The following is a 72,089-nucleotide window of genomic DNA, read 5'->3' on the forward strand; positions in this document are numbered from 1 at the left end:
GTCCATTATGTCACATTTTCCGGTCTTCTCCTCCGACCCCTGTCTGTCTCATGCTTTGATTTATGATGGGCAGCATATATCTGCTGCAAATGCGACCTGTTCCCCTCTGTCTCATACACACATGCATATAACATGCTGTATGTTAAACGCACTGCAACGCACCCCCGTCCCTAGGAAGGCTGAACAAAGTGGACCTGCAATCTGGATGAAAATAACAGCGTGTCGTCGGCATTGCGGCAACAACACTCCAGCCTACTAACTATACCACAACCACGGAGCTGCGGGGAAGCAGCGATAGAAAATGGCCTCGACCCCCTTATTTAATATTCTCGGAGGAGGGGTTTATGTAAATATTGGGGCTGGTGATGTCAGCAACCCTGGAGGAATGTCTAGTAGTCGCCTACTGGCCGTTTGCTGTAGTTCTTAGAAACTGATTTCTTTAAAAGCAAATATCTCCCTTTGTTTTAAACTTTGAACGTTGTAACTTAGCAGATGTTGTTTATGCTCAAACAGCAACATTACACACTAGCTAAAGTTAGAAAAGTGAAATTGTGGTTTACCACCTCTTTAAAGACTTAAGATCATAAACAGTGTTTCACTCGCTTCCATCTGAAGACGCTGGTAAAATGGCGGCTTCTCGCACTGGTTTTGTCCATGTTATTAACGTGACGTACAAGCTCTTTAACGGCCGGGTTCCCTACCCAGCACCGCTGGGTTACAGATTAAACATGACCTTCAGCCTAAACTGAGCTAAATCAACCCAGCGTCCTTACCCAAAAGTCTCAACCCATTTTTGTATACACTGTTACGGAACAGAGACTCACAACAAGGATGGTAATGATGTGAAACAGCTTTACTTAATTCAGAAGGTAATGGGAACTAACAGGTGAGTAGATCTGATGTTGAGGAATGCAGACAAATGGTGAATGGGAATACTAACAGTCCTTTTGCGTTGCAGATGGAAGAGGAGCTTGTGTATGGTGTGGAAGATTACAGCTGAAGCACACACCTTGGCAGGGAGACTGGTGAGTTTCTGGAACTCGGAGTTGACATTGGACACTGGAGACATGGAAGATCAGGAAGACGATGGAGAGACACAGAGGATCAGGAAAGAGGATGGAGACACGTAACATACACTTGTAAAAAGCAAGTGCTCACAAGTAGATGAGTCTGTACTCAAACAAGACAAGACAATGTAACAGAGTGAGGAGTGTGCTGATATGCTGCCTGTAGTGATGTGGGGATGAGGTGGAGGGTGATTAATACTCTGGTGATCATGACTGGGTGATTGCTGACTGTGAGCAGTTGAGCAGAAGAAGGGATGATGAAAAATGCAGCTGTGACCGTGACATTTACCTTTAACTGAAACTGTTTTTAATTCAGCTGCCTAGGGGAGTCCAAAATTGTCTGCACACCAGATCTGAAAGCACTTCTCAGCCTCTTCCACCTTCTTCTTCTCCTCCATCTTATCTTCAGCCGTCTGATCATCAGTTCTTCTGTAATAAACTCTCACAAGCTCTTCATTGAACCTCTTTGGCAGGAAACTGGACAGCTGTCAAAACAAGACAAATATCACACAATGAGTTTTATAAAGATCATGGAGTAAACCTCACTGAGCCCAACACTGAAAAAAGTTTCAAGCTCCAGTCCAAATTGTTTACCAAAAGTGCATTGGTAAGGAATAAATGACACTCATTTTTTAAAATTCTGCAATGGGAGATAAAACTTTCATGAGAACCTGATAATCTTTAATGGTAGAAGCTTGATTGGGTTTCCTCTTGCTGTAGAAATAGACGTAATCAATAGGGTTTTTGTCCTTCATGCCGTGATCCAGATCAACCACCTGAGTAAGAATTGAAATAGTGAAGATATGAAGGCAAAGGTGAATATAAGCGTGGTATATAACTCACATAAACTGGTAAATCTCCAATGTTCAGGCAAACAGCAGGGTCTGTAGGTTTGTACTTCTGCACTGCGGCTTTCCATGTTTCTGTCAGCTCTTCCTGAATTTACAGTTTTAGAAGGTTAGTCAGTTATAGAGGGTAAATCAAACTACATTGTGTTTTTCAGTTTCTGTCCAACCTTTGTTTTGTTTTCCTCAGTAAGACGAGCTTCTCCCACAAACTTTGGCAGTTTTCTTCTGACGATCTTGTCCAGGATGTCTCTGGATTTCTTCAGGTTCTCAGCAGTGGAGGACGAGATCTGCTCAAAAATCTCATCTGACACAAGATTCATTATCATTAACTAAAATAGACTTTTCTGACAATGTAGTGTAAAAGTATTATCAAATAACTTTTTGCCGTTACATTGTTTTTGGCGGAGCATGGCGGAAAAATGAAAGCTCATTTATTTGAACCTTATTTATTTAAATTAATTGTTTAACAACCCTTTTGAGTACAGGTCCCCAAAACCAGAAGTGCTACTCATATTATATAATGTGGCAGACTTGTTTGGAAGGTGTATACATTTTTGAGTTTTTCTGCTTTCAGCTCACCTGTGAGTTTGCTGTATTCCTCTGCTGTCTTTATGGCTTCAGAAATCTTCAGCATATCTTCAGGTTTCCCTTCATGAAGGTCACGATCAGCTAGTACGAGCGCTTCTGAAAGCCTAAAACACAGAAAAACATATGAGTTAGTGTTTCAAACATGTATAAAGAGCGCAGTCAACTGAATGCTGATTTTTTGTAATGTCCTTTATATGAAGAATAAGTGAGGCAGGAGGTTTAATTTTGTGTGATCTCACATCGACTCAAACAGAGAGACTCACATGACTTCAATGATGTTGCAGATCTTGTGCTGGTAGGCCTGGCGATGGAGAGTGTATCGGGTGCGAAACATGTCATAAACATTATCTGCTTCCTGTTAGACACACAAACACCAGAGCGTCATAGATCCAGTTCCCATAATGCAGTGTTCACATTCAAGAATTTTAAATGTCATTTTGACCTGAAAATTTAAAGCAGAGAATAAAACTACAAAAGAGATTTAACGACTGAAACAAACCAGACACAATTATTTGTTACATTTAACTATATCACCGTTCAGGTCTATCCTAAGAGATTTGAATTCTTCCAGACTTAAAAGAGAGAGGCACAGATCCGTCTCTCTCTCTCTCTCTCTCTCTCTCTCTCTCTCTCTCTCTCTCTCAACTGATGACCAACACACATCTGCTGGCTCCCACCAAGCCAGGTGCGTGTGTGGGACCGGAAACCTGATCTGACCACACGGTCGCGATCCAGGCAGGCCCAACACCAAGCCATGTGCAATATCTTGACCACGACTGAGTCGAAATAACGGTGCAAGTTCATCAAATCTTCTTCAGTCAATGCAGAAGAAAACAATTACAACTTCAACACCAAGACTTTCACCTGTGATTGTACATCGGATACTCTTCAACCTCTCAGGCAAATGCAAGTAACGTACGATATACTAAATCGATGTCCAGTTAGTCAAAGCTGTGAACCTCTTGGTTCAAACAAAGGAGCTTGCAGTCATAACTGAAGGTTCTCCCAGGTGTTTTTCATAGCTTCATTCCTCTGTTCTGATCAGGTTCTTCAACCACTTTCACTTTCCATTCTACCCCATATGTGTGATCTTGTGTGTGTGTGTGTGTGTGTGTGTGTGTGTGTGTGTGTGTGTGTGTGTGTGTGTGTGTGTGTGTGTGTGTGTGTGTGTGTGTGTGTGTGTGTGTCTGTGTGTGTGTGTTTATTTTATTTTAGTTGTTGTTCATGATTTAGTTAATTAAACTTGTACGTTTGGTTCTGCCACCCTGCCTGCAAACAAATTTTCACTTAAATGATCGATTTTGCTACACACTCTAAGCGCTGTAAATGCAAAGGAAGGATTATTTTTCTGTATTCATGAAAAATACCCTTCACTTCCCACTGAGGAAAGCTATGTCCAAAATACGTCTTTTCAATGTCTTTGCCCCTAGAGGCGTACGTTGAAAAGATGTCCACTGAGGAGCCAGAATGAAAGATTTTATGACGTCTGTTTTTGACGTGTTCTACATTTGTAATTGCAAAGAAACTCACAGACAGTGTGTGTTTGTCCAGAAATCATGAAAATAAAAGAAACTTAGCTCACACCTTTAGACACTTTAGACAACTTAGCATCTGTAATTCACACATCTTTGGATCGTGAAAGAATCGTGGGATTCAATCCAGGATCTTCTTGCTGTGAGGAGACAGTGTTTCCCACTGAGACACTGGTGCTGCCCTTAATCACAGACAGAAGACACACTTTGACTATTTCTGTCAGACGTCTACAGAAGCTCTTACTGGGAATTAACAGAGCTTTAGATGTTGATGTTTATGTTTCATTTGAAGTCACCATTGTGGTGGGAAGCGTTTGCTTTAGTTGGGCTCTTGGTTCCCGTATTTGAGTTAGTTTTTCTTTGGATGTTATAACTCTGTGTGTGAGAAACACAATAGTTGTGGCTGAGGAAGCAAAGATAAAGTGACTTCAGGTGTTGTCAGCTCCTTGTTGATGACTAAATCAGCAGATGTCTAGAATCTGATGTTGTGCTTTTGAGTTTTGTGTGCTTGTTTGGCTAGAAATCATTTGTTTATAGCCTCAATAACTTTTTAAATCCACTGTATTGGGACCAGTAGCAATAAAATAATCACTTATGCTGAAAGATAAAAAAGAATGTGCACATTGTTTTGAGAAAATATTTCACATAGTCACACACAGACATCAAGATTTTGCATATGATTCACAACAACGGTGACAATCAAAACAAAAAAAACTTCATGCTGCAATGCATGATGGGTAGCTTCATAGTCATGCTTGATTGTCACCGTTATTGTGAAGCATAGGCAAAATCTTGATCTCTGTGTGTGACTATGTGAAATATCTGCTCAAAACGTTGTTTGTACATACTGTTTTATCATCCTTCAGGATAAATTATAATGTTAATGCTATTGGTGCCAATGCAGAAGATTCACAAGTTTATAGTGGCTTTAAACAAATGACTATTGTTCCAAATAAGCACACAAAACTAAAAACACAACATTAGCTGCTTGCTTTCTGATGATTTAGTCATCAACAAGGAGTTGACAACTCCTGATGTCACTTTATCTTTGCTTTCTCAGCCACAACTATTGTGTTTCTCACAAACACACAGTTATAACATCCAAAGAAAAGCTACTACAAATACAGGGACCAAGAGCCCAACTAAAGCAAACGCTTCCCACCACAATGGTGACTTCAAATTAACCATAAAAATCAACATCTAAAGCTCTGTTAATTCTCAGTAAGAGCTTCTGTAGACGTCTGACAGAAATAGTCAAAGTGTGTCTTATGTCTGTGATTAAGGGCAGCACCAGTGTCTCAGTGGGAAACACTGTCTCCTCACAGCAAGAAGATCCTGGATTGAATCCCACGATTCTCTCACGATCCAAAGATGTGTGAATTACAGATTTCTGGACAAACACACACTGTCTGTGAGTTGCTTTGCAATTCCAAATGGAAAATATGTCCACAATTTGAACTAGTTTTTAACCTTGAGGTTCCATGAACGTCTATATCGGACGTGCAGAACACGTCAAAAACAGACGTCATAAAAACTTTCATTCTGGCTCCTCAGTGGACGTCTTTTCAACGTACGCCTCTAGTGGCAAAGACATTGAAAAGACGTCTATTGGACATAACTTTGCTCAGTGGGTTAGAATTAATTAATAATCAATCCTGAGAGTTCACAGGATGAACTGATTGATTGATTGTAATGTTAATGTAGCTGCATCAAGTTACTTTCATTAACTGATTCAAATATTCATGATGAATAATTATTAATATCTCCCCTTTGAGCTAACTCGCTACATAGAGTAGATGATTCTTGAGTATACTCAGTATGCCATATTCAGTATGTGTGTGATTGGTTAGTAGTGTAATTGTCTTGTGCACCTTGTCTCTGAAGCAGATGTGATTTCTCCCGTTCACTTCACAGACTCGAGCGAACTTCAGCAGACGATGATGGTCAAAGCTGTTTCGAATGCCGAGGTGATGACAGTCTCTGTGAGATTTAAATATCATATATATATATATATATAATAACATTAAATATGTAAATCAAACTTCAAAATGTCTAATAATAATTACCGTGCAAAATAGTCCCATTTGTCCACATCAATGCCGTTCTGTTTATTTGCCACAATCTCATACAGGAAGGATTTGTCTTCAGTTCTGCCCTTGTATGTCCACTGAAAAGTAAAGCAAAGGCTGTAAGTAAATCAGACTTCATTCATGCTAACACATCACAAACAGCCGAAGTATCAGTATAAACAGCTGGAGTATCAGTATGAACAGCTGGAGTATCAGTATAAACAGCTGGAGTATCAGTATGAACAGCTGGAGTATCAGTATGAACAGCTGGAGTATCAGTATAAACAGCTGGAGTATCAGTATAAACAGCTGGAGTATCAGTATAAACAGCTGGAGTATCAGTATAAACAGCTGGAATATCAGTATAAACAGCTGGAGTATCAGTATGAACAGCTGGAGTATCAGTATGATCAGCTGGAGTATCAGTATAAACAGCTGGAGTATCAGTATAAACAGCTGGAATATCAGTATAAACAGCTGGAGCATCAGTATAAACAGCTGGAGTATCAGTATAAATAGCTCGAATATCAGTATGAACAGCTGGAGTAGTAGTATGAACAGCTGGAGTAGCAGTATAAACAGCTGGAGTATCAGTATGAACAGATGGAGTAGCAGTATGAACAGCTGGAGTATCAGTATGAACAGCTGGAATATCAGTATAAACAGCTGGAGTATCAGTATGAACAGCTGGAGCATCAGTATGAACAGCTGGAGCATCAGTATGATCAGCTGGAGTATCAGTATAAACAGCTGGAGTATCAGTATGAACAGCTGGAGCATCAGTATGAACAGCTGGAGCATCAGTATGATCAGCTGGAGTATCAGTATAAACAGCTGGAGTATCAGTATGAACAGCTGGAGCATCAGTATAAACAGCTGGAGTATCAGTATGAACAGCTGGAGTATCAGTATGAACAGCTGGAGTATCAGTATGAACAGCTGGAATATCAGTATAAACAGCTGGAGTATCAGTATGAACAGCTGGAGCATCAGTATGAACAGCTGGAGCATCAGTATGATCAGCTGGAGTATCAGTATAAACAGCTGGAGTATCAGTATGAACAGCTGGAGTATCAGTATAAACAGCTGGAGTATCAGTATGAACAGCTGGATTATCAGTATGAACAGCTGGAATATCAGTATGAACAGCTGGAGTATCAGTATGAACAGCTGGAGTATCAGTATAAACAGCTGGAGTATCAGTATGAACAGCTGGATTATCAGTATGAACAGCTGGAGTATCAGTATGAACAGCTGGAGTATCAGTATAAACAGCTGGAGTATCAGCATGAACAGCTGGAGTATCAGTATAAACAGCTGGAGTATCAGTATGAACAGCTGGAGTATCAGTATGAACAGCTGGAGTATCAGTATGGACAGCTGGAGTATCAGTATGAACAGCTGGAGCATCAGTATGAACAGCTGGAGTATCAGTATGAACAGCTGGAGTATCAGTATGAAAAGCTGGAGTATCAGTATAAACAGCTGGAGTATCAGTATTAACAGCTGGAGTATCAGTATGAACAGCTGGAGTATCAGTATGAACAGCTGGAATATCAGTATGAACAGCTGGAGTATCAGTATGAACAGCTGGAGCATCAGTATAAACAGCTGGAAGATCAGTATGAACAGCTGGAGCATCAGTATGAACAGCTGGAGCATCAGTATAAACAGCTGGAGTATCAGTATGAACAGCTGGAGCATCAGTATAAACAGCTGGAGTATCAGTATAAACAGCTGGAATATCAGTATGAACAGCTGGAGTATCAGTATGAACAGCTGGAGCATCAGTATAAACAGCTGGAGTATCAGTATAAACAGCTGGAATGTCAGTATGAACAGCTGGAGTATCAGTATGAACAGCTGGAGTATCAGTATGAACAGCTGGAGTATCAGTATGAACAGCTGGAGTATCAGTATGAACAGCTGGAGTATCAGTATGAACAGCTGGAGTATCAGTATGATCAGCTGGAGTATCAGTATACACAGCTGGAGTATCAGTATGAACAGCTGGAGTATCAGTATAAACAGCTGCTGGAGTATCAGTATGAACAGCTGGAGTATCAGTATGAACAGCTGGAGTATCAGTATAAACAGCTGCTGGAGTATCAGTATGAACAGCTGGAGTATCAGTATGAACAGCTGGAGTATCATTATAAACAGCTGGAATATCAGTATGAACAGCTGGAGTATCAGTATAAACAGCTGGAGTATCAGTATACACAGCTGGAGTATCAGTATGAACAGCTGGAGTATCAGTATAAACAGCTGGAGTATCAGTATGAACAGCTGGAGTATCAGTATGAACAGCTGGAGTATCAGTATGAACAGCTGGAGTATCAGTATAAACAGCTGGAGTATCAGTATGAACAGCTGGAGTATCAGTATAAACAGCTGGAGTATCAGTATGATCAGCTGGAGTATCAGTATGATCAGCTGGAGTATCAGTATGAACAGCTGGAGTATCAGTATGAACAGCTGGAGTATCAGTGTGATCAGCTGGAGCATCAGTATGATCAGCTGGAGTATCAGTATGAACAGCTGGAGTATCAGTATGAACAGCTGGAGTATCAGTATAAACAGCTGGAGTATCAGTATAAACAGCTGGAGTATCAGTATGAACAGCTGGAGCATCAGTATAAACAGCTGGAGTATCAGTATGAACAGCTGGAGTATCAGTATGAATAGCTGGAGTATCAGTATAAACAGCTGGAGTATCAGTATGAACAGCTGGAGTATCAGTATGATCATCTGGAGTATCACCATGAACAGCTGGAGTATCAGTATAAACAGCTGGAGTATCAGTATGAACAGCTGGAGCATCAGTATGAACAGCTGGAGTATCAGTATGAACAGCTGGAGTATCAGTATAAACAGCTGGAGTATCAGTATGAACAGCTGGAGTATCAGTATGAACAGCTGGAGTATCAGTATGATCAGCTGGAGTATCAGTATGAACAGCTGGAGTATCAGTATGAACAGCTGGAGTATCAGTATGAACAGCTGGAGTATCAGTTTGATCAGCTGGAGTATCAGTATGAACAGCTGGAGCATCAGTATGAACAGCTGGAGTATCAGTATGAACAGCTGGAGTATCAGTATGAACAGCTGGAGTATCAGTTTGATCAGCTGGAGTATCAGTATTAACAGCTGGAGTATCAGTATAAACAGCTGGAGTATCAGTATGATCAGCTGGAGCATCAGTATGAACAGCTGGAGTATCAGTATGAACAGCTGGAGTATCAGTATGAACAGCTGGAGTATCAGTATGAACAGCTGGAGTATCAGTATAAACAGCTGGAGTATCAGTATGAACAGCTGGAGTATCAGTATGAACAGCTGGAGTATCAGTATGAACAGCTGGAGTATCAGTATAAACAGCTGCTGGAGTATCAGTATGAACAGCTGGAGTATCAGTATGAACAGCTGGAGTATCATTATAAACAGCTGGAGTATCAGTATGAACAGCTGGAGTATCAGTATGAACAGCTGGAGTATCAGTATAAACAGCTGCTGGAGTATCAGTATGAACAGCTGGAGTATCAGTATGAACAGCTGGAGTATCATTATAAACAGCTGGAGTATCAGTATAAACAGCTGGAGTATCAGTATGAACAGCTGGAGTATCAGTATAAACAGCTGGAGTATCAGTATGAACAGCTGGAGTATCAGTATGAACAGCTGGAGTATCAGTATGAACAGCTGGAGTATCAGTATAAACAGCTGCTGGAGTATCAGTATGAACAGCTGGAGTATCAGTATGAACAGCTGGAGTATCATTATAAACAGCTGGAGTATCAGTATGAACAGCTGGAGCATCAGTATGAACAGCTGGAGTATCAGTATGAACAGCTGGAGTATCAGTATGAACAGCTGGAGTATCAGTATGAACAGCTGGAGTATCAGTATAAACAGCTGGAGTATCAGTATGAACAGCTGGAGTATCAGTATGAACAGCTGGAGTATCAGTATGAACAGGTGGAGCATCAGTATGAACAGCTGGAGTATCAGTATGAACAGCTGGAGTATCAGTATGAACAGCTGGAGTATCAGTATAAACAGCTGCTGGAGTATCAGTATGAACAGCTGGAGTATCAGTATGAACAGCTGGAGTATCATTATAAACAGCTGGAATATCAGTATGAACAGCTGGAGTATCAGTATAAACAGCTGGAGTATCAGTATAAACAGCTGGAGTATCAGTATGAACAGCTGGAGTATCAGTATAAACAGCTGGAGTATCAGTATGAACAGCTGGAGTATCAGTATGAACAGCTGGAGTATCAGTATAAACAGCTGGAGTATCAGTATAAACAGCTGGAGTATCAGTATGAACAGCTGGAGCATCAGTATGAACAGCTGGAGTATCAGTATAAACAGCTGGAGTATCAGTATGAACAGCTGGAGCATCAGTATGAACAGCTGGAGTATCAGTATGTACCTCATCAACTGAAGCTTTTGCCCCTTCGATTAACTCTTTAATGAAGTTGACATCTCTATTGTCCAGTCCGTGCTCTTTCAACACATTCTCATTCTCAGCCTTCAAATTCTTCACAATGTCATCAAACATCTGCACTGACATCTGCTCGTGCTGCAGTAAAGACACAAAACATAAATAAATAGAGCTGAGATAATAAATAAATATGTTTAAGAGTTTTAAGAGTGTGTGAGCAATGTGTTCGTTCTCACCTTCCACTTTTCAGGAATGTCATCAGGCAAGCCTAAGAAAAAGAAGCAGGTCTAATGTGGATTGTAAGTCATGTTATGCACATTAACAAACTCTTTCAGGTTAATTTACAAAATGTAACAATAGTCCTATATGGATGGGACTACACAGGAAAATCCCCAGTGTTAAATGTAATATATGTGTCCACACTGCATGGTTTTAAAATAACACTGAAGCAGTGTTGAAGTTAATTAGATAATTATGTAATTAAGTGATAATTGACCACTAATAGTTACACCTGATGTTAATAAACCGAATCATTGAAGGAAAGAGAAACAACAAGAAAAGAAAAAAGAGAGAAATAACTGACTTTCAGCCATTACACATTATTACACTTAATATTAACCAGTTTGACTTTCTTTCTGTCAAACATTTTCAAAAGTTCTTATTGAGAATTATTAGAGGTTTAGATGTTTATGTCTGAAGTCATCATGATGGTTATCAGTGTTTACTTTATTTGGACTCGAGACTTTCGACTTTTTTAGTTTCCAACCTAACGCAAATAGAGTATCAAAATCAGTTCTACCACGTCTAGTTGGACGCTTGAACATTTTGAATTAATTCACGCGTCCACAGCGAATTGGACATGCGTAAAAATCGAGCATTTGAAGCGAAATAGACACTCAGGAGAAATATGTCATAAAACACCACTTTGCCTTTTTTCATTTGAATTAAAAATATATATAAAACATTAATAGCCACACAAATGTGGTTCAGGCAACTCCAATATTATCTTCACTGCATGTATATTTAAATATCCATTTAAATAAGTTGTGAAACTTCTCTAGTTCAGATTTTTCAACTCGGGCGTCAGACGCAGATTCGCTTCAAACGCGTGAATGCACAAAAACACGAATGAGGCGGAATCGCATCTATTGCGCCGCAGGACCTCCAGATGCGCGTCAACGCGCCTTTCCTTTGACTTAACATTGAAATCACTCGCTCCTGACGCTCTATTTGCATTTGGTGTGAACGCAGCATTACAATACGGTTCACTCGTAGTGCTTCCTTAAACTCCTTTTTCTCTAAATACTGAAGCCTGATTGAATCACTCAGTGAAACTGCATGAACCTATGGTGCTGCAGCCCACCATAATATTCAGAATCTTTTGACTGAAAAGCGGCAAGCACCAAGTCATGCAGCGCGGTAGCATGGCTGTCTATGCAATACTCGTTTTATGTTATCTCAGGGAGCCGAGGTTACTTCAGTAACCAAGCATGTTCCCTATCGATACGGTTCACTTGTATTGCGTCCTTATACATGTTGCACAGTAAATTCCCCTGTGTTGAATTATCACCGCTCAGTGTTCATATGGGAACCACCAGCAGGTGTTAAATTAACATTGAAGCAGTGTTATGCTGCGTTCACACCAAACGCGAATAGAGCGTCTGGCGCGAGTGATTTCAATGTTAAGTCAATGGAAAGGCGCGTTGATGCGTGTCGGAAGGTCCCGCGGCGCGGAAGGCGCGTTTTGCGCGGCGCGAAGGACGCGAATCCGCCTCATTCGCGCGTCCAGTTCACGCGAATGACGCAAATTGGACACAAATTGAGCGTCTTGCGCGATACGCGCGTTACACACAAATGGTGTTGTTGTGCATTCACGCGTTTGAAGCAAATTCGCGTCTGACTCCCGAGTTGAAAAATTTGAACTTTGGCATCAATTCACGCCGCGTTAACCAATCAGGAGCCTGCTTGCTGCTGTGCCGTGGTAAAGTGACGTGTATGAGAAACCCTGCATAAATTAAAAATAGTACTATTGTGTCACAAAATGTAGTTTTAAGACTTTTTCAGGTGGGAATGTAGTTGTTTAAAGCTCAAATCTGTGGTTTATTTATAAAGAGAGCGCCTATTTAAAAAAAAATAATCTTGTGTTATTGGAGTTGTGAGATCCAGGGGATCACCGGGCAATCACTGCTCATAACCCCGGCGAAGGCAGCCTTTCCTCGGCCAGTCCTTCTGGCGTCTGCCGCTGGCTCTGATGTCCTGTAGTGGTTCGTTTTGTGTAGATCTAACGGCCGAGCTTTGCTCTCATGAATATATAATTTGTTGTCTGCCAAATCGTTTTGACTGAGGGCAAAGAGAAGTTTCATAACTTTATATTTTAAGGATATTTAAACATACATGCAGTGAAGATAATGTAGGAGTTGCCTGGACCACATTTGTGTGGCTATTCATGCTTAATATATATTTTTAATGAAAATGAAAAGAGGCAGAGTGGTGTTTTATGACATATTTCTCCTGGAGAGCCTTGAATGCGCGTCAATTTCGCTTCCAGCGCTCGATTTCTACGCGCGTCCAATTCGCCGCGGACGCGCGAATGCATTCAAAATGTTCGCGCGTGAAACTAGACGAACATTAGACGAACATTAGACGATTAGACGAACTAGACGAAACTAGACAAGGTAGACGCGATTTTGACGTTCTATTTGGTGTGCATGCAGCATTAGAGTTAATAAGATACTTTAGTGATTTATTGAGTGATGATTGTTTGATTATTAAAGACACCTGATGATAATGAGCAGAATCACTGACGTCCACTATCCAATTGGATAGCCTTTGCTTCAAGACCGGATTGCCGCCGAAGTATAGAAAAAGCTGCTCCTCAAAGCCTGAACCGGGCAGAGTAAGTACAACTCGTGCTCGTCCTGAGAAAGAGCGGGAAGAGCAAAGATAGTAATGACCTGTGCTCTGAAAGGAGTTGAGAGCACCGTAGGTACATACCGTAGGTTTGAGAACGACCTTGCAGTTGTTTGGCCCAAACTCAAGGCAGGATGTGCTCACAGAGAGTGCTTGCAGGTCACCCTCACACTTGACTGATGCTAGTACTAGAAGAAGAGCAGTTGTAGTGTCTGGAGTCTCTCTCTCATAGGATCAAAGGGATGAGTTGTTTTGAGGAACATCAGAGATGCTCTTCTCTTCCACAGCTCTGCATATAAAGTAAATCCCTGCTCCAATGGCTCCAACAAGTCTGAGTTAGATTGCACCACTGACTGGTTAATGACCAGCTAGAGTGTGACCAGAAGATACAATGATGGTCCTGTGATGCTGCGTTCACACCAAACGCGAATTGAGCGTCAAAATCGCGTCTACCGCGTCTAGTTTCACGCGCGTACATTTTGAATGCATTCGCGCGTCAGCAGAGAATTGGACGCGCGTAGAAATCGAGCGCTGGAAGCGAAATTGACGCGCGTTCAAGGCACTCCAGGAGAAATATGTCATAAAACACCACTCTGCCTCTTTTCATTTTCATTAAACATATATATTAAGCATTAATAGCCACACAAATGTGGTCCAGGCAACTCTACATTATCTTCACTGCATGTATGTTTAAATATCCTTAAAATATAAAGTTATGAAACTTCTCTTTGCCCTCAGTCAAAACGATTTGGCAGACAACAAATTATAGATTCATGAGAGCAAAGCTCGGCCGTTAGATCTACACAAAACGAACCACTACAGGACATCAGAGCCAGCGGCAGACGCCAGAAGGACTGGCCGAGGAAAGGCTGCCTTCGCTGGGGTTATGAGCAGTGATTGCCCGGTGATCGCCTGGATCTCACAACTCCAAAAACACAAGATTATTTTTTTTAAATAGGCGCTCTCTTTATAAATAAACCACAGATTTGAGCTTTAAACAACTACATTCCCACCTGAAAACGTCTTAAAACTACATTTTGTGACACAATAGTACTATTTTTAATTTATGCAGGGTTTCTCATACACGTCACTTTACCACGTGACAGCAGCGAGCAGGCTCCTGATTGGTTAACGCGGCGCGAATTGACGCCAAAGTTCAAATTTTTCAACTCGGGCGTCAGACGCGAATTCGCTTCAAACGCGTGAATGCACAAAAGCACCATTCGCGTGTAACGCGCGTATCGCGCAAGACGCTCAATTCGCGTCCAATTCGCGCCATTCGCGCGAACTGGACGCGCGAATGAAGCGGATTCGCGCCCTTCGCGCCGCGCGTAACGCGCCTTCCGCGCCGCGGGACCTCCAGACGCGCGTCAACGCGCCTTTCCATTGACTTAACATTGAAATCACTCGCGCCTGACGCTCAATTCGCGTTTGGTGTGAACGCAGCATGAGAGCTTCAATCAGATCCTAATCAGCCAGAACCTCTAACTAACCCCTAAGTTGAGAATGGCCGGGAGATGACCTCAACACGCACATACACAAACATTCCTCTTTCTTTAGCCTTTAATTAAACTATCCCAGAAATTACATATATGATGATTTCTTAAGTATATGCATGCTCCCTATATTTATTATGTTTGTGTGATGTAAAAGCCATCTTAAATACTCAAAATGGCTCTGTAAAGAAGATACACTGCTTTTATGCATTTAAACCAAGGCATGTTTGATGTCTAAAGGTTTCTCTTTCTTTGTCTTAGTCAATGGTGCAAAGTATATGATTATGAGATGTACCGTTAGTATGTTTAGTCCTTTTGGAGTGAAACGTTACTAATTCTGGCCTCCCACAAGAACATTCCATCGAGTAATAAAGTCAGAACAAAGAAATTCTCTCCCGCCTGAAATTCACAACAATGATTGGTCATCTCAGGGAAGATGGGCGTACACAGCAAAAACTCCAGTGTTAAATGAACTCTCCTGGGAGTATATGTGAGACCACACTCAAGAGTGTTAAAGTGTTAAAATACAAGTGTTAAAGTAATGCTGCGTTCCAGGCAGGTTTTTGAGCCCGTAAATTACAACTTCAAACCACAACTCACGACTTTGTAGTGTTCCAGGCAAAGTCACGCCAAACTGCCTAAACGCAAGGAATTGTGTGGTAGTTTGATGTAAACAAAGCATGTCGGACCGTACGGGGTGTATGCTCATTTACAATCATTTATATCGCCAAAGGTGCTTACTCCTTGTGGGAAACGGAGGAGAAAAACAGCGCAGACGGCAAGAAAAGCTGTTATACCTTTTATTTTACGTTATTTGTATATTTGTTTCATAAACGCTGCAACCGTAGGGGGCTGCCATTGTTGCTTCGCGGGCTATGTGACGTCAAAACTCGTAACTGGGAGTACATCGATCTAGTACGAGTTCACAGGTTTGGCTGCCGTTCCAGTCCACTTTCACAGGTAGAAGGTTGGAAAAACACGGGTTACGGGTTGCCTGGAACGCGGCATAACACTGAAGCAGTGTTAAAGTTAATGAGGTAATTAAGTGATTAATTGAGTGATGATTGGCCATTAGTGACGAACACCTGATGATAACCATCAGAATCGCCAAAGGAGAACGCCACAATTCTTAAGTCACCCTTATAGTGATAAGTGTTTGATTTCGTTTGGATCTTGACCCTTGACATTTAACACATTAGGTTTTGTTTAGTTTGCTCTAACAGCTAGAAAAGTAAAGAGTAAAAGATGATCAGCTGTTGTTAATTATGTTTTGATAGTCTTAAATGGAGCTGAATCATTGATTATAGCTTTATATCTGAGTTACATGTGTACACTGGCCTTGGGATTCCAAGGGATAAAATCAAGCATTTTCAACTTAATCCAAAGGTTTTCTTAAAAGTTGTTCTGATCAAAAAAGTAACCTCAATAAAAACATTTTCACAGACATCAAGAATCAGCCTGAGAATCTCAACAGTGGTGACCATCAAAAAGCATGTTGCGGTGCATTCTGGGAGTTTAAATTCTTCCATCGCTCCCATCATTCATTGCTGCATGAATAAATGATGAGTTTTACGAGTTGTTTGTCACCATTGTTGAGATTCCTACACTGATTCTTGATTTGCGTTTTTGTAATGTATTTGTATATACATAATATAATGTAATGTACAAAATGTATTTGTACATTTAATAAAAAAAAAAATTTTTTTATCAGAACAACTTTTAAGAAAACCTTAGAATTATATTGAAAATGCTGGATATTACGCTATAATCAACAAGAAAAACCCCAACTCAGAGACTAGGCTCTAAATGAGGTTCATGATTCAGGTCAAGTAATGACAAGTCAAACCATAACCAACACCAACACCAAGCAATAAGCTTTTGTCATTGTTTGTCTGGCTGTTACAACTCAGTTACAGCAACAAACTAAATATAATATAAAAATGTCAAGGGTCAAGATCAAAAGTAAAGAAAACACTGTTCACCATAATGGTTTTAGATTTTTCTCATGGTGATTCTGGTGATTCTGCTTGTTAACATCAGGTATCTTCAATAATGTCCAATCATCACTAAATTAATCACTTAATTATCTCATTAACTTAAAGTCCCTGTAAAGTCAAAACTAAACATGTGTTCTGAGTTCCTCACACCACAGATAAATGTGTTATTAACCACCCAGCCAAATTTGAATCATAAAAAAATCCGGGAAGTACATAAAATAGCTTATCAAAAACCTGAAAAAATGAGCAGCATTCTCTGCTCTCAAACGCTGGGGGTGTGTCCGCTGTCGGCGCCGAAACCACGCCCACTCGCAGGAAAGCGGCAGTAGCACACAAGACAACACTCACTGATCACGAGCGTCTATGATCACGACGCACCAGATGTCGGCGGGACGGGAGGATGAAGGCCTGGGCGGGGGATAGTCGGTTCTGCAGTGGATTATCAGTGAATCCCAGTTGTCTCCGGTGAAAGTTTGTAAAACGATCCGGTGTAAAGTCACTGCAAAGGCAGGTGTCGGTGATGATCCTCAGCTCTCCATCAAGGTTGCTGTTCACAAAATTAATCCACTTCTTCATCGCTTTTGTTTTGTAAGCTGTTATGTAAGTTGTTGACTATAGTAACTAACAGTACTAACAGTAACTCGCGATCGAACTGATGCGAATGTGCTCTAGTTATGATCGTGTTAGGGGAGGAGCCAGGCTCTGTGGCTCCAGTGCGTCATCGAGCCACCGTTTTAGCCCCGCCCAGAAAATCCTGAACACACACAGCAAAATCCCCAGTGTTAAATTAACACTCCTCAGTGTACATATGTGTCCACACTACAGGGTGTTAAAAGTAACACTTAAGAAGTGTTAAAGTTAATGAGATAAAAGTAATTAATTAAGTGATGATTGACCATTAGTGATGAGAAACACAAGAACTACAACTTCAGCCACAGCTTTAGATGCAATCCACTGAAGATAAAAAAGACATTAAATCTCTGAAGATCTCAGCAGAGGAGGATTAAACAACTCCACAAACAGCATTACCAGCTTCACACATTACTAACCAGACTGACTTTATTTCTGTCAGACGTCTACAGAAGCCCTTACTGAGGTTTAGATGTTGATGATTTATTGAAAATAATAGTTTTGTTTGACGGCACCATTATGGTGATTAGTGTTGCTTTAGTTGGGCACTTGACCCTTGACTTGTCAGCATTTTTTTTTTTCTCTGGCTGCTGTAGCTGTTTGTTACAGTGAGAACAGCAAAAGAAAATTGATGATGACAAGTTGATGACAGATTATGTTGTCTTGTTGTTGGTGATACAGTTGTTATCATCATATGGTGCCTTATTTGCTGAGAGTCATTGATTATAGTAGCCTTGTGACTCTACAGCAGGAGATCCAGCAGTGTTTTCGTCAGATAAACTGATCAATGTTTAAAATGTGTACAGTTTTACTGATTATAAACTATCTGGTTCTTTCCTGGAATCACAGTAATAAACAAAGTTAATAGTATATTGCTCAGACTCAGCCATAAGATCAGTGATTAAAATCACTATACAATGATCATATTCTTATCACTGAGCAGCCGACAGCATCTGATTGTGCTTCTCTTGCTTTTCTTGCCATAGCAAACTCAGTTACAGCAGCCAGAGAAACACTAACATTAAAATGTCATCAAACTGTCCAACTAAAGAAAACACTGGTCACCATGATGGTGACATTAAAAAAAGTTTCAACACAAAATCAAAACATTTTAAATTCTCAATAAGAGCTTCTGTAGTCGTCTGACAGAAATAAAGTCAGTCTGGTTAGTAATGTGTGAAACTGGTAATGCTGTTTGTGGGGTTGTTTAATCCTCCTCTGCTGAGATCTTCAGAGATTTAATGTCTTCTTTTATCTTCAGTTGATTTCATCTAAAGCTGTGGCTGAAGTCAATTGTAGTTCTTGTGTTTCTCATCTCTAATGGTCAATCATAACTTAATTAATCACTTAATTATCTCATTAACTTTAACACTTCTTAAGTGTTACTTTTAACACCCTGTAGTGTGGACACATATGTACACTGACGAGTGTTAATTTAACACTGGGGATTTTGCTGTGCAGCAACGGTGAAAAAGTGTTTAACGGTCTAACTTCTGAATTCAGTACTTCATAGCTCACAGTCTTTGTAATGTGTTTCAGCAATACATTTCTAACATTTATAATGTGTTTAGAAACAAATCTCAGAATTGCCTTTACAGGGACTTTAAACAAAATTCAGTGTTACTTTAACACTCTTATTTTAAAACTTTAACACTCTTGAGTATGGTCTCACATATACTCCCAGGAGAGTTAATTTAACACTGGAGTTTTTGCTGTGTAGGTTAATGGACTTTAAAGGACAGTAACACAAGCACATCTTCGCTCAGTCAACTTGCAAGGACTCCGACAAGACAAATTTTCTTTTCCTCCCATCAGCGCGGCTCACGGGCTTCGGCCGCGAGCCCGCGCAGCCCAGCCAAGCTGGTTGTTTCCTTTGAAGATCGACGCTCTTCGCGACATGGCCAGTGGCCGGCATCACTGCGCACGAGGAACCTTCTCAGGGCGGACAAGATGAACTTTCCCTTCCAAGACACTAGCTTCTAAACACCTTTAAATCTCCTGCGGACCGACTAAGCTCCGGAAGGACCAAACGGAGAGAGCGAACACTCTGAGAAATGCCAACGCACGCATCTTGCTTTACACAACACAAAGACACCATGCAAGTATCAATTCTATCAAAATTTAGATGTGTTTTAAGATTGTACCCTGTTTAAGGTGATAATGGTTCTTGCTGGCTCTAGTGGTTATGTTTGGGAAAGTGTCTGATCGGACAAGATCATACCCTTCTTCCTTTCCTTTCTTCTCATCCTCCTTCTTTACTTTCCGTTATTCTGTATATACATGTATTCTTTATTTAGTCGTATGTAATCGTAGTATCAATAATTATTAAAACCATTGTATCCATGTTTTGATTGTCATTGTTGTTGCTCACAAAACACGAGTCCCTTTAATGTCAGATCTAAGCTACAAGCTCTTAAAAGTGTCTTTGAAAGCTTTAATTAATATCATAGTTCGGAAAGTTTGTCCTTTGTGGCCAAGGGGACAAACTTACCGAAAATCGGGTAGAAGACCTTGTGAGAGTTGATAAGGATTGTACTGCTCATTCGTTAAATGGAACAGACCAGAGGAATTAATAATCCACTCCTTAGAGGTTATTCTGTGATTATTTATTATAGATATATGGTTAATTGCAATAAATTGTTGTTAACTATATATATATATATATATATATATATATATATATATATATATATATATATATATATATATATATATATATATTGCATAAGTATCTAGGTTAGGTATTCCCCTTTTTGGGTGATTTTGGAGATTTATGATTAGATTATAACCTGTTATGATTAATCATAAATCCCTAAATATTAATACCCATAATTCCCTATTGAGCTAAATTTAATTTGATAATATATGTAACCCTAAAACGCAACAGTCTTTAGCAAAAGGCACTATAGACAGGTCCCATGTAGGAATCGTAAGGGGGCGAGGTGGATATAAAAAACGGAACACCAAGTCGTTTCTGCCTACAGATTGGCCAGACACATGAGCATGGTTCCCTGCTATGGTTGCCACATAAACTTTGAGCATGTAAGGGGGTGCATCCCTTATCAGGCAGCTCTTGCATCAAATACAGCACCAGTGAAATGTCACAGGTTGCTAGGTCTTCGCTGTGGGCTGCACACCAGCCCGAGAATACGGGCCATTTAAGGGCTTATAGAGGCATCTTGTAGATGGGGCCCCAGCCTTGATAATGGTGCTCAATAACCTCGCTGGGAGGCTCGTAGGCTCCTGCCGAGAGGCCAAACATAGAAGGCCCACAACTCAGGTTGGGGGTGCCACATTGTACCTTATGCTTGGGAAAGAAGGTCCTTCCTCAGAGGAATTGGCCATGTCAGCAGCTGAATCATCTCGGGGAACCATGACTGGCTCTGCCAGAGAGGGGCCACCAGAAGGAGTGTGCCTCTGTCTTCCCTGAAGGAGCAGCGCGACTGGAGGGAAAGCATACAGGATGAGGTTGGCCATTCGTGGGCCAACTCATCCCTGTCCCTCAAAAAGAATGTTGGGCTGTGAGAGTTGTCTTCTGAGGTGAAGAGGTCAACGTCTGCCCTCCCGAATATACTCCAGATTAAGTTAACTGTCTTGAGATGGAGCCTCCATTCCCCTGGGGCCACAATGTCCCGAGACAGCATGACAGCATTGGTTCTGCCCGGCACGTGTGATGCTCTCAGCAAGCACAGGTTGTGATGGGCCCAAAAGAGGAGGCATCTTTTCAGTTAGTACAAAGGCCTCAATCTGAGCCCACCAAGGTGGCTTATGTAGGACACCACTGCCATGTTGTCTGACCGAACTAAGATGTGGTGGCCTTTCAGCTCTGGCCTTCCCAAAAAACTGCTAGCATTTCTAGGCAGTTGATGTGTAGCCATTTCTCTGTGCTCGTCCAGGAGCCGGTTGCTGGCCTGCCCTTGCACAGAGCTGTGTTGGAGGCGTCCGTCGAGACTACCTTCCTTCTTGGAGTTCTTCCAAGGGGCCAGGGCCATGATACAGCCATGGTCCACCATAACATGAAGGCGCCCTAGCCGCCAAACGTGCGTGCAGCAGGCCCAATGGAACTACTGAGGAGGTGGCCATCATTAGACCCAGCATCCTCTGAAAAATTCTGAGGGGACGTGAGACCCCTATTTTGAACGATGCCGCGAGCCTCTGAATCGATAGAGCGCTCTCTGTCACCAGCCAGGCATGCATTTGGGCCGAGTTGAGAACTATTCCAAGGAAAGCGATTTGCTGGCTGGAAGACTATGTTGATCTTGAACCCCATGCATTTAAAATGGTTGAGGAGCAAGGATCTGTGAGCTTTCAGTTCGGTCTTTGAATGGGCCAAGACAAGCCACACAGTAAAATCCCCAGTGTTAAATTAACACTGCTCAGAGCACATATGGTCCCACTCTACAGAGTGTTAAAGTAACACTGAATCAGTGTTAAAGTTAATGAGATAATTGAGAGATTAATTAAGTGATGATTGGCCATTAGTGATGAACACCTGATGATAATGAGTAGAATCACTGAAGGAAAGAGAAAAATAAAACACAAGAACTACGACTGACTATAAAAAAGACATGAAATCTCTGAAGATCTCAGCAGAGGAGGATTAAACAACTCCACAAACAGCATTAGCAGCTTCACACATTACTAACCAGACTGACTTTATTTCTGTCAGACGTCTCTTATTGAGAATTAACAGATGTTTTGTTTGATTTTGTTGTGAAAATTGTTAGTTTTTAATTTGACCATCATGGTGATTAGTGTTTTCTTTAGTTGGGCAGTTTGATGACTTTTTAACATTAGTGTTTCTCTGGCTGCTGTAACTGAGTTTGCTATGGCAAGAAAAGCAAGAGTAAACACAATCAGATGCTGTCGGCTGCTCGATGTTGAGAATATGATCATTGAATAGTGATGTAATTCATCGATTCTATGACTGAGTATGAGCAATATACTATCAACTTTTTTTTATTGTGATTCTAGAAAAGATCCAACACGGTTTTGAAATAGATTGTACACTAATAACTTTTAACTCATGCGAGATTATCTCACACACAGAATTCAAGAATCTGCCTATGAATCTCAACAATGGTGACATGCTTCATGCCACAATGCATCCTGCCATAGATGAGTTTTGCGTGATGCACCCAGAATGCATTGCGGCATGTCACCATTGTTGAGATTCATAGGCTGATTCTTGAGGTCTATGTGTGAGTAAATCTCGTAGGAGTTAGAAGAGCTTAATGTGTGATGTGTTATAAAACCGCACTACAACACTTATGTAAACATTTTTTGATCATTGTTTAGTTTATCTGATGAAAACATTGCTGGATCTTCTGCCCTAGAGTCACAAGGTTACTATAATCAATGACTCTCAGGAGATCAGCAAATAAAGCCATTATATGATGAGAACAACTGTATCATAAACAACAAGCATAAAATTTATCTTGCTGTTCTCACCGTAACAAACAATTACAGCAGCCAGAGAAAAGCTTATGTTAACAAGTCAAGGGTCAAGAGCCCAACTAAAGCAAACACTGATCACCATAATGGTAACAACTTTTATTCAAACAACTTTTATTTTCAATAAATCATCAACATCTAAACCTCAATAAGAGCTTCTTTAGTCGTCTGACAGAAATAAAGTCAGTCTGGTTATTAATGTGTGAAGCTGGTAATGCTGTTTGTGGAGTTGTTTAATCCTCCTCTGCTGAGATCCTCAGATATTTAATGTCTTTTTAATAGTCAGTTGTAGTTTGTGTTTTTCTTTTTTCTCTTTTCTTCAGTGATTTTGCTCATTATCATCAGGTGTCATCACTAATGGTCAATCATCACTTAATTAATTTCTTAATTATCTCATTAACTTTAACACTGATTCAGTGTTACTTTAACACTCTGTAGAGTGGGACCATATGTGCTCCGAGCAGTGTTAATTTAACACTGGGGATTTTACAGTGCAGTCGTCAAGGTAATTCAGGATGCACATTCCCGTCTGCCTCAGAGGGGAGAGAGCCGCATCCATGCACTTCGTAAAAGTGCGTTGGGCCAGAGACAGTCTGATTGGAAGGACAGTAGGGTGGTAAGCCAACCCTTCGAACGCGAATATGTGGTGGGGGGCTACCTGGATATGTAAAATATAAGGAAAGTAAGCATCTTTCAGATCCACTGAGAAGAACCAATCCCCTTTGCAAATCTGCGAGAGGATTTGTTTCAACGTTAAAGTCGAAGGTGCAGGCTTCGCAGGCTACTGAGTTTGCAGGCTTTTCTGGCGACTAAAAGCAGCTGCAGAACTGGAGCGCTTGGGCATGAAGTGACGCCTTACCTGCGATGACTTTTGTGCTGCAGTGAAACACTCTGTGAAACCATCCACTGCCGGGCTGAAGAGACCGGTGGGGGAGACTGGGGAGTCAAGCACAGCATCTTTGTCTGTTTCCTTAATCTCTGTTAAATTTAACCACAAGTGGTGCTCCAAAACCACCAAATTGGTAATTTGCCTGGGCAGTGGTCTCCGTAGCGCACAGGCCCAGATCCGTTGCGCTGCGCAGCTCTCTAAAGACAGCAGGGTCTGGGCCAGACTCGTCCATCAAGTGGAATAGTTTGGCTTGAAAAACCTGTAAGACTGTCATCGTGTGAAGGGCGGAGCCTGCTTGACCAGCTGATGTGTAGGTGTGTAGGTGAAGTGACCCTGCAGAGATTAGATTGGGTGGGCCTTTGCTTTCAGCCTAGGACCATGGGTGGCCACGGCTTCCTCAAGAGGAGGCAACTTTTCATAGACATTTTCTCCGGCACCGTCAATAGTCGTGAGGGCAGTGAAGGCTGAAGTGTGGATGTGGGGCAAGTACGTAGTGTGCCACGTCTTTGTGAGCTCTTCGTGAACCTCTGGGAAGAACAGTGCTGCTCGCTGACATTGTCCCAACAGGAACCATTCATTCAAGCACCTGCGTGTGGGATCCTCTATGGCAGACCACTCTAAACTGAGCTATTCGATGGCTTTTGATAGGATGTGGATCATCTCGGCATCCATCCATATAATTATATTAATTAATAATAAATTAAAAGACATATACGTCATACGTGCACATCAGATGTTATTCCCGTTCGAATTGGTACATGGAATCACAGACATCAAGTGATAAGAATTGTTACTCAAATGTGGTTTAGAAAACTAGTCCCGTCCGAATAGAACTAATGACATGAGTAAGAAAGGTGTGTGTCCACAGAGACTTACCTTTTATTTGTTTAATTTTTTTGGTTTCAGGAATAACCAGACCATCAAATACATGGGATCCTGGACCATGACCTAAAAAATAAAGAGACTCTTGATACTTCTAGGTATGATTATCATAAGTCTGTGCTCATTTGACGAGGGTTTGGATTTGTTGAGACTCAAATAATATTATTTTCACTTTCCATAATCATACTCACCCAAGTCGTGACACAGTCCAGCGATCTGAACACACAGGAAATCCTGTTTGGTGATTTTGAGCTCTGGCTGATTGTCATGAAGAATCTTGACCAGACAAGCTGCTAAATACGCCACACTAACACACAAACAAACACACACACACACACACACACACACACACACACACAGTTTACTAGTAAAAACATTGAATCTAGCAAAAAAAAAATGGTTTTATTAATTTACAGGTGCTGGTCATATAATTAGAATATCATCAAAAAGTTGATTTATTTCACTAATTCCATTCAAAAAGTGAAACTTGTATATTATATTCATTTATTACACACAGACTGATATATTTTAAATGTTTATTTCTTTTAATTTTGATGATTATAACTGACAACTAAGGAAAATCCCAAAATTCCCAAAATTACAATATTACTTAAGACCAATACAAAGAAAGGATTTTTAGAAATCTTGGCCAACTGAAAAGTATGAACATGAAAAGTATGAGCGTACAGCACTCAATACTTAATTGGGGCTCCTTTTGCCTGAATTACTGCAGCAATGCGGCGTGGCATGGAGTCGATCAGTCTGTGGCACTGCTCGGGTGTTATGAGAGCCCAGGTTGCTCTGATAGTGGCCTTAAGCTCTTCTGCATTGTTGGGTCTGGCATATCGCATCTTCCTCTTCACAATACCTCATAGATTTTCTATGGGGTTAAGGTCAGGCGAGTTTGCTGGCCAATTAAGAACAGGGATACCATGGTCCTTAAACCAGGTACTGGTTGCTTTGGCACTGTGCAGGTGCCAAGTCCTGTTGGAAAATGAAATCTGAATCTCCATAAAGTTGGTCAGCAGAAGGAAGCATGACATGCTCTAAAACTTCCTGGTATACGGCTGCGTTGACCTTGGACCTCAGAAAACACAGTGGACCAACACCAGCAGATGACATGGCACCCCAAACCATCACTGAGTGTGGAAACTTTAAACTGGACCTCAAGCCACATGGATTGTGTGCCTCTCCTCTTTTCCTACAGACTCTGGGACCCTGGATTTTGCAAAATTTAGACGCTTCTGACGCTGTCTGTTGTTCAAGAGTGGCTTGACACAAGGAATGCGACAGCTGAAACCCATGTATTTCATACATCTGGGAGTAGTGGTTCTTGAAGCACTGACTCCAGCTCCAGTCCACTCTTTGTGAATCTCCCCCACATTTTGAATGGGTTTTGTTTCACAATCCTCTCCAGGGTGTGATTATCCCTATTGTTTGTACACTTTTTTCTACCACATCTTTTCCTTCCCTTCGCCTCTCTATTAATGTTCTTGGACACAGAGCTCTGTGAACCGCCAGCCTTTTTTGCAATTACCTTTTGTGTCTTGCCCTCCTTGTGCAAGGTGTCAATTGTCGTCTTTTGGACAACTGTCAAGTCAGCAGTCTTCCCCATGATTGTGTAGCCTACAGAACTAGACTGAGAGACCATTTAAAGGCCTTTGCAGGTGTTTTGAGTTAATTCGCTGATTAGATTGTGGCACCAGGTGTCTTCAATATTGAACCTTTTCACAACATTCTAATTTTCTGAGATACTGAATTTGGGATTTTCCTTAGTTTTCTGTTATAATCATCAAAATTAAAAGAAAAAAAATGTTTGAAATATATCAGTCTGTGTGTAAGGAATGAATATAATATACAAGTTTCACTTTTTGAATGGAATTAGTGAAATAAATCAACTTTTTGATGATATTCTAATTATATGACCAGCACCTGTACTAGCATGTCATGTAAAAACATTAGCATCAGAGAACTGTGAACGTGCAAATGTAGTCAAATTATTGAAATATTAACTTTAAGGGCCAGATTTACTAAAAGCTTGCACCCGTGCAAACCCTCTTTTGGTGTTAAAAAACTACTGTCAGGATTTACTAAAGACACGCAGTGGAAAAATTAGTGCTGAAAATGGGTTATTTTAGCATCTGACCTTATTGCATATGCATTTGAAGGAGTTTCCCTTTCAGACGCAAATGCATGAGAGGAGAGTATTTAAATGAATCATGCAAGGTGATTTGCACTCGTCAATTAGTGGTGTTTGCGCCATTATTTACAGCCCCCAAAAAAGCACATCTTAAACCAGACGCTAACAGGTAGATTGCGTTGGTCAATATGGAAATGATCCAGCTGTGTTCACTAATTTGCGTGTGCGTCATCAGTAGATCACGCGCAGAACTTTACACTCCCATCTGTGCTTTTTTGGAATTGCGCTCTCATGCTAATTTGACATGATTAGTAAATCTGGCCCTAAATCTCTACAGCTATTAACTTAAATATAATTACTTAATCAAACTAATATTTTTGTTCTGAGTATAATATCTCACCCAAGTGAGTGTTCGAAGCGATTGTGAGAAGCGCCCGGAAACACCAGATATGTTCCTCCGAGCTGTTTTATGTGCCGGAGTCTCTGAAACTGAGGCGTATCTGTGATCTTCACCAGCAGGGGGTGCAGCTCAACGTGACCATGAATGGGGTCGTTAAAAATCTACAGGATACAAAGCACACCAGTTCATCGCACGAACATTCAATGCATTTTGTGACTTAGCATGTACAAAAACCATGTCTTTGAAAAAATGTATTTTCTGACACAAAAACTCCTTTTGTGAGTGAATTCCCAGAGCAGTTCATGAGTGAAATGAATACTGACTGGTGACATGAGTAATCGAATCATGTACTCAACCAATTCTTTTCAAACAGTGATTAATTTAGGAATGAAGTGCTGCTTGTTTGAGTTTGTTTTGTTGCAAAAATTAGTAAAACACACATTTATGCCAATTCTCCATGAAAGGTGCCTTCTGTTATCCACAAAATGAAAAGGACATTCATGCTTATGTCCACAAAATGGAAGAAACTTACACACAGACACCATGTGAGGCGTGCATTTCATAGTATGAGCACAGTGAGAGCACTGAGATTACACTTTTAGCTCACTCTGACCTCACATTGTGACCACATCATGAGTATCTTGGGAGCTCACGGGGAGATCAATGAGAGATCAAATTGTTTACTGGGTTATTAGCATGAGTAATGGGTTATTAGTTAACTGGGTTATGTTACATGAGTACGTAGCTTACCTTCATTTGTTCTTTTGAGAAGTCTAAGGAGTATTTCCTCTAAGGAGTAGCATGAGTAATGGGTTATTAGTTAACTGGGTTATGTTACATGAGTACGTAGCTTACCTTCATTTGTTCTTTTGAGAAGTCTAAGGAGTATTTCTTCAGGATGTCTTGGAATTCATCCTTAATAAGCTCCCATAACTGTTGTTTCTCAGGTTCTGGAAAAGCAGGACATTTTATATATCCAGTGTAAAATCGCTCTGGTTACTCGCATAGGCGCAGTAGCACTGCAAGCTACGCAATGCTTGTTGGCATTATCTCAGGGAACCGAGGTTACATTAGTAACCAGAGAGTTCCCTTATGATACAGTTCACTTACATTGCGTCAGTGTTTTCTGACTCTTATGGGGAAAGTACTGCAAAACGCCATGCTAGCACAGAATGGAAAGCCGTCCTGCATGTCCGTAGTCTGGGGAGCTTGATGCCATGTGCCCCATGGCAGGCAAAAAAACCCTAAATGTCCGATAAGACAGGCTTAGGTCCAGAACCAGAAACCGTGGGGTATGACACCATTAGGAAAAATCCCTGAGAGTTGGGGGCGACTAAGCGGAAGGTGGTCTGGGCCTCCAGTGCCTCCAGTGCCCAGAACTGAATAGAGGGTTGGGAGATGGTTGCTTTGGGGGTGGTCCGGCCTCGGCAGGATCCGGCATTCTCCTCTTCGTGCCTGAAACATCAAGGCTGCTTGGGATGCTCAGGATCCAGCTCTAACCTCTAGCCTGACACCTGGGTAATGAGTAGCACTAAGATGCACCTCATTTCGCCTTCGCCTGGGGTTAAGCGGGTACGGGAGCAAGCTTGACGCGGTGCTGAGTCAGCTACGACTTGGACAGACTCAAGGGCGTTGGAAGAACTGGCCAGCTTTGAGAGGAAGTGGTGCATCGCCTTTGACGACTTCTAGGCTGCTGGAAAATGCTCAGCGAAGCCGTCCACTGTAGAACCAAATAGGCCTGAGGGAGAGACTCGGGAGTCGAGGAGGGCTGTCTAGTTGGTGTCCTTGATCTCTGGCAAATTCAGCAATAGGTGGAGCTCGAGGACCACCAGGTTGGCCATGGCATGACCAATTACTTGAGCTGTAGACTTTGTGGCATGCAGGGCAAGGTCCGTAGCACTCACAGTGTATGCTCTGGACGCAAGGGCAGATGTAGCTATGCGCGGCTTTAGAGGGATGGGCTGCTTTGGTCTTCCAGCCGAGGGCTGTGGGTGGGTAGAAATGTAAAATGGGGAAGTTTGGCGTACCCTTTTTCTTCCATGGTGTCAACCGAGGTGAGGGCAGACGAAGAACAATAATGAATACGTGTTAAGTAGGAGGCGTACCATGGCTTGGTCAGTTCTCTGGGAAGAACAGGGCTGGTCGCTGACAGCGCCCCGGCTGCAGGAACCATTCATCGAAGTGGCTGCAGGTGGACTTCTCTGTGGCCAACCACTCCAAGTCCAACTCTATTAAAGCCCTTGTAAGGATGTGGATGAGTTCTGAGTCCAGTCGAGGCCTGACTGTGTCTGTCTCTTTAAGAGGTGGGGGGCCGATTCATCACAGGAGTTCACCCAGTCCTCTGCCTCAGAAGCTGCCAGAGACATACTGTCAAAATGATTCTCGGAGCTGCCCAAAGAAACCATGCTCGTGAAAGAAAGCGTTCCACGAGCGCAGCAGTGCGAGACTCATGCTCTCGCAATGAGAGCAGCTGGTCTCTGTGAGTGCAACCTCGGCGTGGGCCGATGTACTCTGTGTGCTCATCCGAGGTTTGCAGGGGAGCCCTGCACAAGCCACACTTGTGGTACGACATTTTGCAACAAATGTCACTTGAATCTTTAAGATGAGAAAATGTGCTCTTTTGAATGTTCGCTGGATGGCCGCATGGGAGAAGCGCGGAATCAGCTGCAGCTACTTGAGGCTTGTTCTATGGCGAACAGAAGGCTTTTCTTTTCTTCGGGGTCAGTGAGATGATCTTCACACATGAAGGAGAAAAATTCATACTTAAATGTGTTTTAGCGCGACTGAAATAAACAGTCAGCCCCGCCAGTTTTGAAAAGCCATTTGTCTGTGTAGGTGCACAGACGTAAATCATCAGCATCATAAGCATCAGAAAACACCAACACAATGTGATTGTACCATATTCAAAAGGGAAATATATTTTAAATTATTTTATTTCCTCAGTTTGTAAATGCAAGAAAGCATTTCAGCAATGCATTTAGAGTGTGTATGGGGCAAGACTGCACTAGAAAAGTGCAGCTTATATTTGTGTTCATTTTATCGCTAATATAAATGTTTGTATACAAACTATGAACAGTACAGTTTTCTAATTTAATATTTTAGCAGTGGGACTATTTTTAGGAAAGTAGTTCAAGTGGATGAAGTTGGTTATGCCCTTCTGACGTAGTTTCTGTGGGCGTTTCTCTTGTCAACAGCTTCCTTATCCTTGTTAAATCTATCACATTCACTGGTTTTCTCAAGTCAAGTCAAGTCAAGTTGCGGTCCAAAGAAACAAATAACTTCTTATGTATTAACTAAATCCCTTTGACTTGAACAATAATATTGTGCTGAACTTGTTTTTTTATTCCTGGTTTGTTAATTATAAGTAACAGATGAATATTACTCTAAACACATGAACATCATCACATGAACTTCAGTCAATTATTTATACACATTATCATATAAAAGTGAGCTGTTTACATGAACTGCAAAATTAAATCATGTATGTATTCCCTTACCTTCACTTTCTTCATAGGACTTTTTTAGATCTTGGAGATTTTTTCTGTGATCAGAGAGAGTTTTTTTGGTTTGTTCAGATCGAAGCATCTTCACTTTTGTCTTCTTTTTGTGGGTTGTTAAAAACTGAGGCAATACAGATCTGTACAACTGCATACAGATTTCATAAATCCAGCAACTCAACTCGCTGGATTACGTGATGGGGAAAGTCATTGTCATGAAACTATGAGGGTGTGTCTCAGACAAACGTTGAGCTTTAGTGAAGGGGAATGAGTCGGATCAGAGTGACTGCTGCTGAAAACACATTCACGAGGTGCTGATCACACAATATTTACTGTATAGTTCATGTGTATGTATTTGTCTTACAACATTGGTAGGGGAGCTTGTTAAGCAAATATATGCAAATGTAATGCAAATATTACATAATAAAATGTGAATGTTAAAGGGATAGGTCATGCAAAAATGTACATTTAAGTCTTCCTTTACTCCCCTCATGTCATTTCACATGTGTATGAGCTCCTTTCTTCTGTGAAAAGAAATGTTTTTATTTATTTTATTTTTTTTTAAATGGGATTCAGTGTTTCAACCAACATTCCTCAAAATATCTTATTCTGACTCAAAAAATACATGACAGCAGTGATATAATAGTTATATAACACTGTGATAATGCTGGATTCAGTTGTTATATCGTTTTTTTATATCTTTCCTTTTAAACTTTAGTTAAAATTAGGTGTGTCATGTTAGTTGATGTGAGGTAATGTCCTGAAAGACATAAGACACACAAACACTCCTCTGAAATACACACCTGAGCAGGTTCAAACCGTAAGGAGTGTTTAAATGATCACGCACATAAAATTATTCTGTGGTTGACTTTAATGAAGTATGAATAGTCAGACAATATTTGTTTGAAGAACAGGTGGAGCAGCTTCAGATGATGAACAGATGATCATTGTTTGAGCTTTCACAGTTTTACACGTCACTCACTGATTCAATAGACTTTGCTAAATAAATATTTAAATTAAAGCTTCTGTGTCCTTAAATAAACAATATAGTTACAAATATAACTAGATTACAACACGGATTTACAGAATAAAACGTGCAAAGGGGAAAAGCTTGTTTTCGGATCTCTTCTCTCACAATTTTTTTCTTTCTTTTTTTCTTACTTTTCTAGACACAAAATAAGATGCTCTGTTTGTAATTATAATACTAATATATTTTTGGCTCCATTGATTCCTGTGGTTTATTATAACATTGAATCTCTCATAAAACATTATTAAATTATTAGAGCTCAGAACACTTAAATTATATTCAGATTAACCAAAATGTTGCATTTTATTTATGTATTCATAATTTACATTTGCATTAAAATATCTTATTCATAGCACAGATGGCCTTAAATGGCACACATGTACCTTTATAATCTCAGTACAGACTCTATGTGAGCAGTTAAAGAAGTCGTCATTCAGATTCACCTGAGGCAGATTAAACAGGTCAAACCAGGTTTCACAAGAACAATGAAACATTCAGTGTTTTGAAGTAAGTGAGTCCAGTTAATCGTGTTCTTCTGTTCATGCAGGAACAGATGAGCAGCTGATCAGAGCTTTCATTTCCATTCATAAACACTTTCACTGTCACTTCAGACTTTGTGTTTGCTATTGTGTCATTTAGCAGAACAATTATTGAACTAAACATTCAGTTAAATAAAATGACAAAGAAAGAAAACAAAAAATATACTGTGCAAAACGTACACTCTCAAAAATAAAAAAGAGTACAAAATGTTACCTTTTTAAAGTACAAGTGGCCATCCCTGGGGTGGTACCCTTAAGGCAGAGGTCTCCAAACTCGGTCCTGGAGGGGCAATGTAGGCCTTGGCCTTGAAAGACACTGATTATCTGGTTCAGGTGTGTTTGTTTTGGGTTGAAGCTAAACTCTGCAGGACAGTGGCCCTCCAGGACCGAGTTTGGAGACCCCTGCCTTATGCTGCGTTCACACCAAACGCGAATAGAGCGTCTGGCGCGAGTGATTTCAATGTTAAGTCAATGGAAACGCGCATTGACGCGCGTCTGGAGGTCTAGCGGCGCGAATTGGACGCGAATTGAGCGTCTTGCGCGATACGCGCGTTACACGCGAATGGGGCTTTTGTGCATTCACGCGTTTGAAGCGAATTCGCGTCTGACGCCCGAGTTGAACATTTTGGAACTTTGGCGTCAATTCGCGCCGCGTTAACCAATCAGGAGCCTGCTTGCTGCTGTCACGTGGTAAAGTGACGTGTATGAGAAACCCTGCATAAATTAAAAATAGTACTATTGTGTCACAAAATGTAGTTTTAAGACTTTTTCAGGTGGGAATGTAGTTGTTTAAAGCTCAAATCTGTGGTTTATTTATAAAGAGAGCGCCTATTTAAAAAAAATAATCTTGTGTTTTTGGAGTTGTGAGATCCAGGCGATCACCGGGCAATCACTGCTCATAACCCCGGCGAAGGCAGCCTTTCCTCGGCCAGTCCTTCTGCCGTCTGCCGCTGGCTCTGATGTCCTGTAGTGGTTTGTTTTGTGTAGATCTAACGGCCGAGCTTTGCTCTCATGAATCTATAATTTGTTGTCTGCCAAATCGTTTTGACTGAGGGCAAAGAGAAGTTTCATAACTTTATATTTTAAGGATATTTAAATATACATGTAGTGAAGATAATGTAGTTGCCTGGACCACATTTGTGTGGCTATTAATGCTTAATATATATGTTTAATGAAAATGAAAAGAGGCAGAGTGGTGTTTTATGACATATTTCTCCTGGAGTGCCTTGAACGCGCGTCAATTTCGCCTCAAACGCTCGATTTCTACGCGCGTCCAATTCTCTGCGGACGCGCGAATGCATTCAAAATGTTCGCGCGTGAAACTAGACGCGGTAGACGCGATTTTGACGCTCAATTCGCGTTTGGTGTGAACGCAGCATGCGTCTAATTGAGCGTCTGGCGCGAGTGATTTCAATGTTAAGTCAATGGAAAGGCGCGTTGACGCGCGTCTGGAGGTCCCACGGCGCGGAAGGCGCGTTTCGCGCGGCGCGAAGGACGCGAATCCGCCTCATTTGCGCGTCCAGTTCGCGCGAATGGCGCGAATTGGACGAGAATTGAGCGTTTTGCGCGTTACGCGCGTTACACGCGAATGGTGCTTTTGTGCATTCACGCGTTTGAAGCAAATTCGCGTCTGACGCCCGAGTTGAAAAATGTGAACTTTGGCGTCAATTCGCGCGGCGTTAACCAATCAGGAGCCTGCTTGCTGCTGTCACGTGGTAAAGTGTTGTGTATGAGAAACCCTGCATAAATTAAAAATAGTACTATTGTGTCACAAAATGTAGTTTTAAGACTTTTTCAGGTGGGAATGTAGTTGTTTAAAGCTCAATCTGTGGTTTATTTATAAAGAGAGCGCCTATTGAAAAAAAAAAAATCTTGTAGTTGGAGTTGTGAGATCCAGGCGATCACCGCTCATAACCCCAGCGAAGGCAGCCTTTCCTCGGCCAGTCCTTCTGGCATCTGCCGCTGGCTCTGATGTCCTGTAGTGGTTCGTTTTGTGTAGATCTAACAGCCGATCTTTGCTCTCATGAATCTATAATTTGTTGTCTGCAAAATCGTTTTGACTGAGGGCAAAGAGAAGTTTCATAACTTTATATTTTAAGGATATTTAAACATACATGCAGTGAAAATAATGTAGGAGTTGCCTGGACCACATTTGTGTGGCTATTAATGCTTAATATATATTTTTAATGAAAATGAAAAGAGGCAGAGTGGTGTTTTATGACATATTTCTCCTGGAGTGCCTTGAACGCGCGTCAATTTCGCTTCCAGCGCTCGATTTCTACGCGCGTCCAATTCTCTGCTGACGCGCGAATGCATTCAAAATGTTCGCGCGTGAAACTAGACGCGGTAGACGCGATTTTGACGCTCAATTCGCGTTTGGTGTGAACGCAGCATTAAGGGTACATTCTTGTATCTCTAAGTCAGGGGTAGGCAAGTTCAGTCCTAGAGAGCTGATGTCCTGCAGAGTTTAGCTCCAACCCTACTGAGCCACCACAGAATAATGCTGCGTTCACACCAAACGCGAATTGAGCGTCAAAATCGCTAGGGGGCCGCAGTGATCCTCCAGGTGGGCCGCGAGATAACTTAAAATGAATTTGAATATATTAATATAATTCTTTAATTTTATTATTGATACGTTAAATAATAAAAGATAAATTATATACATTAAAAATATAAATTAAAACAAAGAACCACCTCTCGCACTGTTAATTTTCACAGCAAATTTTGATTTAGTTTTAGTCATAGTCTTTTGACTAAAATGCCATTTAGTTTTAGTCATATTTTAGTCACCTGAATTGTTTTTAGTTTTAATCTACACAGTAAAATCCCCAGTGTTAAATTAACACTGCTCAGAGCACATATGGTCCCACTCTACAGAGTGTTAAAGTAACACTGAATCAGTGTTAAAGTTAATGAGATAATTAAGAGATTAATTAAGTGATGATTGACCATTAGTGATGACACCTGATGATAATGAGCAAAATCACTGAAGAAAAGAGAAAAAAGAAAAACACAAAAACTACGACTGACTATGAAAAAGACATTAAATCTGTGAAGATCTCAGCAGAGGAGGATTAAACAACTCCACAAACAGCATTACCAGCTTCACACACTACTAACCAGACTGACTTTATTTCTGTCAGACGTCTACAGAAGCTCTTATTGAGAATTAACAGATTTTTGTTTGATTTTGTTTTGAAAATTGTTAGTTTTTAATGTGACCATCATGGTGATCAGTGTTTTCTTTAGTTGGGCAGTTTGATGACATTTTAACATTAGTGTTTAACATTAGTGCCATAACAAACAGATACAACTGTCAAGAAAAAAACGTATGTTAAAAAGTCAAGAGCCTGACTAAAGCGCACACTGATCGCCACAATGGTAACATCAAATCAAACTATTACTTTCAAATAAGTAATCAACATCAAAGCCTCTGCTTAATTCTTAATACGAACTTCTGTAGATGTCTGACAGAAATAAAGTCAGTCTGGTTAGTAATAAGGGAAGCTAATGTTGTTTGTGGAGTTGTTTAATCAGATCTTGAGAGATGTAATGTATTTTATCTTCAGTTGATTTCATCCAAGGCTGTGGCTGGAAGTAGTTCTTGTGTTTCTCTTTCCTTCAGTGATTATGCTTGTTAACAGCAGGTGTTCTTCACTAATACAAAATCATTGTTCAATCACTTAATCATTACCTCCAACACTGATTAAGTGTTACATTAAACAGCCTGTAGTGTGCACACTAAGCAGTGTTCATTTCATCTGGGCAAATCCATGTGGGGCCTACATGGAAACTGGGTGCAAAACTGGCTGGGTCCCAGTTATAGCCCAGGTCAAACCCATTTGGGCCCCACATGGCTCTGCTGGCTGGGCTTATTTAATTTCAAGTAATGAATATGTTTTAATGGTTTTAGTGAACTATTATAACCCTGATACTTTATTGAATTTAGATTAGATTAGATTCAACTTTATTGTCATTACACAAGTACAAGTACAAGGCAACGAAATGCAGTTTAGGTCTAACCAGAAGTGCAATAGCAGCAAGTGCAGGATATACAATGGATGCGTAAGTGCAGGACATGGATATGTACTGAATATGTATAAATATGTATAAATAGAGAGACGTTATTACTATAAACAGAGCTGAATTTACAGGTGAATATGTACAGTGAATAAATATACAGATGGCTATTACTATAAACAGAATTTACAGGTGAATATGTACTATGAATACAATATACAGATGGCTATTACTATAAACAGAATTTTACAGATAGAGGTATACAATAATATGTTAGGCTAATATGAGGAATAGCAGTGGATTAAGGTAGTGCAATAAATTATGGACAGAGCTATCCGGAAAAAAAAAAGTGTAAAGTGCAGTGGAAAGTGGTTGCATATTACAGTTAGAAGTACAGTGCAAAATGCAAATGTAAACATTGGTACTATAAATACAGTCGGCAGTGCAAATGAGCATAATCCAGTTAAGATATGGCAGTGTAAGATGCATATGTAAACAGTTGTTACTGTGATAAACAGTCGGTAGTGCAAATAACAAAGTGAAGGAAGATGTGAGGTAGGAGAGTTATCAGTTTATGAGGGAAGTGGATCAACGGGGGTTTGAGTTCAGTAAAGAGACAGCTCTGGGGAAAAAACTGTTCTTTAGTCTGCTGGTCCTGGTCCGGTGGATCCTGAAACGCCTGCCGGAGGGCAGGAGAGAAAACAGTCTGTGGGCTGGGTGAGAGGAGTCCTTGAGGATGCTGCGAGCTCGATGCAGACAGCGTTTCCTCTGGATGTGCTCGATGGCAGGTAGTGGAGTCCCTGTGATGCGCTGGGCAGTTTTCACCACCCGCTGCAGTGCCTTGCGCTCCGCAACAGAGCAGCTCCCATACCATACTGCCACACAGTTGGTCAGGATGCTTTCTATTGCGCAGCGGTAGAAGTTCACCAGGATAGCCGAGGAGAGCTGATTCTTCCTCAGTGTCCTCAGGAAGAAGAGGCGCTGGTGAGCCTTCTTGACCAGGCTGGAGGTGTTGGTCGTCCACGACATGTCCACCGAGATGTGGGTCCAAAGGAATTTGAAACTGGAGACACGCTCAACAGCCATTCCATTGATGTGGATGGTGTCGTGTGTGCCTCTTGACTCCTTCCTGAAGTCCACGATGAGCTCCTTCGTTTTGGTGGTGTTGAGGAGCAGGTTATTTTCAGTGCACCATGTGGCCAGGTGCTGGATCTCCTCCCTGTAGGCGGTCTCATCGTTGTTGCTGATGAGACCAATCACCGTAGTGTCGTCCGCAAACTTGACGATGGAATTAGATCCATACACAGGCTTGCAGTCGGCGGTGAAGAGGGAGTAGAGAAACGGACTTAGCACACAGCCCTGTGGTACGCCAGTGTTGAGTGTGATGGATGTGGAGCAGGTGAATCCTGAACGAACATTCTGGGGTCTGTCAGTTAGGAAGTCCAAAATCCAGTTACACATTGAAGTGTTGATGCCCAGGTCTCCAAGTTTGGCTATTAACTTGGATGGGATGACAGTGTTGAATGCTGAGCTGAAGTCAACAAACAGCATGCGTGCATAAGTGTTCTTATGGTCCAGATGGGTGAGCACAGAGTGCAGTGCCATGGAAACGGCATCCTCTGTGCTCCTATTGCTGCGGTAGGCAAACTGGTGTGAGTCCAATGTGGATGGTAGAGAGTCTTTTAGGTGTTCCAGGACCAGCCGCTCAAAGCACTTCATAACGATGGGTGTGAGTGCTACAGGGCGGTAGTCATTAGGGCACCTCGGGTTAGAGTGTTTTGGCACTGGCACAATGGAAGTGCGTTTAAAGCATGTCGGTACAGCTGCTTGGGCAAGAGACAGGTTGAAAATGTCTGTAAAAACCCCAGCGAGCTGCTCCGCACATGCCCTGAGAACACGACCAGGGATGTTGTCTGGTCCAGCAGCCTTGTGCGCGCTGATCCGGCTCAGTGCCTTGCAGACATCTGTGGTGGAGAGTGTGATTGGTGGGTCAGCTGAGGGTTTGAGCTTGGTGGCAGTTTCTCTGTTGTCTCTTTCAAAACGAGCGTAAAAGTAATTTAGCTCGTTCAGGAAGTTGACATCAGTGGCTGCGGGGGTGGAGTGGGGGGGTTTGTAGTCACTGATGGCCTGGATGCCCTGCCACATGCGTCGAGGGTCAGAGTTGGAAAAGTGACCCTCTATCTTTAGCTTGTAGCAGTGCTTGGCCTTTTTGATGCCCCTCTTCAGGTTAGCTCTGGATGTACTGTAGGCTTGTGCATCACCTGATCTGAAGGCAGTATTGCGTGACTTCAGCAGGAGTCGAACTTCCCTGTTCATCCAAGGCTTCTGATTAGGGTATGTGGTGATCTGTTTCTGGGTTGTAACACTGTCGATGGTGGTATTGATATGATCCAATACAGAGGAAGTGAATGAGTCAATGTCCGTGTGAGCGCCACTGGTGGCTTGAGAAGCAAACATACTCCAGTCTGTGTTTAGAAACCTTTCCTGGAGTGTGGAATCTGCCCCCGCAGGCCACACCTTGATGGTCTTCACTGATGGCTTCACACGGTTGATGAGGGGTGAATATTTGGGTGATAGAAACAAAGAGAGGTGGTCTGACTGTCCTAGGTGGGGGAGGGGTGTCGCAACGTAAGCGCCAGCCATGTTTGTGTAAACATGGTCTAAGGTTTTGTTTCCTCTGGTGTGGCAGGAAACATGCTGGTGAAACTTGGGTAGCACTGACTTTAGGTTTGAATGATTAAAGTCACCTGCAACAATAAACGCAGCTTCCGGGTGATCAGTCTGTTGTTTACTGATGGCTGCGTGAAGTTCTTTCATAGCAAGCTTGGCATCAGCATCCGGAGGAATATAGGCCGCAGTGATAATAGTGGAGGTGAACTCCCGCGGTAGATAAAACGGTCTACATTTAACCATGAGAAACTCCAGGTTAGCTGAACAATGACTCCCAACAATAGCAGAGTTTGTGCACCAAGCTTTGTTAATATAAATGCACAATCCACCCCCTCTGCTCTTCCCGGAGCCATCTAGGGTTCTATCCGCCCGGAGTGTGTGGCGTCCCGCTAGCTCAATAGCGGTGTCCGGTATTCCGCTGTTTAACCAGGTTTCAGTGAAGATTAGGACGTTACAGTTCAAAAGTTTCTTACTGTGTGTAATGCTGAGTCGAATCTCCTCCATTTTGTTCACTAGCGATCGTACATTGGCAAGGAAAATGCTGGGTAAAGAGAGCCGGTAAGGAGTTAGCCTTAGCTTAGCTCTTAGACCTCCACGCTTACCACGCCTTTGTTTACGATCACAGCGCCGCCTTCTAGCACTTCCGCCTGGCCGGGCAGAGCGCATCGCCTCGGGCGTCCTAGCGATCTCAGGAAGGAGTTGAAGATTGTCCATAAAACTGTCGGAAATTCGCAAACCAATATCCAAAAGCTCACAACGGGTGTACGATGTAAAAGCACAACTGTTCTGTACGAACAGACCCGAGATGAACAAGAAAAATACCGCAAAATTGCAGAATCTGGAGAGACGCTGAGCCTCGCGATCTACTCGCGCCGCCATCTTGGTCATCAAATTTGTGTCAAATACTGGTCTTTCCCCCTGACTATTAATTACATGGGAATTCAATTAAATACAGTTTATTGTATAAGAAAAAACGAACAATATAATGCGTGACTTTTAATTATAAACAAGCTCGAAATACACATTGACTCTTATTTTGAAATGTCTGCACCTTTACTATAGCAGTTGCAGAATGCTTCAAGTTCAGGAGATAAAATATGCATTGTTACAACCGTCTAAAACATATTACTATATAAACATTGTGAAGTAAACATTGTCATTATTCCTCAGCATTAGTTCATAAACAATTTCCTAGCATAATAAATGTGTGCTATTCATTGATTGTGAGCCGCTCTGGAGCGCTGGATTGGGGATGTGTGAGCCTGTAGGCCATGTGTTCTCCAGCGGTCAGATCAGCACGTTCAAATAAAATGTGCACATCTGTTACACAGGACATCAGTTCTGACTGGATCTCTTCCCTAATCGACCCTCCCTAACATTTTTGTCTCGTTTTAATTTTTTGACGAAAAAGACAGTTGATTTTCGTTTTGTTTTTGTCATCCAACACTAGTTTTTATTTAGTTATCGTCTCGTTTTCGTCAGTGAAAAAAGGTTGTTGACGAAAATTATTCGTCAACTAAATTAACACTGCATGACATTTAATAACTTTTTATATTTTTATATTAAGCCTTAAATTTCTGTATTATTAAGGGCGTGGCCACTTGAGTGACAGGTGGATTGCCGTTGCTGTCACTACTAGCTATTTGTCTGCTGTCTGTTAGCTTCAGCCACTCCACCTGTTAGCTCCTCTTTGCCCATTTTCAGTTATCCGGGTGACGGATTTAAGTTATCTGAGTGACGGATTCTCTGATTGTTTTGGATTCGGAGCAGCCCAAGGCGTTCCTAATCGGTGTGTGTGAACACTGACTGAATGGCAGCTCAAAACACCCCAACCGCTTCATGAACACAGGATACGCAAACTACACATTACAGTTGGATAAAGCAAACCAGTGTTGCTAAAAAGTTTTGATGGATGATGGTTGTAATGAAGGTAAAGACGATTGCAGTGACATACATTAGGCACGCGCGTGTCCATTATAATTGATGCGCAAACCGTGTATGTGCGCTCTCGGATCATTGAATAAAGTTTTGTTTGGATGACGTCATTTTGCAAAACTCATCCATAGCTCCCAGAATGCATTGTGGTGTAAGAGTCAGTTTTGGTGCTAAGACAAAAGCTGAGATACATACCTTAGCAATTGAACAATAAAAGTCACTAATCTTGAGGAAAAGATCTCACAGAAACTGTGACAACACCCTGACAAACATTCCTCCCCCCTCCCCATTTTGCCCTCTCCTTGTCCTGGTTTCAAGTCACCAAATGCAGATATATCAGTGATGATGTTATTTGTAAATTTATTGTTTTATCCTTTTCATGTTTGATGTCTTTTTAAAGGTCTCAGTGCGAATGGTAAAATGGTCTCAGTTTCACTGCAGTCACTGGTAGTATTAGAAAGATTGGAAAACTAATGAGAATTCAGTTCTCCTTTGAGTAGTCTCTTCAAAGATATCTGATCCACTCCCCCAAAACCAGGTGGGGGTGTTGCAAATATTTACAGCCCTTTTGTTCTGGTTGGAGTATTTAAGGCTGGATGTTCTAACTCTCTGGGGGAATATTCTGTAATCAGACCCCCCGTGCAAACTGCATGTAGATGTGCCAGACATGATGACTCTTTTAAATTATTTTCATATTGCTTTGCAATTGTGTTTTATGTTTTTACGCTGATCAGTTGTGTACCATGGATTCTTGTTTAAGTATTTACTTTTCCTGTCTGGCCAAAATAAATGTTAATCTTGATTTATTCTGTATCTTTCTGAAATCATTATTTTATTCATGTCCATGCGGGGTTTTGTAGGAGTTACCGCAGATCTCTCTGCCAGGGCAGGCCATACTGGGAACTCCATAGCGGGAGCATTGAGCCATGCATGAGGGAAAACCTGATTTCTGACCTGCCACTGCTATTATAAGTTGCAGTTTTCGTGACTATCACTAAAATTACATGTTTTAGAGGTAAGATAGTTCACCCTGCAATCCTCTGTAATATCAGAACTGACTAATCTGTGACCGTTAGAGCAAGTGAAAATCCGGACGCTTAGCCTATTTGAGACTCCAGGTCCCATGGAGGATATTAATATTTGAAAATAAGTGATACTACGAAAAATCATTGATCTAAATTAAATCGCAACTAATCTTCAAATCAGCTGATAAACTCTAAATGTAACACACTTTATGGAGTCAGATAGAATTGGAGTCAGATAAAATTATTAATGGAGTCAGATTTAAAATGAGATATCAATAAATTAAAAGAACTTCACCGAAAGGCTGAAAAGGCTTACACGCAGAATTCCTTTTGACCACGTCATTAGTTTTCGGTTTTTGGGCTAATGGATGGAATTTTACAGTGGCATGAAGCGTGTCACCATTGTTGAGATTCATGATTCTTGATGTATGTGTGTGAGTAAAATTCGCAGGAGGTCAAAGAGCTTAGTGTACAATCTGCTTTAAAACGTATTCAGCTTTTCTGATTAAAACCGTGCTGGATATTTTCTCAAGTCACAATAATACTAAGTTAATAGTATATTGCTCATACTCAGCCAGGAGATAGGTAAATTAAGTCACTTCACAATGATCATATTCTTATCATTGAGCAGCCGACAGCAACTGATTAATTTTTCTCTAGCTTTTTTTGCCACAGCAAACTCAGTTACAGCAGCCAGAGAAACTTTAACATTAAAATTTTGTCAAACTGCCCAACTTAAGAAAACACTGATCACCATGATGGTGAAAAACAAAAACATTTAAACACAAAATCAACAAAAAAAAAACTTTTAATTCTCAATAAGAGCTCCTGTAGACATATTACAGAAATAAAGTCAGTCTGGTTAGTAATGTGTGAAGCTGGTAATGCTGTTTGTGGAGTTGTTCAATCCTGCTCTGCTGAGATCTTCAGAGATTTAATGTCTTCTTTTATCTTCAGTTGATTTCATCTAAGGCTGTGGCTGAAGTCAGTTGTAGTTCTTGTCTTTCTGCTCGTCTCTTTTTCTGTTCTCTTCTCTCTTCAGTGATTCTGCTTGTTAACAGGTTTATTAAGGCTGAGATGACTCCACATTTAATCTACACAGATGTTGTGGCTCAGATAAGGTCCAGTTCTGGTTTATTTCTTTGATCTTGGCTGACATGTGGCATTGCTCTGGCCTGCTTGTGGCCCAGATCTGACAAACAGGAGTGGTCCACTCAAGGGCCGTCATTCCACGCAGCATGTGGGCCAGATCAGTATGCCACAAGTGCCAGATGTGGGCCAGATCTGGGCCGACACAATGTTGCTATCTGGGAACATCTGACTGACGACACATCCAGTGTTAAATTAACTCTCCTGGGAGTATATGTGAGACCACACTGTAACGCTCACTCTCTGGCTAATAACTTGCTACTATAAATGACTAGTTATATGCCAATCTATGGACCAGCGTCTCAGAAGAATAGATTCGCTGCTGAGAAAGATGCAACAACAACAGTGAACAGACTCGGAGAACAGTTTGGTTGAACACACAAAATGTGTATTTTGTTAGCAGCAATCAGAAAGTAAGTTAAAATCCATGTGAAAATTAAAACAGAAATAATAAAAATAAAATATTTTCACAATTGAAATTCTCTTTCTGACTTTGTATCACTCTTTTGCTTTCACAGGTGTCATTAACCTTTTCAATAAGGTAAGTTCTTTGTTCGTTGGCTTCATGTTGCAGTGCATTCTGGGAGCCATCAATCAAAATTCTTCCATGGCTCCCATCATTCATTGCTGTATGAATAAATTTCGAGCTTTACAAAGCTTTTTTTTTGTTTGTCACCATTATTGAGATTCCTACACTGATTCTTGATATGCGTGTGCGTAAACCAATATATATTTTTTAATCAGAACAACTTTTAAGAAATCCTTAGAATTATATTGAGAATGCTGGATTTTATGTTATATAATCAATGTTGTCATATTCTGTAAATGTTGTAAAACAATTATGTTATATAATTATGTTTATAATCAACAAGTTAAACCCAACTCAAAGTAGTAGTGGGAAGTTCGGATCATTTTACTGACTCGGATCTTTGAGTCTCGTTCAGCAAAATGAACGAATCTTTTTTCGAGTCATTTCGAGTCATTTCGTTCATTTCGGAAAAATATAATTAAAATGACATGTTAAATAGCCCAACCCATCTAGTACTTATGAAAATGTTGATTACATTTGTAAAACTAAATAAAAACAAACTATAGGGTACTGCAACCAAAGCCAAATGATAAGAAACTGAAACGTTTAATTAATTGATTAGTTGTTGGGTCAGGCTATTGCAGTCTAACTCTGTTAGTTCACCTCACCTCCTGATCCAAGACATTCTTTCTTTTGCAACTTCATATTTATCACGTTTTTTTCTCCGTCTCTCGTGTCTTCGAACTCCTCGAGACGTTAGTCTGTCGACTCGTCTGTGTCTGACTCTGATCTGGGGCCGAGCCATGTGACACAGGTCCGGGAACAGAATGATTAGTTCATCTTTCGAGTCTCGAGTCTCGAGTTCGGGTTTGAGTCTTTCGTTCTTCCTGTCAGTCCCATAGACTCTATGCTGTCAGTAACGGAAACAGAAAAGATTCGTTCTTTCGAGTTCGGGTTTGAGTCTTTCGTTCTTCCTGTCAGTCCCATAGACTCTATGCTGTCAGTAACGGAAACAGAAAAGATTAGTTCTTTCGAGTCTTTTCGTTGAGCCATTCGTTCTTTTGTCACGTGTGACTTCTCGTCTTGAACACTAGTTCACTACCTTTTTACTAACAAGCACGTAGTTTTTATTTTATTTTTTATTTTTTATATATATATATAAGGCCTATAAGCTATGTTACAAGGTTTAGGTAACATTTTTAAACTGATTTTTATTCATTAATAACACAAGAACAAAAAAAATATATATAACTCAATAGAGAAAAATAAAATACAGTTGATTCAAAACGAGTAATAGTCTAATTGACTTGAATTTGTGATGTTAGACTTGAATAGTCAATATATTTCCCATATTTGTTTATGTCTGATATTAACTGAGAATTATATATATAAAAAAATAAAAATAAAATAAAAAATAACTACGTGCTTGTTAGTAAAAAGGTTGTGAACTAGTGTTCAATACGGTGACAAGTCACGTGGAATGACTCAAACGTCAAACCCGAAAGACTCGTAAGAACTAATCTTTTCTGTTTCCGTTACTGACAGCATAGAGTCTATGGGACTGACAGGAAGAACGAAAGACTCAAACCCGAACTCGAGACTCGAGACTCGAAAGATGAACTAATCATTTTTGTTCTTTCCAGTACAGATTCAGCGTAATGCGCATGCGCGGTCAACACAAAATGAACAAATCACTCTCTGAGACAACTCGGTAGTCCCGAGTCATATTAAAGATTCATTCAAAATGAACGAATCGTTCATGAACGACACATCACTAACTCAAAGACTAGGCCCTAAATGAGGTTAGTGAATCAGGTCAAGTAATGACGATGTCAAAACATAACCAACACCAAGCAATAAGCTTTTATCATTGTTTGTCTGGCTGTTATAACTCAGTTACAGCACCAACCAAAATATAATAATTAAAAGTCAAGGGTCAAGATCAAAAGTGAAGCAAACACTGTTCACCATAATGGTGATTTTTCTCATTTGGTGATTCTGCTTGTTATCATCAGGTGTCTTCAATAATGGCCAATCATCACTCAATTAATCACTTAATTATCTCATTAACTTTAACACTGCTTCAGTGTTACTTTAACACTCTTATTTTAACACTTTAACACTCTTGAGTGTGGTCTCACATATACTCCCAGGAGAGTTCATTTAACTCTGGAGTTTTTGCTGTCCAATTTTCATTTTCAACCAAAATCCAACATCTGACTGACGTCACATTGATATACTGTGCCTGCTGGGATGTCTGCTGTTGCATTTTGATTTTAACATTATGAGCAAAACCCACAGAAACCACAACTATCACACAGAAATGGACAGATAAACAGAAAAATTACACAAAATGACATTCATCTATAAAACGTTTAAAAAAGACTTTCTTGATAAACAAAATGTATGTCTTGAATTAATTCAGTCGTGTTTAACGATCACTAAACGATCACTACACTTTTGTCATGTACCCACTGAGCAAAGTTATGTCCAAAAGACGTCTTTTCAATGTCTTTGCCCCTAGAGGCGTACATTGAAAAGACGTCCACTGAGGAGCCAGAATGAAAGTTTTTATGACATCTGTTTTTGACGTGTTCTGCACGTCCAATATAGACGTTCATGGAACCTCAAGGTTAAAAACTAGTAATGTGCTCATTGTGGACATATTTCCCATTTGTAATTGCAAAGCAACTCACAGACAGTGTGTGTTTGTCCAGAAATCATGAAAATAAAAGAAACTTAGCTCACACCTTTAGACACTTTAGAAAACTTATCATCTGTAATTCACACATCTTTGGATCGTGAGAGAATCGTGGGATTCAATCCAGGATCTTCTTGCTGTGAGGAGACAGTGTTTCCCACTGAGACACTGGTGCTGCCCTTAATCACAGACATAAGACACACTTTGACTATTTCTGTCAGACGTCTACAGAAGCTCTTACTGAGAATTAACAGAGCTTTAGATGTTGATGTTTATGGTTAATTTGAAGTCACCATTGTGGTGGGAAGCGTTTGCTTTAGTTGGGCTCTTGGTCCCTGTACTTGAGTTAGCTTTTCTTTGGATGTTATAACTGTGTGTGTGTGAAACACAATAGTTATGGCTGAGAAAGCAAAGATAAAGTGACTTCAGGTGTTGTCAGCTCCTTGTTGATGACTAAATCATCAGAAGTCTAGAATCTGATGTTGTGCTTTTGAGTTTTAGGTTCTAGTTCGGCAAATAATAATTTGTTTATATAATATAACCTTGTTATAAAAAAACCACCAAACCACCAAAAAAAAAACCCACCAAAACTCATGCTTGATTGTCACCGTTGTTGTGAATCATATGCAAAATCTTGATGTCTGTGTGTGACTATGTGAAATATTTCCTCAAAACAATGTGCACATGCTTTTTTTTGCACATTGCTTTATTGCATATTATATAGATCATTTATCTGTAATAGTGTTGTTTGTATTTTTTAGAAATTCTTAATATTACAATTATATTTTAGAAAACTGGAAGTCTGGAAACACAAATAATTTTCCAAACGTAGGAACCCTGAATAAAATAGAAATAAAATGCCTTTAGCTTTCTGCTTTTGTTCAGAACAGACAGGAATTGTAAAGTGACAGTCATGAAGGACAGATGGAAATCAGCGGGTTTTATCTCGTCACTGATCCGGTTTCCTCAAAGCTTTATCTCTGTACCTGATCTGACCTGAAAGAAACACATTAGTGCCAGCCGGACCATCAGTGTTTGCACGAATGTCCTCACACGCTCAAACAAGAGCAATGTCCATTAGGCTTTTCAAAACAACACAAAAGCTATCAGTGAATTGTTTTCATATTTCATATATCATCTTACTTTGACTATAGAAAAGTACAAAAGTCATATCATGTTGCATTTGATTTATAACATATTAAAATATATACTGTCCATTTTTATCTCCAGATTCAATAAAAACAGCAAAGTTTTGTATTCTTGAGGTGAAATATACTGATGTACAGTAGGTGGTTTATTGAACAACACTTTAAGATAATGCAGTATTAATAATGCTGCTGTAAAGTTTGTCCTCTTGTTTGACAGAAACACAGAAACTTTAATTTCATTCTTTATTTTGCAAACTCCACTGAAACAGTGACGTGTAAATCAGTGAAAGTCAGTCTGGTTAGTAATGTGTGAAGCTGGTAATGCTGTTTGTGGAGTTGTTTAATCCTCCTCTGCTGAGATCTTCAGAGATTTAATGTCTTCTTTTATCTTCAGTTGATTTCATCTAAAGCTGTGGCTGAAGTTGTAGTTCTTGTGTTTCTCATCACTAATGGTCAATCATGACTTAATTAATCACTTAATTATCTCATTAACTTTAACACTTCTTAAGTGTTACTTTTAACACCCTGTAGTGTGGACTAGAGCCCTGCGCGGGACTGTTTTCTTCATCCCGCTCCCGCCCGCACCCGCCGAATTTCTGACCATTACCGCCCGCTCCCGCAACGTATGTGTTACACTCCCGCCTGCTCCCGCAAAACTCAGAGAATTTATTCCCGCACAATAATAGAGATGCATTGATTTTGTGTCTTCTCCCGTCCCGCAGGAAAAAAAAACACGTATTTGTATTGATATTATTAAAGAGATTCATGGGGTTGTTTGTTTCGTTTCCCTGGCCTGCATGTAAAAAAAAAAAAAAAAGAAATACATTCAAATATAATTTAGTTTTTATCAAAAACTTTGCACATAAAAATAGACTGCTTTGCAAAACAGAAAAACAGATTGAGAAACAAAAAACAGATCCCAATTCGTCGGTCAGTTCCGACGTACGTCGAACGTGACCGACTGAAAGGAAACCTGAGAAAACATGCTTCAACAGAACGTAATGTGAACACAAAATAGCAAACGGACATTTAGAAACAATCCATTTCCACTCACTAAACTTCTATGTATTGTTTGTCAAAAACACCAAACAGTCAACTTGACCTGCAGGGAGTGCTGAGTGTTTTTGGTGAGGTATGATCAAGTAGCTATGTATTTGCCAGCTGCGCAATATGTGGATAGCCTACATATAACGTTATACATAGGCCTACCGCATGATTTTGCCAACCAAAACAATTGAGAAACTTCTCCAAATGTCAGACTTTCCTTGCTTAGCTTTTGTGCTGTAAATACCTCGTTTGAGGTTCTTTTCTACATCATCTATTGACATCTTCTCCATCATGTCGTTAGGCAACCTCCCTATCCCGCCGATTCCCGCTGTGTTTTTTTTAGCCGCCCATTCCCGCCCGCAGCAAAATTCAAACCGCCCGCTCCCGCGAGATTTGCGTTGGGTCCCGCGGGACTCGGCGGGACTCAATCCCAATGCAGCCCTCTAGTGTGGACACATATGTACACTGAGGAGTGTTAATTTAACACTGGGGATTTTGCTGTGTACCCACACCACCACACCTGTCCCTAACTCTACCCTTAAACTTACCCATACCACCACACCTGTCCCTAACCCTACCCTTAAACTTACCCATACCACCACACCTGTCCCTAACCCTACCCTTAAATTTACCCACACCACCACACCTGTCCCTAACCCTACCCTTAAACTTACCCACACCACCACACCTGTCCCTAACCCTACCCTTAAACTGACCCACACCACCACACCTGTCCCTAACTCTACCCTTAAACTTACCCATACCACCACACCTGTCCCTAACCCTACCCTTAAACTTACCCATACCACCACACCTGTCCCTAACTCTACCCTTAAACTTACCCATACCACCACACCTGTCCCTAACCCTACCCTTAAACTTACCCATACCACCACACCTGTCCCTAACCCTACCCTTAAATTTACCCACACCACCACACCTGTCCCTAACCCTACCCTTAAACTTACCCACACCACCACACCTGTCCCTAACCCTACCCTTAAACTGACCCACACCACCACACCTGTCCCTAACCCTACCCTTAAACTGACCCAGACCACCACACCTGTCCCTAACCCTACCCTTAAACTGACCCTTACCACCACACCTGTCCCTAACCCTACCCTTAAACTTACCCACACCACCACACCTGTCCCTAACACTACCCTTAAACTTACCCACACCACCACACCTGTCCCTAACCTTACCCTTAAACTTACTCACACCACCACACCTGTCCCTAACTCTACCCTTAAACTTACCCACACCACCACACCTGTCCCTAACCTTACCCTTAAACTTACTCACACCACCACACCTGTCCCTAACCCTACCCTTAAACTTACCCATACCACCACCACACCTGTCCCTAACTCTACCCTTAAACTTACCCACACCACCACACCTGTCCCTAACCCTACCCTTAAACTGACCCACACCACCACACCTGTCCCTAACCCTACCCTTAAACTTACCCATACCACCACACCTGTCCCTAACCCTACCCTTAAATTTACCCACACCACCACACCTGTCCCTAACCCTACCCTTAAACTTACCCACACCACCACACCTGTCCCTAACCCTACCCTTAAACTGACCCACACCACCACACCTGTCCCTAACTCTACCCTTAAACTTACCCATACCACCACACCTGTCCCTAACCCTACCCTTAAACTTACCCATACCACCACACCTGTCCCTAACTCTACCCTTAAACTTACCCATACCACCACACCTGTCCCTAACACTACCCTTAAACTTACCCACACCACCACACCTGTCCCTAACCTTACCCTTAAACTTACTCACACCACCACACCTGTCCCTAACTCTACCCTTAAACTTACCCACACCACCACACCTGTCCCTAACCTTACCCTTAAACTTACTCACACCACCACACCTGTCCCTAACCCTACCCTTAAACTTACCCATACCACCACCACACCTGTCCCTAACTCTACCCTTAAACTTACCCACACCACCACACCTGTCCCTAACCCTACCCTTAAACTGACCCACACCACCACACCTGTCCCTAACCCTACCCTTAAACTACCCTAGCCACCATTATGGGGATGGGTGTTTGCTTTAGTTGGGCTCTTGACCCTTATATTATTAACTTTAGATTTTGTCTGGCTGCTGTATCTGAGTTATAACTACCAGAAGAACAAAGATAAAAAGTGATCTGTTGGTTATATTATGACAATCATCATTTGAACTATATTTTTGATATATGTTGCGGTTTACAGCATAACTGTGATTCTGCATAAATATACAAAGTTTTAGATATAATATAAAGGATTTCTTAAAAGTTGTTTAAAAAAAAAAAAGTCTTTCTTTTAGGCACACACAGATGTCAAGATTCAGTCTATGCATCTCAACAATGGTGACGAGCAGAATATTCAATTAGGAAAAGAAAATTACATAGACAATTCAGATCATAATTTATTCATACCGCAATGCATGATGGGAGCCATTAATGAGTTGTGATTGGTGGTAGCCACTGCAACATGCTTTATTATTGTCACCATTGTTGAGACTCACAGGCTGATTATTGATGTCTGTGTTTCTAAATTAATTAATTTGAAAGTCTTTTGATCAGAACAATGTTCATTAAATATCTTTGCTTAAAAGAAAAAATTATAATCACATGATGTAAAATCACAAAGTTGCCAACAAGTTAAACCAAACTATCTCAAAAAAGTTTCATTTTTCTGAACATAGCATGATTATGTCAAAACATAGCCAACACTATCAGATCACACTTTTCTTTACTAATTTGACTGTTATAAATCAATATCAGCAAACAAAATCTAAAGTTAAGAATATAAGGGTCAAGAGCCCAACTAAAGCAAACACCCATCCCCATAACGGTGGCTTACAATTTATGATTTTCTCCTTCAGAGATTCTGCTTGTTAACATCAGGTGTCTTCAATAATGCTCAATCATCACTAAATTAATCACTTAATTATCTCATTAACTTCTCTAACTTCTTTCTTAATTTAACACTGGAGTTTTAGCTTTGTAGTAAATGCCGCTCCATCTGAAAGCAGGTGAAGGCGATTTACTACTAATCAATTAACCGGCTTTACTGATGAGATGCGCATAACAATCTCACGATATATATCGCCCAGCCCTACGTTAAGGCCACCTAATATAAAGTGGGGCCCTTTAACACTCGTATTTTAACACTTTAAAACTCTTGAGTGTGGTCTCACATATACTCCCAGGAGAGTTAATTTAACTTTTTGCTGTGTAGTGTCGTGTATTGACACACGTCTGTATTTTATAGAAATTCTTAATATTAAAATTATATTTTAGAAAACTGAAATTCTGGAAACACAAATCATTTTCCAGACTTTTCCAAACGTAGGAACCCTGAATAAAATAGAAATAAAATGCCTTTAGCTTTCTGCTTTTGTTCAGAACAGACAGGAATTGTAAAGTGACAGTCATGAAGGACAAATGGAAATCAGCGGGTTTTATCTCGTCACTGATCCGGTTTCCTCAAAGCTTTATCTCTGTACCTGATCTGACCTAGAACAAACACATTAGTGCCAGCAGGACCATCAGTGTTTGCATGAATGTCCTCTCACGCTCAAACAAGAGCAATGTTTGGTCTTGTGTGTGGGAAATATATTTTATTTGCTTTTCCATTAGGCTTTTCAAAACAACACAAAAGCTATCAGTGAATTGTTTTCATATTTCATATATCATCTTACTTTGACTAGAAAAGTAAAAAAGTCATATCATGTTGCATTTGATTTATTACTTTCAAAAATATATACCATCCATTTTTATCCCCAGATTCAATAAAAACAGCAAAGTTTTGTGTTGCACACTTGAAATACGAGACAGTAGACAAGCGTGATGAAATGAAGATCCAGTTCATATTTATTAAACAACACAAAACTAAAAACAGGGCATCAAACATCGTGCATCTCTCTTGCTCACTCGTGATCTCGCAGGACCCCGGCCATGCACACCAGCTGACCTGATCATACTATAGATTTGTTCACAATGCCCTTGAATTAAAGTACATGAACACTTGTAAATAAAATAACATTAAATTAAATAACAAAACATGCATCTGTCCTGTCTTTTAAAGGGGGGGGGGGGGGGGGTAGTATTCTTGAAGTGAAATATACTGATGTACAGTAGGTGGTTTATTGAACAACACTTTAAGATAATGCAGTATTAATTATGCGGCTGTAAAGTTTGTCCTCTTCCCAGGTAGCAAAAATTGTGCGGGCCGAAAGCGGCCCAATTAAGGCTAAAACACTCGGCCGTTCCTCGGCTTGAATCTAGGTCCGATTGCTCTGCGAGCGCTCAGTTTTAAAGCGGCCCGAGCGCTCGGTTTTAAAGCGGCCCGATTGCGAAACCCCGAGTGAGGACGTAAAGCCCCCCCCTCCTATCCAGTTCCATGTTCGGGCTTATTTAAACTTTAATTATTTACACTCATGTCAGGTTAATAATTACATTTCTGAGCAGCCGTTCATTATGCAATATAAACTGAAAATAAAACAGCACAAGAGAGACAGTTTTCATGTTCAATGAATTTTTTTATTGAAAAAGGTAAAGTGTGCTTTATTTAAAAACGGGGCTTGTGATTCAGACCAAAAAAAAAATATATATTTTTTTTTAATAACATTGAGATAATCACAGAATTATTGTAAATTCAACATGGAGTTCAAGTAGCTACTATTTTACAATATTTAACTTTAAAACATTTAATTCTGGCACACTCCGTTTGAGTTGTCTCTAGGTGGTCTGCCTGTGTTCGCCCTCTGGCTTCGGCCACCATCCCGATCAGAGGCTCGCTGCAGCCACCTGGTGATGAGGAGCTCAATTTCCTTTTCAGTAGAGTCTTTGGTCAGGGCATTCCGGCGGACTGCATCTGAGAAAAACAAAAGACAGAAGAGGGCAGCATGACCATGATGTTACTCAGCAACCACCAAAACTTAATTTGGATGTACAGGTCCTTCTCAAAAAATTAGCATATTGTGATAAAAGTTCATTATTTTCCATAATGTAATGATACAAATTAAACTTTCATATATTTTAGATTCATTGCACACCAACTGAAATATTTCAGGTCTTTTATTGTTTTAATACTGATGATTTCGGCATACAGCTCATGAAAACCCAAAATTCCTATCTTAAAAAATTAGCATATTTCATCCGACCAATAAAAGAGAAGTGTTTTTAATACAAAAAAAGTCAACCTTCAAATAATTATGTTCAGTTATGCACTCAATACTTGGTGGGGAATCCTTTTGCAGAAATGCCTGCTTCAATGCGGCGTGGCATGGAGGCGATCAGCCTGTGGCACTGCTGAGGTGTTCTGGAGGCCCAGGATGCTTAGATAGCGGCCTTAAGCTCATCCAGAGTGTTGGGTCTTGCGTCTCTCAACTTTCTCTTCACAATATCCCACAGATTCTCTATGGGGTTCAGGTCAGGAGAGTTGGCAGGCCAATTGAGCACAGTAATACCATGGTCAGTAAACCATTTACCAGTGGTTTTGGCACTGTGAGCAGGTGCCAGGTCGTGCTGAAAAACGAAATCTTCATCTCCATAAAGCTTTTAAGCAGATGGAAGCATGAAGTGCTCCAAAATCTCCTGATAGCTAGCTGCATTGACCCTGCCCTTGATAAAACACAGTGGACCAACACCAGCAGCTGACATGGCACCCCAGACCATCACTGACTGTGGGTACTGGACACTGGACTTCAGGCATTTTGGCATTTCCTTCTCCCCAGTCTTCCTCCAGACTCTGACACCTTGATTTCCAAATGACATGAAAAATTTGCTTTCATCCGAAAAAAGTACTTTGGACCACTGAGCAACAGTCCACTGCTGCCCATCTGTAGCCCAGGTCAGGCGCTTCTGCCGCTGTTTCTGGTTCAAAAGTAGCTTGACCTGGGGAATGCGGCACCTGTAGCCCATTTCCTTCACACGCCTGTGCACGGTGGCTCTGGATGTTTCTACTCCAGACTCAGTCCACTGCTTCCGCAGGTCCCCCAAGGTCTGGAATCGGTCCTTCTCCACAATCTTCCTCAGGGTCCGGTCACCTCTTCTCGTTGTGCAGTGTTTTTTGCCACTCTTTTTCCTTCCCACAGACTTCCCACTGAGGTGCCTTGATAAAGCACTCTGGGAACAGCCTATTCGTTCAGAAATGTCTTTCTGTGTCTTACGCCCGTTTCACACATACTCCGTATGCGGTGCGTGTTGCGGTGCGTATGCGGTGCAGGAGCAGCACGCGCTGTTGTGCTTTCATATATGCTGCGTTTGCAGCGCGCAACTGATCCGCGGTTGATACCACAAACACAGCATTTATTCATTATTTTTTTTTATTTCAAATCCAAAAGTTGTTACTGAACATGGCTTGTCAGAATTGCAATTCTCTTTGTTTACACTTTCATAGATGTCACGTTTTAACGTAGTACATTTAAACAACGTTTTATTCAATTAATTACTTTATATTTATATAGCCTATACTTTAGATTTAGCTCACACAAGTGGCAAAACATTTAAATATAACTTATAGCCTATACACATTTTAAATTAGAAACTTACAATAGGCTATATACAAAAACAGCCGACTCTCGTCTTTTCTTTCGTTTTTAAACCCTTTTAAAAGCAGGTCATAAAGACCTTTGTTTTTCCACCTCCAAGAACATACGTGCTCTCCATTATTTCAATTTTTTTAACCTAAATGCCAGGTAAGGTGTCGTTTCCTTGCTTTACCCGAGAAAAAAAAGCCATGTGTTGGCTTTGAACCAGAGTATATTTTAAATTATATGCATCTGTGGTAAAATTACTAGATTTTTGTGTCAGTGCATGTTTATTTTAAAGCGAACAATGTGCTGTCACTTTAATTCCGCAGTGCAGCACAGCAAAAAATAGACTCGGTACGGAAACGATCGCCGGACTGCTGTAGACGCAACGCACCTGGAACGGACTGACGGACAGCATCCGCGCGCAGTGTGAAAGCTGTAATCCGTTAACATGGGTACGGAAAAAAATACGCACCGCATACGCACTGCAAACGGAGTATGTGTGAAACGGGCGTTACCCTCTCGCTTGAGGGTGTCAATGATGGCCTTCTGGACAGCAGTCAGGTCGGCAGTCTTACCCATGATTGCGGTTTTGAGTAATGAACCAGGCTGGGAGTTTTTAAAAGCCTCAGGAATCTTTTGCAGGTGTTTAGAGTTAATTAGTTGATTCAGATGATTAGGTTAATAGCTCGTTTAGAGAACCTTTTCATGATATGCTAATTTTTTGAGATAGGAATTTTGGGTTTTCATGAGCTGTATGCCAAAATCATCAGTATTAAAACAATAAAAGACCTGAAATATTTCAGTTGGTGTGCAATGAATCTAAAATACATGAAAGTTTAATTTTTATCATTACATTATGGAAAATAATGAACTTTTGTCACAATATGCTAATTTTTTTAGAAGGACCTGTAAATTATTGTTCAGGATTCTTTGGGGAAAAAAAAGTTCAATGAACAGCATTTACTTGTATCTATCAAAAATATTACATGTATTAAAGCATTGATTAAATATACATTTTGTAACATTTTAAAGTCACTTATCACTTTAATGAATGATGAATTAAAGTATTAATTTCTCTTTTTTAAATCTTTCTACAAATGTTTGATTGTTAGTCTATCATTGTTTCCACAAATTAAGCAGCAAAAAATGTTTTTTTAACACTGATAATAAATAGTAAATGTTTGAGCATCAAATCAGCATACAAGAATGATTTCTGAAAGATCATGTGACAAACTTTGTTAATACCAACATATTTATAAACGATTCTAATGACGAAATTCTGATTAATGCATAATTTAACTCACCAAATTCTTCTTCTCCTCTGGATTCTTTAATGTCTCTTCCAAACGTTGTAGCTCCTCAATAGTTGAAAGTGGGAGCCCAAAATGTGTTGGGTCTGGCATGATGTCTGGAACCGCTTGACTGCTGGAAATTTTTTGGAGCTGCACCAGGATGAGCAACTGCTGCTCTCTGATAGAATCCAGCTGTATGAGGATCTCCTTGGCAATTACTGTAAAACAAGAAAAAGCAGGCATATCAAATTAGTAGCAAAACATTGTACGTAGATATGTCAAGAGTAAACAGAAAATACCTGTAGGCACAGCCTCCCGAGAAGACCTGTTGTGTGCGTCATGTACTTGTGGGGTGTTTTAAAAGAAAAGAAGAAAAAGATGTTTTAATCTCATCACACTTATACCAAAGTGAATTTTTGTTTCCACAAGCTATAGAATAGCTTTCTTGCCCCTCTTACTTGATATCCATTTTGGCCTGATGACTGACTTCTGCCAGCTGCTGCATGGGTTGGGGTGTCAGTAGGAGTGTGGCCCATTGACTAGGGCAGTTGGTAGTGGAGACTGAAGACCACGGTGGTGGACTAGCTGCTGGGATGTTCGCTGAAGGGGGAGAAGCCCACAGACCTACAGAATTTCTAACTTTGGGCACAGCCTCCTCACAAGACCTGTCCTGTGTGCCATGTACAGGTGGGGTGTGCTAAAAGAAAAGAAGAAAACTATTTTTTAATCTCATCACACATATACCAAAGTGTCATCACTGTCATCACAGTTTACAACAACGTATAAGTCATGTACAGTGAAGAGTTAAAATATTTATAATTTATTCCTGTGATGAGCTGAAATTATCATCATTACTCCAGTCTTCAGTGTCACATGATCCTTCAGAAATTATAATATGAGGATTTAATTATTAACAAACATTTATGATTATTAGTGTTGAAAACAGTTGTGCTGCTTCATTTGTGGAAACCTCGATACTAGGGCTGGGCGATATATATCGTGAGATTGTTATGCGCATCTCATCAGTAAAGCCGGTTCCTTGATAAGTAGTAAATCGCCTTCACCTGCTTTCAGATGACTACAAATCTAAAACTCCAGTGTTAAATTAAGAAAGAAGTTAGAGAAGTTAATGAGATAATTAAGTGATTAATTTAGTGATGATTGAGCATTATTGAAGACACCTGATGTTAACAAGCAGAATCTCTGAAGGAGAAAATCATAAATTGTAAGCCACCGTTATGGGGATGGGTGTGTGCATTAGTTGGGCTCTTGACCCTTATATTATTAATTTTAGATTTTGTTTGTCGCTGTTATTGATTTATAACAGTCAACTTAACAAAGAAACGTGTGATCTGATAGTGTGGGCTATGTTTTGACATAATCATGCAGTGATCAGAAAAATGAAACATTTTGAAATAGTTTGGTTTTACATTGTTAGCAGCAGTGTTGTGATTTTACAGCAGGTGATTATCATTTTTTCTTATAATCCAAAATATTTAATAAACATTGTTCTGATCAAAAGACTTTCAAATTAATTAATTTAGAAACACAGACATCAATAATCAGCATGTGAGTCTCAACAATGGTGACAATAATAAAGCATGTTGCAGTGGCTACCACCAATCACAACTCATTAATAGATCCCATCATGCATTGCGGTATGAATAAATTATGATCTGAATTGTCTATGTAATTTACTTTTCCTAATTGAATATTCTGCTCGTCACCATTGTTGAGATGCATAGACTGAATCACTGAAGCTCAGTGGTCCAAACTGAATCTGTGTGTGCCTAAAACAAAGACTTTTTTAAAAAACAACTTTTAAGAAATCCTTTATATTATATCTAAAATTTTGTATATTTATGCAGAATCAAAGTTATGCTGTAAACAGCAACATAAATCAAAAACATAGTTCAAATGATGATTGTCATAATATATCCATCAGATCACTTTTTATATTTGTTCTTCTGGCAGTTATAACTCAGATACAGCAGCCAGACAAATTCTAAAGTGAATAACATAAGGGTCAAGAGCCCAACTAAAGCAAACACCCATCCCCATAACGGTGGCTTAAATTTTGAGATTTTCTCCTTCAGAGATTCTTCTTGTTATCATCAGGTGTCTTCAATAATGATCAATCATCACTAAATTAATCACTTAATTATCTCATTACCTTCAACACTCTTGAGTGGACTCATATACACTCCCAGGAGTGTTAATTTAACACTGGAGTTTTTGCTGTGTACAAAGAGCCGTAGTTAACTGACAAGCTGAGCCATATCGCATTAATTATCGCTGGCGATACGTCCACAATATTAATGCGATATGGCTCAGCTTGTCAGTTAACTACGGCTCTTTGTAGTAAATGCCGCTCCATCTGAAAGCAGGTGAAGGCGATTTACTACTAATCAATTAACCGGCTTTACTGATGAGATGCGCATAACAATCTCACGATATATATCGCCCAGCCCTACTCGATACTATTCAAACATTTGTGGCAAGATTAAAAAAATACATAATTCAAACATGCATTAAATTGATCACAAGTGACAATATTACAAAACATTTCTATTTAATGTTTTAATAAAATGAACTTTGTTCAGTAAATCCTGAAAAATAAAATGCATCATGGTTTCCACAACTTTTTTCAAATCAAATCCTCATAGGAAAATGATTTGTGAAGGATCATGTGACACTGAAGACTAGAGTAATGATGAAAAATTCAACTTTGATCACAGGAATAAATAAATTACATTTAACAGCTTTTTATATTTGTAAATATATTTCGCAATATTACCGTTTTAATCATTTTTGATTAAATAAATGCAGCCTTAGTAAGCAGAAGATACTAAAACATTAAAAGGGCTGTCAGTTAGCACTGATTTATTCATATACTTTGTCAATAAATACCTTGAGATGGCTTGAAAAACACACAGTAAAATCCCCAGTGTTAAATCAACACTGCTCAGAGTGTATTTGGTCCCACTCTAGATAGTGTTAAAGTAACACTGAATCAGTGTTAAAGTTAATGAGATAATTAAGTGATGATTGACCATTAGTGATGACACCTGATGATAATGAGAAAAATCACTGAAGAAAAGAGAAAAAAGAAAAACACAAGAACTACGACTGACTATAAAAAAGACATTAAATCTCTGAAGATCTCAGCAGAGGAGGATTAAACAACTCCACAAACAGCATTACCAGCTTCACACATTTCTAACCAGACTGACTTTATTTCTGTCAGACGTCTACAGAAGCTCTTATTGAGAATCAACAGATTTTTTGTTTGATTTTGTTTTGAAAAGTGTTAGTTTTTAATGTGACCATCATGGTGATCAGTGTTTTCTTTAGTTGGGCAGTTTGATGACATTTTAATGTTAGTGTTTCTCTGGCTGCTGTAACTGAGTTTGCTATGGCAAGAAAAACACAATCAGATGCTCTTTGATGATAAGAATATGATCATTGTGTAGAAATGGTCAACTTAAGTCATTGATTTAATGACTGAGTGTGATCAATATACTATTAACTTTTTTTATTGTGATTCTAGAAGAGATCCAGCAGTGTTTTAATCAGAAAAGCTGAATTAGTTTTGAAAAAGATGTAACAGCATTGGCAGCTGGCAGGAAGTCTAAATCTTGGACTCATCATCATTATCTCATGACTCGGTTGATCAGATCATACCAAACAGAGGTTCGTTATGTGAATGGCTATCTAGAGTTAATGAACGGCTCAAGAGTTGAATAGTTTGACCTCACAGCCTCAGGGAAGTCTTGTGACTCGTCAAACGAACACACATATCCTGTGTGCAATAGGCTAACAATACAATAGACACAGAACTCTTTTGCTGACTTCAGCGCACACACACACACACGCGGTTGACCACGTGAAGTTCGAACACGCAAACACACATACACGGAGAGCGCTGAAAGAAGACAATTCTTGCACAACACGTGTTACTTAAAACATGGGACTTAAATAACTGTTTTAATAATGTTCAAATATATATAATCCGTTGATTTCATGTCTTTATACAATGTATTAGAATAACTAGGATGTCTACTGTTGCCAATCAAAACCTGTATGCCAGTAACTGTGATAATCTTGTATATCTGGACGCGCAAATCACAGAATGACCGTTCTTAGTATCTCTGTTATCGCAAAATTATGACTAGGCCAAATTTGGTTCAAAAATCAGATTTTGATGCATAATTTCAGAAATACCAGCTTTCTAAAGAAAAAGAGGCTTTAGAATTTCCACCCTATTGATTAACTCAGAGGAGGGGGGTTCAGAGAACAATGGAACACTCGCGCCTTCTCGAGAAGATCTCTCCACGGACGTGATTGGATCTTTCCATAAGTCGGGCTCGGCCAGTCCATCTATAAATGCAGAAGTTATCATTAACTCCTGGCGCTCTGCCACTACGAGGAGAAGACGACCCTGGCCTTCGGCCCCTCCCCTTGAGAGAAGGACCCCTTTGGCCCCAAGCCAAAAGAGAGAGACGGACCTGCAACTTCTGGAGCGACTTTCCTGAACTTCACAGAAATTCTCCGGACTCACCTCCTTAGCGAACTTCCACGACGATTCGAACTCAGACACGTACACGAGAGAGACTAATGCAAGTATTATATTTCACCTTTAACTGCTTGTACGAGGTTGTCTTAATTAATCCTGATTCACAAAATCATAAATGTCTGAAGGGTTTTGGTGAAGTGATTGAACTGTCTGTCTCTCTCTCTCTCTCTCTCTCTCTCTCTCTCTCTCTCTCTCTCTCTCTCTCTCTCTCTCTCTCTCTCTCTCTCCCTCTCTCTCTCTCTCTCTCATCTCTCTCATCTCTCTCTCCCTCGTGGATTCTCTCTTTCCATCATTCTTTTCCCTTTGATTTTATTCGTTAAGTTTGATGTTTCCTTGTTTGTACCATATCGTTTGTTTCTCCTATATATATGCATATTTACCCCCGTGTGATTCGTAGCTTTGTATTCTATAGTGTTTTATTAAAACTCAATAATTGCATTAAATTGAATCCTTATTGTTTTGCTCACAAATCTCGAAGTCACTGAAGCGTAAGATCTAAGCTACCCATTTAAGCTTGATTTTCATGTATTACTACCTCAGTAATACAAATTGTGCAAACATAAGAGATATTATTTGTCCTGATCAAACAGATCAATGTTTCTTAAGGTTTGTAAGATTGATAATTGATGAAGAAATCAATTTGGATAAAGGTTACTTTTAAATGATTAAAGGTTCCGTTATACGTTAATTTTTCTGTACAACAAGCTAATAATATTCATAAACTCATGAATATTCATACCATTTGAATTAATTATTCCCCAGAACTTATTGTTGTTACAGGTGGTGGAGAATATTCGAGCAGTTTCAAACTTCGTTTTTGTGAGCAATATTAATATTCATATTCATGTGTAATTTTTGGGTATTAATATTATGCACGCGCGTTTTCGTTCGTTTCTTTGAACTGTGAGACAAATCGCGCAAGCGAACTCACTCACAAAGGCACGACGCCGAGCTCAGTTTAAAGCATATTAACAGATGCTAAATTGGCAATATTAAATGTCCTGCAGAGATAAAGAAATCTCTGTTCAGTCCGTACATGAGTAATATTGTTTTGTCCCGCTTGACTTGAACGACGAAATCTTCTTTCAAGCGGAAGATTGAAATAGGGCGAGCCTCCCCTATTCAATAATAGGCCTAATATAATATTAAATCGTTAAAGATAAACGATAAAACTCCTGGTTTCGCATTGGGGTAGCTATCCAAAGCCAGACCTAACACATGACTCATAAATGCTGACGGACCGTCAGCCAGTTTGATAAATGTCTATTGGAGTTCTTTTAAATGTGAAGCAAAGCAGATGTTAATTCCTGTAGCCACATGTTTCTTGTGCCATTATAGCACAAAAAGGCCCGCCGTGGTCTAAAAGTCATTATGTGTTAATTCTGGGTGCGGCCATTATATGATTTTTGGTCTTCAACCCCCACGAGCGTGTGTTGCAACTCCGCGTGCTAGACGCCCGAGGGCGCGAGCTCACAGCTCTCGAATTACACTTCCTCATAACTTTATCCCGAGCGAGCGCAACGACGCCATCTCGTGGGTATTTTCGGATAGTTCTACTCTCCGCTAGTAATTTTGTCTTGACAGACTTAATTTTCCTTCCTAAGTTGAGCATGTGAATTGTTAATGATTACTGTTAGGAACGTTTTCATTTATGCAATTTTACTAAGCATTAGGCAGCAACCAGGTCTCATTCTCGCTGATTAAAAACACTTATTTGAATTTGGGTTTAAAAGGAAAAATGAATTTCCTCTAACTTAAATTGAAATTAGGTTCTTAAAGTTACTGACAGTCCGCTTGGAAGGAAGGACGCCACCGTGTGGCCGTACCCTGCTAAGTCAGCTTACAGCTCTCTCTCTCTTTTCCACTTTCTTCCAATTCTGTCTGAAGTGCTTATTCCTGTTTCCCTTGCTGATTATTATTTTTTTTTTTTTTGGTTATTAATGATACTCCAACTTAGCATTAAATTGTTATAGGATATTATTTGGACTTGCTTTCTTTTATTTACATTCTCCCTACAGGCTTATTTAAATTTAAATTTTAAACTTGTTTTGAATTTAATTTGAATTAAGTTTGTCTTGTTTAATTTTAATTTTAATTTTCTATTTAATTTTATTTTATTAATTTTTTTTTTATTAGTTAAAATTTTTTTTTTTTTTTTCTCTTCCTCTCATTTGGGTTAGGTTAATTTTGATAGTTACCAACATTATCAAAATTGCCTTTTGTTTTATCATTATTTGATAGAAACCTTTGCCTTTTTCTAAATCACTCTCGATATAGGATTTTGCATTTCCTTTTCGCCTGCAACCATAAATCACTTGATCCGGTAAACAATAGAGTCTTAATTAATTTTGAGTTCGCCTGTTTACCCTCTTTTGTGTATTTATTGTAAGGCTCACAAGCATCTGTGGTGAACTGAGAATCGTCTCAACGTGGTCTCCACGAGCAAGGTTGTCCAACCGACGTGACCTGCACCGGCTGTGTGTGAATCTCGGTTTCTTTTACCTCTGTCCGCCGTTGCGGCACGCAGTGGCGACATCAGCAATCTGACACTCCAAAGCCGGTCAACCAGTTCAGCTGACACACACAAGGCAATGTTTGGTGCCCGTACCCAAACCTTGGCTTAATAGGGAGCCACTCTTGAAAAAGAGGGTTCTGGGGAGCGTGCCAACTTTGCTGTGCTGGCTGGCGGTTGACGGGTGGGTGCTGTCAGGTCGTGTTTAAAGTCTAAACTGTTTGAGTGGGCGTAACGCGACAGAGTAACAAGGACCGAGGACACGGCAGTTGGGTGTTTGGGAACGCCCGGAAGGCCGACTGCGCCACTGGTTTCCACCTGAGCGACCTCAAATCGCCCCGGATAAACTAAAGGTAATAAAATCCACATTATAAGCCAAATATTAGATACTCCCCGAGTATAGCCTAAACGTTTGGCCCACCTTTCCTCTCTAAGCCGCAACCTTTTCCTAGGTTTCCTACCCCGATAGCCACACATACTGTAGGCCCTATCAGAAACTCTTACGAAAGGTAGCAGGTTTAACCCCTTTAGTACTTCTCTAGCACTCTCAGCGTTCGCGCTTATTCTCCTTGTTATTGCAGACCAATTCATTTTGTGTTTGTTTTCACTGTGCTCTTTCCTACTTTCACTGTCTGGACTGTCGTAATCTTGTTTCTTTCAGTTCACCAAGAGACCCCAAGGAAAGCAAATTAATAGAGTGACAACCAAGCAGCCGGCGTCACCAGGTGACCCACAGGGCTATCGCCTGTCAAAGCCTCTATTTCAGGCCGATCCAAAAATTGGCCCGCCTAATTGCCTAACTGTCTAACTGTCTACATCAGTTAGCCAAAATTCTTGTCGACGGCATAGTCCGTACAAGAGCTCGTAAACCTTAGAACAAACTTGCATTGGCCTCTTTGTGTGTGTGTGCTGTGTTTCTCTCGTCCACAGTGAACCAGTATGTCCCGTTCATCCAGTCCCGCTGTCCCTTGGGATCGCCTAGCGGTATGGTTGGAAGCGATGACGAGCACTGTTCCGTCGGAGGACACCAGTGATCTGCAACTGCTGAGCCAGGAGGAACTGGACACAGAGCTAGACAAGCTGACGGCACACGACCCAACGCAGAGTTACTCTCACAAAGAACTGGCCAAGATCCTCGGGAGCCTCGCCCACAACCTTGTCGCCCAGGCACGGCTAAGAGAAAAGAGCCACACCAACCTGGAACAGGAAGCGGCAACACTAAAGCTCCGAGCCGAGGAGGCCCGGAGAAACCAGGCCCTCACCCAGCGTCATCTATACCAGCTACTTCTAGAGACCGAGGAAAAGGGTGAAATGGACACCGAACGAGAGAAAGAAGTAAAAAGACTTCAAAAGGCCCTGGAACATCTGCGTCTGGACAAACACCGCAGAGAGCAGTTGGAGAGAGACACCAGGGACGAACTCAACAAACAGCTCCGGCGAGGCAAAGCTCTCCTAGAGAGAGCCAACACTGCGCTCAAAGACAGAGATGCTAAAGCCAAAGCCTCCGAAAACCACTTGCAGGCTGCCCGAGCCGAGATCAATGAGCTGGTCCAGCAAAGACATGAGCTCAAAGATGAACTTGACCTTGTTCACAGAGAACTGAAACATTCCTATAAACTGCAAAGTGACCGGGAAGGGGGAACGCACCACACAGAGTTTCCCCCGACCAGCTGGTCCGCACCTTTTAGCCAAGAACCAAGAGCTGGAAAGGGGGGTGACAGCCCACTGCTCAGACTGTCACCTGCTAGCCTCCACGAACCCCCGCCAGCAGCGGAGGAAGGGATGCCCTTCCAGGAAGTCAGGGCCAGCAGCCACGTAGCTCATAAAGACCTTTACAAGCTGGCCAGAAATATCCCTACTTTCAGCCCAGACCCTGCAGGAGGACACGATGTTTATGCCTATTTGCAAGACATAGACTTTCACCTGCAGACTGTCGCTAACGCGAGCACTTGGGACAGATTGTGCCTACTCAAACTCACGTCTAACCGGGACGTGCGTAGCTTTCTAGACCGCCAACCAGAGACTGTCAAAGCGGACTACGACCAGCTACGACAAGCTTTAATTCGTGAATACTCTGATCCAGAATCAGATCAGGGGCTCATCGCTGCTGTGGACCTCAGGCAAGGTCGACTTGAAACCCCACAGAACTTTTATAATCGACTGCGGCATACCTACTTCGGCGCACGAAACGAACCAGGCATGGAGGAGGACCTCAGCTTCAGAACCCTGTTCCTCCGAAACCTTCACCCCACGATTAATCACCATCTGGGAGTTCTGGTTTGTCCACGCAGCATGTCCACCCAACAGTTAAGAGACTTAGCTCACAAGGCTTACACCAAGCAAAAGGCTATTTCTGAAAAGACTGTAAAACACCCAACCATTTGCCCTGTCTCTGAGCATCGCCCAGAGCTGACCCTAGAGGGCGCCCAACAGAACCACAGTTACGGACCCGTCAACAGAGAGTCTACACCGTTCCAAGCCAGCAGAGGGCAGCATGATCGTGGTAATGCCCATCCAAGGTACCAGAACGATCGCTCTGCAGGATCCTGGGACCGGCCTCGCCCCCTCCACAACCAAAAGGGGAGGGGCACATGGGAAGCCGGCCGGCAACCCAGAAGGAGCCGAACCCTCTCTCCCAGAACGCCAAGCCCAGAAAACCGACGGAGGGACCACTCTCGACGTGGTACTGGTAAGCGCGGATCTGAGCCCACGGCTAACAAGAAAAGTACGGTCGAGTCCGAAGCTGCAGAACTGCTGAAGGTACTGAAGGAGTTTCTACAAAAGAAACCCCGCAAGACAGACAAGAAGGATGAACCAGACACCGCATGACTGAACCGGACGCCTGAAATCAACCTTCCTGACCTTGCTGCAACTGAACCAAACAACCAGAACACTGTTTCCCAACCACAGACTCTCGAACTAACTGTTGCACCCCCACACGTCAGCAACACCCACTCACTCCAGCTGACGGCAACACTTCCTGACCGAGACAGTGTCACTCCGCACACCAAGGTACATGAAAGTGCTGTCCTGATTATCTGCACTCACAGTGAGACACAAGAGACATATCCCGACTGCCTACCGATCAACACACAGGCCCCAACACCCAGACTCTTGGGGAACCTGATCGAGAAGGGAATGGCTCGAAAACTCTACCTAACCATCACCTTGGAAAAGGAACTGAGGCTCGAAGCCCTGGTTGACACCGGCTCCGACCTAACGTTGATATCCGTTCAACTGTTTGACAAACTCAAATTTGAAGCACAGAGACAGAATCGCACTCTTAACCTTCACACGTGTAAGCTGAATGTGCAGTCGTACAGCCAAGACGACATCCAGCTCAAAACCATAGCTCCCATTCACCTGACAGTTGGGCCTATGAGTCTTGTACATCCTGTCTATGTGTCACCTATGAACACGTATCCGTTTCTCATCGGCAAAGACCTGCTGGACCGTTTCAAACCTTTACTGGACTTCAAACAGCTGAAATTCTGGGCACAAGTGCGAGAACCTCTTCCCCTCCAGACACACAGGTCTTCTGAGCAAGACTGTCAGGTCACAGAGGTCACGGCAACCCCAACAGAACCAGACTGTCAAGTCACAAAGGTCACGGGAACTCCTGCAGCCAGCCGTGAGAACACAGTCTCAGACCCAGAGCAAACTTCAAGTTCGCTACTCTGCACATTTCAGCTCACCATAGACTCTGATACCTACAGCCCCAAGGTCATGACTGACCTGCAGCTGAATGATATCACCACAACGAACACTATTCTAGCATTATGGGCAGACAACTCAGCCATTAGCCTCTCACTGTTCAATGCACTCAGGGAACACGCACCAGACCCGCCTTATGCCAGCAAGCGCACCCGTTTCCCTTTGAACTCACACCCCTCCTCTATGGTGTCCGCCAGAGGAATCTGTGCGCTGTGCTTGACATGGAATCATCGGTGCCTGACCCATTACTTCCTGGTCCTTCCGGACCCGCCCCACGATGTTTACATCGGAGCAGACATTTTGGTTCGCCTCCGGGCTCATGTGGACACGTTTAACGAAGTGGTATGGGCCCCATTGACTTTACAGCCACATGTTTCCATCAGCCATGAAAACCTCATGTCAGGACAGACCATCCCTGAGGTTTGCACCCTAGTCAACGAACAGGGAACGGTGGTACCAGCATACACCAAAGGGGTCGCTGTTCGGCTCAACATGCGATGTGGTCAAACCTTAAACCACACGCTGGGCTTCTTCCAACCCTCACCTGAATGTGTGGAACTCGGACTCACACTTGAAGCCACACCCCTCACTGAAGTGTCATCTCGTGTAGTCTACATCCTCTTCAACAACTGCACAGCAACTGACATCAGCATTCCCAAGGCCTACCGGCTGGGATGGCTAGTGAGCCATGACTTTCATGACTTTGAACTTGTACTACCCATCATTGGGCCCATTCCACCTGCACTGATACCCGAAGGGAGCACAGATAACACACTGTTCACCGCACCCTTCAAATTCATTGCCATCACGTCTGTCATGCCAATGACCAAAGACCAGGTGTGCCGAACGGAGCTGACTGAGGACAGTCACCTCGCAGTATATACAGTCTCCCACCAGCCTGTCGGTGAGACTGATGACCCTGCCACACCTCCCAAGACCAACCTGACTGATGACACACATACGGAGGAACCTTACCCAGGTTTTGAGTCTCAAGTGCAGCAAATTCTACGAGACGCTGACGCGCTCCAGAGCGAGACAGACCGTCAAAGACTCAAACAAGTCCTTTATAAGTTCAAAGAATCCTTTGCCAAAGACTCTTTAGACTGCGGTCTCACCAACCTCCACACGGTGCGCATCCCAACGCACCCTGATGCGCCTCCCACTTTTGTCAAGCAATACAAGATTCCCATCGCCTCACACGAACCAGTGCAGGAGATCATCGAATCCATGCTTGAAAAAGGTGTCATCCGTCCTTGCAACAGTACCTTTTCAAGCCCCTTGTGGCCTGTGCTGAAACCCAGCGGAGCCTGGAGACCCACGGTCGACTATCGGAAATTGAATCAACAGGTACCGTTGTCAAGATGGCCTATGACCCAACTAGAACAAGAAATACCCCGAATCAGGGGAGCCACAATCTTCTCTACACTTGATGTGGCCTCTGGATTCTGGACCATTCCGGTGCACCCAGAAGACCAACACAAGCTAGCATTCACATTCGGCAACCGACAATACACCTTCAACAGGTGTCCGTTCGGCTATGCCAACTCACCAGCTGAGTTCAACATCTTTCTGAACAAAGCCTGCCCAGACGCCAGAGTAAGAGGCAACCTGATCTATGTAGACGATGTTCTCATGAAGAGCACAACGGTGGCCGACCACCTGAATGAAATAGACTACGTTTTGAACCAACTGTCCGCAGCCGGTGCCAAGATCGCCCTCCACAAAGGACAGTGGTGCCGGACCAAGGTCAACTACGTGGGCCTGCTCATCGGATCCCAAGGCATTGAACCTCAATCAAACCGTATTCATGCCATTCAAAACATCAAGCCTCCTACAAACGTCTCTGAGCTGCGCAGTTTTCTAGGGGTATGCAATTACTCCCGACAGTTCATCGAAAACTACTCAGACATTGCTAGACCTCTAACAGCCCTGCTGAAGAAAGACTGTCCTTTCGTCTGGTCAGACGCTCAAGAATACGCCATGACGGCACTTAAAAGACATTTATGCACAGCTCCATGCCTTGCTTACCCCGATCCACAGAAGGAATTCTACCTGGAAGCCGGGTTTTCCGACCAATGTCTCAGTGCTGGCCTATATCAACGACATGACCAAGACAAAAAGGTGGTCGCATATGCCAGCAAAACGCTTCTCCCACCAGAGTGCAAGTTCTCTGACTGTGAAAAAGCTCTGTTCTGCACGGTGTGGGCCATTCAGCGATTCTCCAACTACATTGGGGCACAGAAAGTTATCATTGAGACTTGCCACCAGCCCGTAATGTTCCTCAACAGCCAACGCATCCGAGATGGCGTTGTCACTAATTCACGTATAGCCACGTGGTTAATGGCCCTCCAGGGACGCAATGTTGAGGCACGATACGCACAAAATCACAAGTCTGCACTGGGTAATGGCCTGGCTGCATGCCAAAACTGCTCTGATAACACGCCTGCTGCTGCAGCGGATGCACAAGAACCCCAACAACAACAACTGACCTGTCACAGATACTTTGAACCGAATGCGTGCCAGGGCATGCCCACGGCCTACGTCGATGGGTGCTCCTACAACCACGACGGCGTCCTAAAGGCAGGTGCAGGAGTGCTGTGGGTGAACGATCAGCCGTGCCCACCACAACACTTCAAGTTGGGCCCCCAGTCATCGCAATATGCAGAGATAGCAGCTATTCTCATAGCCCTACAGATCGCATCAGCCAATGACATCAGAGAACTGCTCATCTGCTCAGACTCTAACTATGCCAGACTCAGTTTCGTGTGCCACCTTCCAAGCTGGAAACAGAATGGTTTCAAAACCGCTAACAACAAGCCAGTCAAACACCAACACCTGTTCCAGGAATGTGACAACATCACAAGAATACATGACCTGACAGTGTACTGGAAGAAGGTAAAAGCACACTCGAAGCTACCAGGTCTCGACAAAGACTTGAATGACCAAACAGACGCCCTCGCCAAGACGGGCGCACTACACGGCGACATGTGGGTACCCCCAAACCCTACATCCAGCCCCAACGTTGCAGTGCTAACCCGCAGCAAGCGACCGGCACCGGCTACAATGCCCGCCTCGCAGCCGCTATCGCTAACTCCGCAGATTTCCAACAACGACATCGCGGATATGCAAGCCTCTGACACTGCAATAAAGACAATTCTTGACCACCTCTCTGACCCCTCCTGCCACCCTATCACTGACTCTGAGCTCACTGATGACTCAAGCCTCAGACATCTACATAACTCCAGACACATGTTGCGTATACAGGACAACATTCTGTGGTTTGCGCCCGATGACAGCACAACGCCACGGCTTGTGGTGCCACGGTCGCAAAGGGGGGTCATGCTAATGTATGCCCACGACACACCATGTGCTGGACACCACGGCACCAGAGCCACGTATGACACACTGAAACAGGTGGCATATTGGCCCAGGATGCAACAAGATGTGGCAGAGTATGTCAGAGAATGCCTGGTTTGCTGCCAGTTCCAACCAGCAAACCCGAACCACAGAGCCCCACTGCAACGCAGAGGGATCACGTTCCCGTGGTCAGACCTACAAATCGACTGGGTGGGACCCCTGCCCAGGTCCGCAAGAGGCAACAAATACTTCCTCACGGTGGTGTGCCAGTTTACCAAATGGGTAGAGTGCCTGCCAGCACCCAATGACACCGCCCAAACCACAGCATACCTCCTGATGAACCACATCTTCTCCCGGTTTGGATTGCCACTGAAAGTCAACTCAGACAGAGGCACCCATTTCACGGCCGAGATCATGCAACAGATCTGGAAATGCCTAGGGGTACGGGCTAGACTTCACATCAGCCACCATCCAATCTCGTCCGGCCAGGTCGAGAGATCGAACCGAACGGTGGTCGCCATGTTGAAAAAGTATGTGTCTGCTAACCAGAAAGACTGGGATATGAAACTCCCCCTCGTTCTGATGGCTCTCAGAGCTACCCCGCAGGAATCGACAAGGGTGTCCCCCTTCGAGCTCATGACTGGGCGGCAGATGACTCTGCCACTTCACTTGCTGTACCAACCCGGAGACTCCAATCTTGTCACCGCGTACACCACATTCCAGTACCTCGAGGAGCTCCATAGACACTTAAAAGCAACCTTCGCGTTTGCCCAGCAACACCTGCAGAAAAGCGCTGAAGGTCAGAAAGCATATTACGACCGGAAAGCATCACACCAGGAACTGGATGTGGGCGACAAGGTCTTGTATTACAGCTTCAACCCGCCACCTTTGACAGGCCCCCGGCGGCTGTCGAAGAAATTTCTGCCTCACTGGACGGGACCCCATGAGATTATGAACAAACTCTCCCCAGTAGCGTACCAAATCCAGTTAAACCGAGGATCCAGAGAACCAGTTCTCAAATGGGTCCACCGGAACCAGATTAAGAGACATGGGGCCACTAGCATAGAAAGACAGGGAGGGGCCAATGCAAGCTAGAACTCAACCGCCGTCACCGAAGCGAAAAGACTGTCCCATCCAACCCGGGACAAACCTTGCTGACCTGTTCCTTTTCTCTCTCCCCTGCTCCTCCCTACCTCTCTCACTCTCCTGCCTGTAATAGGATGCGGCTGTGGATCATCCTCCTATGCCTCCTGTCAACCAGAGGCCAGCCGCCACCCGACCTCATCACACAAGGCCCCGCCTCGGGCATTGTATTGAGAGAACAACCGGGGCTCCTGATCACCAATTGCCGGACGCACACCCAGAAAGTGTACGTTCGACTCGACCCTCGCAACGTCTACAGAGCACACTACCCCAAAGCAGTAGC

General features: G+C 41.7%; 1 protein-coding gene across 2 annotated transcripts; it reads right to left on the minus strand.

The window, feature by feature from the left end:
• Positions 1–833: 833 nt before the first annotated feature.
• Positions 834–31,030, minus strand: LOC307123799 (deoxynucleoside triphosphate triphosphohydrolase SAMHD1-like). Of its 2 annotated transcripts, none has more exons than XM_079812518.1 (16): positions 30,853–31,030; positions 28,211–28,305; positions 27,356–27,516; positions 25,007–25,122; positions 24,810–24,881; positions 10,794–10,825; positions 10,546–10,695; positions 6,102–6,202; positions 5,907–6,015; positions 2,767–2,858; positions 2,495–2,607; positions 2,083–2,219; positions 1,911–2,003; positions 1,739–1,843; positions 1,357–1,552; positions 834–1,059 (listed from the first exon to the last, which is right to left on the minus strand). In XM_079812518.1, the coding sequence occupies exons 1-15, from the start codon at positions 31,004–31,006 to the stop codon at positions 1,388–1,390; spliced, it is 1,695 nt and encodes a 564-aa protein (XP_079668644.1). In that variant the 5' UTR covers positions 31,007–31,030; the 3' UTR covers positions 834–1,059; positions 1,357–1,387. The 2 variants fall into 2 exon arrangements, 1 of the variants encoding a protein (XP_079668644.1); XR_013816210.1 differs by having other exon boundaries at positions 837–1,059; positions 1,177–1,552.
• Positions 31,031–72,089: the final 41,059 nt, after the last annotated feature.

This window comes from Gobio gobio (genome assembly GCF_949357685.1).
Source record: "Gobio gobio genome assembly, chromosome: 3".
NCBI classification, from domain to species: domain Eukaryota; kingdom Metazoa; phylum Chordata; class Actinopteri; order Cypriniformes; family Gobionidae; genus Gobio; species Gobio gobio.

Coding starts and splice junctions, on each gene's coding strand:
- LOC307123799 (XM_079812518.1), bottom strand. CDS start 31,006: ATGCAGTTGTACAGATCTGTATTGCCTCAGTTTTTAACAACCCACAAA. Junction 10,826..24,809: donor AAAAATTAAACAAATAAAAG/GTAAGTCTCTGT, acceptor TCTTTTTCTTAG/GCTTGCCTGATGACATTCCT. Junction 2,004..2,082: donor CTGAGGAAAACAAAACAAAG/GTTGGACAGAAA, acceptor CTGTAAATTCAG/GAAGAGCTGACAGAAACATG.